This window comes from Pinus tabuliformis, chromosome 9 (assembly GCF_031772625.1).
Source record: "Pinus tabuliformis cultivar Carrire ecotype Pingquan chromosome 9, CPIR1, whole genome shotgun sequence".
NCBI classification, from domain to species: Eukaryota; Viridiplantae; Streptophyta; class Pinopsida; order Pinales; family Pinaceae; genus Pinus; species Pinus tabuliformis.
Genome location: NC_142307.1, coordinates 1,116,859,003 through 1,116,931,091, shown reverse-complemented (window position 1 = coordinate 1,116,931,091; position 72,089 = coordinate 1,116,859,003). Strand labels below are relative to the sequence as shown.

At 37.3% G+C, this 72,089-nt stretch overlaps 3 protein-coding genes across 6 annotated transcripts; 1 reads left to right on the top strand and 2 right to left on the bottom strand.

The window, feature by feature from the left end:
- Nucleotides 1-12,303: 12,303 nt before the first annotated feature.
- Nucleotides 12,304-25,904, bottom strand: LOC149152577 (malate dehydrogenase, mitochondrial-like). 4 transcript variants are annotated; one of them, XR_016263065.1, is made up of 9 exons: nucleotides 25,740-25,904; nucleotides 25,320-25,381; nucleotides 25,036-25,163; nucleotides 21,789-21,962; nucleotides 19,268-19,436; nucleotides 18,848-18,909; nucleotides 18,564-18,691; nucleotides 15,318-15,491; nucleotides 12,312-12,449 (listed from the first exon to the last, which is right to left on the bottom strand). XR_016263065.1 is itself a non-coding variant. In XM_089441295.1 (8 exons), the coding sequence occupies exons 4-8, from the start codon at nucleotides 21,948-21,950 to the stop codon at nucleotides 12,440-12,442; spliced, it is 531 nt and encodes a 176-aa protein (XP_089297421.1). In that variant the 5' UTR covers nucleotides 21,951-21,962; nucleotides 25,036-25,163; nucleotides 25,320-25,381; nucleotides 25,740-25,904; the 3' UTR covers nucleotides 12,304-12,439. The 4 variants fall into 4 exon arrangements, 2 of the variants coding, with proteins under 2 accessions (XP_089297421.1, XP_089297422.1); XR_016263066.1 differs by lacking the exon at nucleotides 12,312-12,449 and adding an exon at nucleotides 14,353-14,480; XM_089441295.1 differs by lacking the exon at nucleotides 15,318-15,491 and having other exon boundaries at nucleotides 12,304-12,449.
- LOC149152576 (malate dehydrogenase, mitochondrial-like) lies at nucleotides 25,032-30,939 on the bottom strand. The gene is made up of 5 exons (XM_089443529.1): nucleotides 30,643-30,939; nucleotides 28,299-28,472; nucleotides 25,740-25,908; nucleotides 25,320-25,381; nucleotides 25,032-25,163 (listed from the first exon to the last, which is right to left on the bottom strand). Exons 1-5 carry the CDS (start codon nucleotides 30,835-30,837, stop codon nucleotides 25,032-25,034), a joined length of 732 nt encoding a protein of 243 aa, XP_089299655.1. The 5' UTR covers nucleotides 30,838-30,939.
- A 10,829-nt stretch (nucleotides 30,940-41,768) lies between these two features.
- On the top strand, nucleotides 41,769-42,947 carry LOC149152575 (metalloendoproteinase 1-like). Its single transcript, XM_089443528.1, has one exon. The coding sequence runs from the start codon at nucleotides 41,769-41,771 to the stop codon at nucleotides 42,945-42,947; it is 1,179 nt and encodes a 392-aa protein (XP_089299654.1).
- The last annotated feature ends 29,142 nt before the right edge of the window (nucleotides 42,948-72,089 follow it).

The window sequence follows — 72,089 nt, the reverse complement described above, 5'->3', positions numbered from 1 at the left end:
ATACACCCTCATCAACTCCCTCGACTTCTCCAACACGGTTAAACCCGGAATCTGAAGTCGCTCGAGTATCCACCGCTGCTACATATTCGAATATATCAGACCAATCTATCATTGAACCCCCTGAAATTCAAACTTTGATTCGTAAACTCCAGGGATTCTCTATTTTTAACCAGAAGTCTGATAAATCTAAAAGCAACGTGACTTCGCAGTACAACCCTGCTCATCCCCTTACCAGATTAAAGAGTGAAAAATTTGGCATACAACCAAGTGAACTCCCTCTTCCCACCAGGAAAAGAGCAAGGAAAACACCACCAGAGTCTGACAGTAAGACTCTTTCATCCACTTCGTCCATATCAACTCCCTCACCGCGAAGTCAACCACCCACTTTTTCATTCCAACTCACTCATCCATCTTCCACAACCCTTCCTCTTCAAACATCAAAGATCTTAATATCTTCATCTTCTCAGCATCAGGGATCATCTTCTGCACTTCCATTGACTAGCAGCTCAACGATGGCCCAGTCTCCATGGAACAATCCTGGGGCGGTTTTAATGCCTCCACCCCTGAGCCCTATACCGGCCCATCCTGAGAAATGGCTGCCTAAATTCAATCCAGAAGCAGGCATGCTAGCCGAAGAACATATCAATAATTTCATGCTTTCTGTTAATCTCAACGGAGTTACTAACGAAGACGCTGTTGTCCGGCTTTTCCCTTATACAATGCAAGGAACAGCCGGGTCATGGTACTTTTCGTTACCTTCCGGATCCATCACAAGCTGGGACATTTTTCAAAGTCAGTTCCTCACCAAGTTTGGTGATGACAGATCCACGACGACATTGATCAATGACCTATCTAATCTTAAGGCTGAGGCTAGAGAACCCATTAAAGATTTTAACTTACGGTTCAATAAGATCCTCAACAAAATCCCCGCTGCTTCACAACCCAGCGAGGAAGTAAGATGTGAATGGTACATCATGGCTTTACCTCCAAACTTGGCTATCTTCGTAGATAGGGCAAACAAGACCACCTTAGTTGACAACTTGACAGAGGTGTTAGCAGTGGAAAAATGCGTGGTAGCCCTAGAAAAGAGATCTGCTATAGAAGAACGAAAATCTAAGAAGATCTCTTTCAAAGAAGACACCAAGAAGAAGCAAACGAAAGATCCTTTCGATTTGGAAGGATTACAAAAAGTGTTGAAAGCCATGTCCAATGAGATGATTGATATTAAGAAACAAGTAGCAGAGACTTCTTCGAAAAAGCCCTATAGGACTTTTAAAAGAAATCCTCCCATCGAGGTAAAACCACCCAGTGTTGTCTCAAACGTTGAATCTGAAGAAGACGAAGAAGAAGAGAATGCCACTGAAGGGCAGACCGACGATGAAGAAGTTGTAGAACTACAAGGAATGTGGGACTTCATCCTCCCACAAGAAGAAGATCAAGAAGCATTTCCTGTTAGCACGAGAAGCAAAAATCAACTTGATCCTCCCCAAACTACCCAAAAACAGAAGGGCGAAAGCCCTACAACAAAAGATAAGGTCGCAACAAAAAAGACAACTGCTAAAGCGACCCAGCTTAGCCCAGTCCAATCTGATCAAGCACCTCCATCAAGAACACTGATAGTGTCGGATGAAATGGAGTATAACATCATTGATGACATGAAGAAGACTAGGGCTAATATCACTCTTTATGAATTGAGTAAATTGAAACACCAGCAGAAAATAATGATGAAAGAGTTACATGTTGTGCCTACTACATCTTTACCTACAGCTGTAGCTTCCCACAATCTGGGAAGGCCTCCAACCAACGCGATCAATAAGATTGATCCAAATGACATCGCCTTGATTGGAGGAAGATCAAGATCTCATACTCCTCCTTTTCTTCTCACCTATGAAATCTTCAATAAAAACGTGCACAATTGATTGGTCGATTCTGGTGCTTCAACGAATATTTTACCCAGGTCAATATGTGCCAAATTGAATGTGCAACCTCAAAAATCCGCAGTACGTATAGTTCAACTTGATCGATCCCAAGTCGAAGTGATTGGTGAACTTAATCAGGTGACCATAAGATTGTCGTCTAACCCAAAAGTGTGTCAGGTTATCGACATTCTAGTAGCTGATATCCCTGAGTTCTATGGTTTGATTCTTAGCAGGGATTGGTCGGAGAAACTCCACGGATATTTCTCAACCGACTGGTCGCACATGTGGTTACCATACAATGGTAAACCAAATCAGATAAAGGTTGAACGAGAGTTGCACCAAAAATACATAGTGACAGAACTGGAAGGAGAAAATGAAGCCATAACATACAATAGCAGCATTGTAGGCAATTACGCAGTAGATTCTTTCCTCGGCAATTTCAATGCTCATATTTCACCTTACTTAGAGAATTCAGTTTTATCCCAAGTTGAAAATTTCTCCCAAACTGATGACTCAAAATGTTTTAGTTTTTTAGATAATTCTGTAAATACATCCTTATTTTGGAAATTATATTTTGATGGGTCTAAATCCAATGAGGGAGCAGGAGCAGGATGCGTTCTGATTAGCCCAGACGGGAACAAGATTATGCTCACATGCAGACTTGAGTTCGATTGCATGAACAATATAGCGGAGTACGAAGCCTTGGTTCAAGGCCTATACAAAGCAATCAGATTGAACGTTAAGTATCTTCAAGTCTTTGGAGATTCTGAGATCGTCGTAAAATAGGTACGTAACACCATACATTGCCTGTCAAGTCATTTAAAGCACTATCAATCGTTAGTTCAAGATCTCACTGCACATTTCATAGCATTCAACATCTCGTCAATTCCAAGAATTCAAAATGCGAGCGCAGACCTGTTAGCTAACGTAGCCTCTAGACTTATTCCTTCCGAAGATTTTAGTCCTGATAGGTTTTCAATAGAATTAATCTTTAGACCATCCATCCCTGACAACATCACCAATTGGAGAGTATTCAACGACGATCCTGACATTGTAAATTTCCTTACTTCTGAAGGATCCTACTCAAATCAAATAATCGACGAAGACCATCATGATCACCAAATACAACAAAATGGCACTGACAATGCTATACCGAAATCAGTGGTCAAGTTAGAAGATTTATATGATTTGAAAAGTCGGTTTAAAAGGTCCGCCAATGCTAAACTCTACAGTTCTACCCTGAACTATGAATTAGTAAACCTAGGGACCGATCAGAAGCCACAAAACGTTAACCTAGGCCACGGCCTAACCCCTGAAGAGAAATCAGCATATATCCGTCTTCTGAGACAATACAAAAACGTTTTTGCCTGGAATTACGATGAGCTAAAGACATACAACACTTCTATCATTCAACACGTTATCCCTATGATTGACAATGAAAAACCTGTCCAGCAGAAGCTCAGAAAAATACACCCTAACTTAGAAAATCAGATAAAAACTGAGCTTAATAAGTTGTTGAGAGCCAAAATAATTTTCCCCGTTAGGCATTCCAAATGGGTATCCAATATGGTGCCCGTTAGGAAGAAAAATGGAGACATTAGAATCTGTATCGATTTCCGAAATCTCAACAAAGCCTGTCAGAAAGATAACTTTCCTCTCCCACCTATGGAGCAAATATTACAGGCAGTAGCAGGCTCAGAATTAATGTCTTTCCTGGATGGATTTTCAGGATACAATCAAGTACTGGTGCATCCCGATGATCAGTTAAAGACTACGTTCCGAACCAAATGGGGCACTTATGCATATCGGAAGATGCCATTTGGTCTGACCAATGCCGGAGCTACCTTTCAGAGAGCCATGGACATCGCGTTTAAAGGGTTAGTCAATAAATCAGTAGTAATTTACCTGGATGATATAACAGTGTACTCCAAAAAACGAAGCGACCATCTCAAAGATTTGAAGCAAATCTTTCAAAGATGTTTGAGGTATGGGATTTCGCTCAACCCAAAGAAATATTTCTTTTCATTAAGCGAAGGAAAATTGCTCGGATTCATAGTGTCGAAATCTGGTATTCACATAGAACCCGACAGAATCAAGGAAATTTCCGAAATATCCATACCCCATAACAAGAAAGCCATGCAATCCTTCCTCGGACAGATCAATTTTGTCAAAAGGTTTGTCCTGGATTTTTCACGTATTATTTCTCCCTTACAAAATATGATAAAAAAGAATTCAAATTTCAAATGGGGTCTAGATGAGCACGAAGCATTCAACTTAATCAAACAAGCTATCATCAATGCTCCATCTTTGGCCACCCCAAACTTTTCAGAATCTTTTATCTTATACACTTTTGCCTCAGAGAAATCTTATGCCGCGATTTTGACCCAAGCAAATCAAGAAAAGGCGGAAGCTCCAATCGCATTCTTTAGCTCGAACTTACAAGGTGCTGAACTGAATTACTCAGACGTAGAGAAACAGGCATATGCCGTTTTCAAAGCGATCAAATATTTCAGACCTTTCTTGCTTAAAGCACACACTAAAGTCGTAGTACCATTTCCAGCGGTAAGAAACCTTTTGGTACAGAAGGACGTGGGCGAAAAGAGAGCTAATTGGATTACCGCTTTACAAGAATACGATCTTGAGATCAAACCAACAAACATCGTAAGAGGTCAAGGCTTCTGCAAGATGTTAGCTAGAGCATCGCAAATTTCTGAGAACTCATCTGAAGAGGTACAAACGTATGAGGTAAGCCTAAACGACGCAGAATCATCATATGCTGACACCATTTATTTTTTTAAGAACGGGTATGCTCCATCACGTCTGGATCATACCAAGAAAAGAGCTCTGAGATTAAAAGCTAAACAATACCAGCTCATAAATGATGTCCTGTTTAAAAGAAATTACGATTCTGTACTTCTTAGGTGTCTTGAGAAAACTGAAGCCGAAAAGGTTTTGCAGGAACTCCACGATGGACCAGCAGGTGGACACTATGCCGGAGATGCGACTGCACATAAAATCTTACGTGCAGGATATTATTGGCCCACGCTGTTCAAAGACTCATACAATCACGTAAGGAAATGCCAAGTCTGCCAGACTGCTGCAGGAAAACAAAGGAAACCGTCCATGCCGCTACAACCGATCAACATCGAGCAACCATTCAGCCAATGGGGCTTGGACATAATAGGTGAGATCGTTCCTCACTCTTCTAAGCAGCATAAGTATATCCTTACGGCAACCGATTATTTTACTAAATGGGTAGAAGCAGTTCCTCTCAAGACAGTTCATTCTGAAAACATTATTGAATTCATAGATCAATTTATCATTACTAGGTTTGGATTGCCAACGGCCTTAATGTTTGATAATGCTTCATATTTTTCTGGAAATGCTATGACTGAGTTTGCGCTTAAAAGAGGGTTCAAACTGAAATATTCTGCCAACTACTATCCGCAAGGTAATGGATTGGCTGAATTAACAAACAAGAACCTAATCAGGATTATCAAAAGAACAGTCGACCAAAACCAAAAGAATTGGCACAAAGCGCTGGTAAATGCTTTATGGGCTGATAGAATCACAAAGAAAGCTTCAATCGACACTTCTCCCTTTAATTTAGTTTATGGGAGAGAAGTGGTTCTTCCGACTCACCTAGTCATTCCCTCTTTGTCTTTAGTGCAATATATCGATGAAGTATCTACTTCCTCTTTACAATTAAGACAAATGGAAATAATCAAACTAGAAGAGCAAAGAGAACAAGCTAGGAAAACCCATGCTCATCACCAAGCGCTAATAAAATCCTCTTTTGACTCAAGCATCATAACCAGAAAAAACTTTCAGATGGGTGATTTAGTTTTGAAATGGGATAAGGCTCATGAAGAAAAGGGAAAACATACGAAATTTCAGAAGCTGTGGCTTGGCCCTTTTCAGATTGTAGAAGTCGTAGGCCCGTCTACATTCGTGTTGCAGGATTTGGCAGGTAGAAGAGATTCTTTACCTGTCAATGGACTGATTCTTAAATTATATTTTCCATAGAAGAGAATTCTTCTAATTTTTGTAGGATAGATTTAGTTTTTAGTTTTTATTTTGTTTTGATTTTCTCTTTTTATGAATAAAACCCGTTGTAAATGATCATTTAAAAGGATTCATGAAAGAGCACGCCAATTCTCTATCAGATTTTGATTTCGCTTGTACAAATAGCAAAATTTTTGAAAATCTGAATTTTATTATTGACAAATAGAGTTAACTTCACCCTGATTACGATATTAGTTTCAACCCCTAAAAACTTTGACAAAAGCAACCTTTGGAAAAGAATTGTTTTGTATCAGCACAATGAAAGGTATCATCAATAATAAAATAAATATTCTCTGCAAAACTGCTGTTTTCAAAAACTCTATTATTGTCGTCCAGAGCTTTCTTAAGGAAAAACAATGACTTCCTCCTTGCTAAAAGGAAATCGCAGCATTCAGAGAAACAATCCAAGAAAAACACTATATCTCAAAGAATAAGAGGTCTCATCACGAGCCGACTTATCATGATCACAGATATTATAACTTGTTGACTTTGCCAATACTGTCTATCAAAACAGGGCAACGACTTAAGATTGTTGCAATCAAAAGACAAGAGGTCTCATCACGAGCCGACTTGTTCAGCAAAAGTGTAAATCAAGTGAATGACTGTGTCATAATTTGGCCACCAAACCAAGACATTGTTCTTTAGAGAATTAAAAAAGGAAAAAGTGTCAAAAAGGATTTTTTTTCTCTGGAATGTTGCGAGTAACCTCAAGCAGGAAAAATGATCATTGCTGGATAACATGGTAACCCTGTCAAGGCTATGGACGCTTGCGGGCAGAAGAGGCTCTACCTATGACAAATGAGCATACTTTTAAGCCAGTACGCAGAGAAGACCTTATTTTATCTTTAATCAAGACCAAGTAATGTCTGGTGCGAATGCAAGAAAAAGCCTGAGGAAGCAAGCAATTGGGATATAAAAAGGGTTGAGACAAAGTATTGTTGACAAGGTGAGGGGTAATCTACTCTATCTGTCCATAACAAAATTTAGACATATAAAAATTTTGCTGTTTCGGAAGTGAACGGTCAATAGAAAAGCAGAGATAACTGGTTCTTCACAGTGAATCGCCATTGTTGTGGTCACCAACAACCCCCCTCTTTGTTTGATATTAGCAATAACATCAAGCAAAGGGGGACCCTTAACCAAAAATCCAAAAAAATATTTTGTTAAGAAATATTTTGTATTTAACTCCGTAAGAACTATATCGCGTCGCAAAGGTAGAGAGAAGCATTTTTCCCAAAGCACATAAATACGCTGCGCAGGAGCGACGCGAAACCCATCGCATCGCATGCATCAAAAGCGCTCAAAAGGGGAAAACCTAAGGAACCGCGACGGTCGACATGCGACGTCGCACGTCGCAGCATCACATAAGTAGCACAAGGTGATAAATGAAAATCTGCGATCTGCGATCCTACAAAAATTGCGATCTGCGATTTGCGACAAGCGAGACTATCAATTGCTGCGATGGCACTTATTTACATCGCAATCTTCGATGCTGCGATGCAAATCGCAGAAACCATTCATCGCAAACATTCCTCGGCATGATCTGTAAGCCCAAAATTAGGCGCGCACCTTACGGGAAATTAATGATTGTACGCCTGTGTATCCAAAGATGATTGTGTTGCGTTTTTCGAAGAGTCAAGTCATAATGGGTGTCATGATTATGCATTCATTAGAACTTAATGCTTTCATGTCAATCTTTTCTTCGTGTCTCTTTTCATTTGCGTGAACTATAAGGCAGCAACTAATATAAATCTATATGCAGGAAACATCTAAGGAAAAGCGCCAGAGCTAGAAGAACAGAGAGGAGATGACTTCGCAAATGGATACCGCATGCAGCAGGACCGCGGATTCCAGAGTATCACTCAACAAATACTGATGGAAATAGACTATCCAGGACTCAGAGTCAAAGGCGCACAAAAGCAAAGAGTTTACGAAAGATCCTGAAGCCCAAATTGGGTAAAGCAAAAAGAAAAACGCTTAAGGGGAAAGACGTCTCAGAAAAGCCTGGAACAAAGAACGGAAACAAGTTTCAATTCAGAAAATCGTTCAGGCAACAAAGTCCCCAACTCATTGAGTCATTCGCACGGCCGGAAACCGAAATAGCAACAACACAATCAGTTTGAAAGAAATCTGAGTTGTACTAAGTATACACGCCGTGAAGACACTCCTCCAGAAGAAGACTTTCAAAAATATCTTCTAGTTTGTCAGAACGAGGTGCCAGCTCTTGTTATTTCTAATTTTCAAGCTCGAACAAAAGGAAAGGACAATCAATCGACTCTTTCAGGGTGAACAGCGCATCGCTTACAACACTAAGGAGCAGATACAGAAATGGTTAGAAATTAGATTCAGTTTTTAGAAATAAATTTGTTTTAGTAAAAGGGCGGTCATTTGAAGCCGTTCCCTAAATTTGTGTAATTAAGATTAGTCGGTTAGTAGTATTTAACCCTTCTCATGGCATTTGGAGAAGGGTCCGGAAATTTGTCAAAAAACTTGTCCTCAGAACATGCACTTTTGCACCCTCGGAGGGGGTTTTTGATGAATGGACGGATCGAGATTTATTTATGTTTGCATTTTAATACCTGCTACTGATGTTGCACTTCTGTACTCTTAGTAGGCATTAGAAGTAAGTAGAAATAGATCGTTATTGCTTAAGGTTTGTGAGTATAAAATCAGTCATAAATGGTACTTTTATCTCTTGACGAATTTCTGCTTGCATTCTTAGAGTAATATACAGCTGATGTTGTTTATATGTTAATGTATGAATGTGTGGGTTACCATTTGGCACTTTTGTACGGTGGAGTCATTGATTTGTGCTTAACATATGAATAACTGATTATGCGATATGCTGTTCACAACTGTTTTGCTTAACTTTTTACGCAGGATGGTTCATCTTAATTGATTTATATTCTTATAATAGCTGAATAATCTTTATTACCAGTTATTATATGAAATCTTTCTAGATCACATAATGGAAAAAGTTCTACCCCGGGTTAGCGTAGATTAGATGTGTTGTTTTTGTTAGATTAATATAGTATAAAATTAGTTTAGAGTTTAGAATTAAATTAGCTTAGAAATAATTTCAGATTTAGCATCATCATATTCTACACACACACACATCACCAAACTCTACACACACACACCCCTTAGATTGGGAAGCTGGTCCCATTATCCCCAGTCGGACCCGCTACACCAAACGGGCACGGAGCTGCCAACCAGGTTCCCGACCGGGTGGGTATCCCCCTTGTTGTTGACCTGATTTCAGGGCCCTCAACACTTAGATACATTATTAATGTGTGTGGCCCATTAAATAGTTAGTTAATAGTCACTCATTGTAGAATGGGTCCTCTTTTTTAATAAGACCCAAGTTTTAGGATCTCATTATAAGTGGGCCATAAGTTGTCAATCTATCAAGTAAAATGTTATGTGATGTTTTCTCAAGAATTGTGATTGCATATAGAGTGTTTCTCTTGATTGTTGTCCCCTTGAAATGATAAGTGAACAAATCTCTCTATTTTATCTTATCAAAAAGATCTTTCTTGAGATTTATCTCTCTTTTTTCTCGTGTTCATAGTTTTTACATTATATTTCATGTGAATTATGTTACACTATCCACCGATTATAACATTTCCAAGTGTATCTCCTCTCGTAAGGAAAATTAGATAACTCCCAAAATTATTCTATATATAAATAAGTCCTTTCATAATTTAATTTGAGCTTTTATAAACCACAAAACTATTCTACTTGACCCAAACTTTTTTCTTTCATATGTAAACCTAAGAAAAACCTTAAAATTTCATTAAAAAAAAGGCTACCAATCATGCCAACCCTTGGAATATAAAATGGTTATCCTTAGAATATAAAATGGTTATGACAGCTAATGAATAAGAAGAAGCTATATTAGATTCTCATAAGCTAAAAGCTTTCTAGCTTATTTAAGATAGTAAGAAAAGTAAAAGTACATTTCAAGATTATTTTAGGATGAATAGATATTTACTTAAATAAAAGTGATGTATTTAAATATACCAAACCAAATATAAATATTAGGTTAAAATATCTTTATAAAACATAGTTAAAAATATCCTTATAAAACATTTCACACATTAATCATGTTTTAAATTATTTAAACATATAAAAATTAATTTGCTTTTTGTAAGATTTTTTAGCATGTCTCTTTTCTCTAGCATAGCACAACCACTCTCTATGAAGTTTGATCTTGGGTTGCCTTGCTGACAACGCTCATCCTCAACAAGTTGTGCTAATGAGACTCACTACAACAAAACCAGCGATTTGCGCCAGATTTAGCGCCAGATTTTAGTGCATTTTTTTTGTAATTGTGATGAGCAACCTGGCGCTAAATCTGGCTCTATTGTACAATTTTTAAAGCGTCCTTTTTTGCACCTGATTTTGCATCCTTTTTCACGCTAGATTTTGCATCATTTTTTACACCAAACTATGCATCATTTTTTGCGTCAAATTTTGAACCAAGATTTGCATCTTATTTTATGACAGGTTTTGCTTCTAATTTTGTGTCATTTTTTGCATCTATTTTTTATTCTCTTTTGCTTCCTATTTTGTGTCATTCTTTGCTTCCATTTTTGCACCATCATTTGCATCAAGTTTACACTGTATTTTGAATCCAATTTAACGTCTTTTTATGCATCCATTTTGTGTCAGTTTTTGCATCTAGTCTTACGCCAGGTTTTGTATCTAGTCTTACACTAGTTTTTGCTTCTATTTTTGCACCAGCTTTGGTGCCTATCTTTGCACCATGTGTTGAATTGATTTAGCACCAAATTTTGCATCCATTTTTGTGCCCATTTTTGCATCTTTTTTTGGACCATTTTTTACATCCACATTTATGTTTGATTTTTCTCCATTTTTCCCATCTCATTTTGCACCATATTTTGCGTCATTTGTTTCATCCAATTTTGCATCATTTTTAACACCATCTCTTGCATCTAATGTTACATCATTTTGAGCATCGAAATTTGCATTTATATTTGCATCTTATGTTGAGTCATGTGTTGTGTCCACCTTTGCATCTTATTTTGTGTCTAATGGTACATTCAATTTAGAGCCATTTTTTACGTCTATTTTTGTATTTGTTTTTGCACCAAGTTTTGCATCCAATTTTAAGCTATTTTATGCCCCTTTTTGCACCATTTTTTTGTGTCTACTTGTGTCCAATGTTGCACCATTATTCACACCGACTTTTTCATCCAATTTTGCATTTTTTTGGTGTCTAGTTTTACATCGTTTTCACCATCCAAATTTGCATCTTTTTTTGCCTCATTTTGGGTCCACATTTGCATATAATTTTGTGTCTGAGTTCGAGCCTAAATTTGCATGTGATTAGGAATCATTTTTTACATCCAATATGGCATCCTTGGTTTCACCTTTTTTCAGCCCCATTTTGCATCTTGTTTTATGTCTTTTCTTACATCTTTTTTTTTTCCTTTTTTGCACCCAAGTTTGCATCCCAAATTTACACCATTATTTGCGTCATCATTTGGCATATTAATTTGTAACGTTTTTTGTTTCTTTTTAACGCTCAACTTTGCATCTTATTTTACATCTAGTTGTTGTCTTTTTTTGCATCTAATTTGGTGCCCATTTATGTGTCCTTGTTTTTGCCCAATTTGATATCCTTTTGTATGCCATGTTTTGTTCCCTTCTTTGTGTCAACTATTGCACAATTTTTCACTTCTAATTTAAAACACTTTGTATGTCAATTGTTTGCATTTTGTATTAATTCCTAGTTTAACATCCAATTTTACTTTCAATTTTGCATCCATGGTTACATCCGCATTTGACTTCTTATATAGAGTATATTTTTCTTTACATATATGACCCCCTTTATAGATTCATAGTGAAATATATGATAGTTTCTAAATATCATTAAAGCAGATATCACAATTCAAAATCATTTGTAAAGAAATTTAAGAGAAATTGACAACATCCATCCAAAAAAATAACAATGTGTCATTAACAATTTTCAAAACATGTATAAAATAGCAACATAATACTAATAAAATCAGTATTATTTTAAATCAAAACAACTAAAATTCAAATATGATTAACAAATCAAAATATTTCATGAATATCGTTATTCTACGATAAATTAACAACATACATAAATCAAACTCATCGTATGATTACAAAATCAAAATGTCTCATTGATATAGGGTAAATTCACAACACCCATCTAAACATAACAATGTCATTCTACACAATAATTTCTTCATAAAAAACAATGCATGTGCATGCCTAGCTACCACCACCAAGATCATCCTCATGATCATCTTGACCATCCTCATTACTCTGATCCACATCATCACCAACACCGCAACTATCATCATCATCTCCTCCTTCACCACCATCATCCTCATCCTCATCCTCATCATCTCCTGATATATGTTGAACATAATTTGGATCATCGTCTTGGCAATCATTACCTATAGCATTCTGACAAAAAAAATCAATATTACATGTTAGTATTAATTACATAACACAACGCATGTTTTTGTTATACAATGTTAACCATAAAATGAGGTAAGATATAATATCTAATAGTACTAAAAAATAAAATGAAAATATGGTTTAAAAGTATATTGGAAATCCAACTAAGATTACATACCATAGAGTCCATCCAAACAACAAATTCAACCCATCTCTTTTGCTGCAGCACCTCCTTTTCCAAATGATTTGGAGGTCTTCAGGGTAAAAATATATATCCCATGGTTTATATTTGGCCTTAAAAAACAGTAGAAAAAATAAAATTTGAGAACACAGGAGCAAGATGAAAAAGGAATTGCATGTCTAAACGTTTTGAAGTCTCAAAAAGCATTCATCAACATAGAGAAGACTACAACACTACTCTTCACTTCCAAGTTTTCAACTAATGGATTTAACTGACCAGCAATGTTTTTTGCATGAACCATGCTCAAATGCTCAAGATGAGGTAATGAATGGATGCTATGCGCCTATCTGTGAATTGCAACCACAAGCATACATGTAAGTGCAAATTTGTAAATCTCATACCCAGATTTACCCATCATCAAGCACACAACTTTTGCGGGATCCATTTGACATATCTTATGTTTAAGAAGGAATAACATCCTTGAAGAGACTCATGGCTTTTCTTAGGGAAGGATCTTTGCATGCAGAATCTAGATTAACTCTGAACATTTCAATCAAACTAAGGTAAATGAAAGGCAAAAATCTATCGGTCAAACCTCACAGGTTAAAAGCACCCGCTGAGTTTCACACAAATGAGAAAGCCTAAGGGAAAAGATTTGAGACATGCATGCTACATGATTTCATGTAGGATAAGTACCTAAGCTTAAGGCAAAAGATTTGAGACATGCAAATGTATGAAGTACAAGATTCAGATAAAGAGAAAGAAGCTCCTTCATGCCATATTCTCACTGACAGTGAATCTCAGATTAGGTACTTATCAAGCATGAAATCATGAAGCACACACCATGATAAGATTATCTGACTCCAACTACTGCATCAAGATGAAAAATTCAGCACTCTAGACAGTCACATAAGAATAAAAAAACATTCAAAAGATATGAATGCATATTAGCCACTATAGAGGACCAAAACATAAACTTACGCCATAGACAGTGTGGCTGAACCTTTCCCTGCTTTAGCTTCAACAACTTCAGTTCCTCCATCCTGTGTGCGCTTTGTCAAGGCTATAATGTCCTCCTCAGACAATGCAGAGTTTGGCTTTGGTGTTGCCTAAAAAAATTATCAAAACAAAAAAGTGTTAGTTCCCTTTTTAACTGTATTGAAGGGTAGGTAATTATGATCTCATTTTATCTTTGATAAATTAATCTTCTAATATCCAAGAGTAAAGAACAAACTCAAGATGAGGATCCAACAAAGTCATGTACATGTGAAAAAAGTGGAAGAATTGTAACACCCGCATGTCCACCTACAACAGGAACATCAACTTCTGCAGACAGCATAGGATGACATCAACAACAAACATAAAACTGAGAATTGTATCTAATGTTAAAAAAAGCATGATGTTGGTAAGATCCTGCAGCATATCATGTATTGGGTCTAGCCCAGATGGTTGTGTGCAAAGACTGTTATCCTTCCCAACCGGGTTCAATTCCCTCAAGTGACATCTTGAGCTGACTATATTTCTGATGGCCTTGAGCCCTATGATACCATCCTTGAAATGAGGAGAAGTGCCTGGCATGTTTGCCCAGGATGCATATTTCATGATTAAATTATAAAAAATAAAAATATTTTACAGAATACTAAATATTTGAGAGTAGCTAAGCATAACAAGCCAGAATTTTAAATACCTTCAACAGGAACTCCTGCTTTTGAAGCATAGAACGTCTTTGTGCGGACAACATCAAGAGTAGTAACACCAAAGAGTTTCTTTTCATTATAGGTCCCTGCCTTCTTAAAAACCTCAGCAGCTATTGGTACAATAGAATTTACAGGATTGCTGATGATATTTACAATTGCCTGCGATGGATATCAAGTCCTCAGCAATGCCATAAAAACCAATTCTAGATGATTTCTTGAATCCAAATATACCATTCCTGATAGAAGGAAAACATTATCCAGTACACTCTCCCCCCTCTCCATATCTCTATCTATATAATATGTAACAATATACTATACATACTGTACACACACACCAGTACATGAACAAAACAAATTATTGTGAAACATACTTCTTTATCTATTAACTTGCCACACTAATGGTAGTACATACTGATTGTATGTAATATATAACGTTATAGAGGATACCTCGTGATCAAGTGGATTTGTGCACAGTTAAATAGAAGACCAAGGATATTTTTTATATTGATATTCATATGCCAATTTTTTCAAAAGTCCAAAAGCTAAGTTACTAACTACAAGAGGAGAAACAAGAATAACAGGGCTTTAACAGTGGCTGCAAACTTGCATTGGACTACACAGCTAATTACTCTTAAGTTCATTTCAATTAGTATTTCCTTCTTATGGGCAAAAGTTAGCTGCAATTTGTCTAAATAAAGAGTCAATAATGAGTCAATCACCTATTCGTTTGACTCAAAGAAGTCTTCAAGCTTCGTTAACCTCTCCAGTAGAATTGATTATATACAAGAACAGTATGTAAATCTAGATCAACAACTTGCTTAAAGATTCTTGCAAATATGTATTTGTATATATTGCCATCTCTATAGATCTCAAACATACAAAGCCTTCGACAAAGCAACTTACAATGAACGTCATGCTTATTCCTATGAAATAGTCAATAAGAAAATCACATGAAAACAAAAACTTCAAAGAAGATCATAAATCATGACAAGTTACCTCTGGGCAGTATTTTGCAATTGCAGAGCAAAGAGATTTAACAATCCCTGCATTGATGTTGAAGAGATCATCACGGGTCATGCCAGGATTTCGAGGCACACCAGCAGGAATGATCACAACATCTGCATTCTCCAATGCCGTGCCAAGTTGTTCCTCTCCCATATATCCTGCAACCTGCACCCAGGTCACACTGCTGTGAATTACTGACAAGGTCGTGACACAAGCATGATAAAATCAATATGGCAGTACCAAATTAAATGATAAATATGTAGACCAAAAAATAAGAAAAGAAATTATTATCGCAAAGTTCCAAAAGAAGTAAAACTTGTTATCCTTGTTCCATGACCCAAGCAATGGTATGTCCTCCTCATAGTGAACAAGAATAGGATTATTTGTATTCTATAGTAAAATCCACCTTTTGGCTTTTACCGAGGAGATAGAGCACCAAAAGCAATGATTATGCTCGTAGGAGATTGAAGACCTATACCAACCCACGTTTCAATCAGGGTATAATCTTGTCCAATCCAGGTATACGACATTTCAATCAGGTATAGTCTTATCCAATCCAGGTATAAAAGTGATGCTGTGATAAATAATTAGCATCTCACAAGCCACTTTAGGGAGTTTATTCAACCTTAGTTTAATTTACGCTGCGAAGACTATTTTGATTTAATCTACTCATGGATAAAGAGGCAAATCTAAATGACCCCAAAAAGGTTGGATATAGAGGCAAATCCAATATGCAGAGGGTCATCAATTCAATCCTCACAAAATAACAAATTGACAATGCAATGAGACTATTCTAACTTCTAAGTAGTCATTAGGCCAAGTATGACTTAGATCCATCAGATCAAAAAGTCCTATTAAGCAGAGGCATATGATCCAGCCGTGGATTCTGCTAAAAATATAGATGCACTTTTCATCAAAAAAATATGAACTACCTCGTCCATTGGGCTGTGGTTTAGTGGCAAGTTGTAGGGTGCTTGTCATGAGGATGACCCAGGTTCAAAACCCAGGAGGCATATTCCCATGATAATGCGGCTGCCCATGTCATTCCAAAATATGAAGTCGGGTTAACGTGATAAACACCAGTTCAATGATAATGCAAAGGTGCTGTTAATGATGACCCCTGTGCTATTGAGGTTTGCACAGATGAGCCCACCTGCAAGTCATGCGTGACTTTGATGAATAGATGCAATTAAGGTGTTTCACCCACGCCAGTCAAAAGGCCTTGACCAAACAAAAACAATAATAGTGACCCCAACCTCAATTTCAACCTTCTCCTATCAATAGCAAATACTACTACTGCTAATAATAATAAGCACAGCCCAAATTTCAATCTAGCCATAAATGTCAGGCAGATTGTAGTCAAGTAGTTAAATCATAGCACTTTCAGTGCCCTCTTAGAAGTATGTTGCGGCATTATCTCACCATCGGAGTTAACTACCATATTGAGATTCAACAGACAAGATCAGGTGCAAATCCTGCATGAAATTGGTGGAATAGAGATTCTATGTTTGTAGCATCTACAATGAGGGCAAAACCCACTATGTTAACAGAAAGACATTTGCCAACAAGAAAACAATAAAAAATAATAATAATGTAGCCCTCAATATCTGCCTCTTTTGAAATGGCCCAAAGAATGTCAGGTATAGTCAAATCCAATATTCACGGTGTACAATACAATCGTTTTAGAATGACAATGCGATGGGCATTGCTTCAATGGATTGTTGGGCCAAATGTCACCTAGATCCATAAAATTAAAAACCCTAATCGAGTAGGTGCACATGATGCAGCCATGTATTTCCACGAAATAAATATCTAGGTTCTTTTTTTCATCAATCAAAATATGCACAAACACATTTACAAACTGACCATGAAAGTGAATTGAGTTGACCATTAACGTGAATTGGGTTGTGTTTAAGAAATTAAATCATTGCGCTTTCAGGGCTCAAACCCACGTTCAAAAGCCCCGGAAGGCATATTTCCTGCAAAAATGTGGCCAAAAGAATAAATTCCACATTCGAAGAATCCCAGAGACCTTGACAGGTTATAGCAGTGGAGTCTAAGCCTGGTATAAGGCCTGGTTCCTTTAAAAAAATAGGCGCTTACCAAAATAAATAAATTATCTGACCATGGACAATATCAGAAACGTAAAATCAAAGAACTAATAACAGGTAAAACACTAACGAAAAGTAGATCCTACCAAGTGGGTCGTCGTACGATCGATCCCAATGGAGATCCCTTGAAACTAAAATCAAAACATCTCTATCGTTCGCAGAGAGAACAGATCCAGCATACAGAGAACGAAAAAAACACGGTAGGAAAAATATATATCCCATGGTTTATATTTGGCCTTAAAAAACAGTGGAAAAAAAAATTTGAGAACACAGGAGCAAGATGAAAAAGGAATTGCATGTCTAAACATTTTGAAGTCTCAAAAAGCATTCATCAACATAGAGAAGACTACAACACTACTCTTCACTTCCAAGTTTTCAACTAATGGATTTAACTGACCAGCAATGTTTTTTGCATGAACCATGCTCAAATGCTCAAGATGAGGTAATGAATGGATGCTATGCGCCTATCTGTGAATTGCAACCACAGGCATACATGTAAGTGCAAATTTGTAAATCTCATACCCAGATTTACCCATCATCAAGCACACAACTTTTGCGGGATCCATTTGACATATCTTATGTTTAAGAAGGAATAACATCCTTGAAGAGACTCATGGCTTTTCTTAGGGAAGGATCTTTGCATGCAGAATCTAGATTAACTCTGAACATTTCAATCAAACTAAGGTAAATGAAAGGCAACAATCCATCGGTCAAACCTCACAGGTTAAAAGCACCCGCTGAGTTTCACACAAATGAGAAAGCCTAAGGGAAAAGATTTGAGACATGCATGCTACATGATTTCATGTAGGATAAGTACCTAAGCTTAAGGAAAAAGATTTGAGACATGCAAATGTATGAAGTACAAGATTCAGATAAAGAGAAAGAAGCTCCTTCATGCCATATTCTCACTGACAGTGAATCTCAGATTAGGTACTTATCAAGCATGAAATCATGTTGCATGCCAAGCATGAAATCATGAAGCACACACCATGATAAGATTATCTGACTCCAAATATTGCATCAAGATGAAAAATTCAGCACTCTAGACAGTCACATAAGAATAAAAAAACATTCAAAAGATATGAATGCATATTAGCCACTATAGAGGACCAAAACATAAACTTACGCCATAGACAGTGTGGCTGAACCTTTCCCTGCTTTTGCTTCAACAACTTCAGTTCCTCCATCCTGTGTGCGCTTTGTCAAGGCTTTAATGTCCTCCTCAGACAATACAGAGTTTGGCTTTGGTGTTGCCTAAATTTTTTTATCAAAACAAAAAAGTGTTAGTTCCCTTTTTAACTGTATTGAAGGGTAGGTAATTATGATCTCATTTTATCTTTGATAAATTAATCTTCTAATATCCAAGAGTAAAGAACAAACTCAAGATGAGGATCCAACAAAGTCATATACATGTGAAAAAAGTGGAAGAATTGTAACACCCGCATGTCCACCTACAACAGGAACATCAACTTCTGCAGACAGTATAGGATGACATCAACAACAAACATAAAATTGAGAATTGTATCTAATGTTAAAAAAAGCATGATGTTGGTAAGATCCTGCAGCATATCATGTATTGGGTCTAGCCCAGATGGTTGTGTGCAAAGACTGTTATCCTTCCCACCCGGGTTCAATTCCCTCAAGTGACATCTTGAGCTGACTATATTTCTGATGGCCTTGAGCCCTATGATACCATCCTTGAAATGAGGAGAAGTGCCTGGCATGTTTGCCTAGGATGCATATTTCATGATTAAATTATAAAAAATAATATTGTACAGAATACTAAATATTTGAGAGTAGCTAAGCATAACAAGCCAGAATTTTAAATACCTTCAACAGGAACTCCTGCTTTTGAAGCATAGAACGTCTTTGCACGGACAACATCAAGAGTAGTAACACCAAAGAGTTTCTTTTCATTATAGGTCCATGCCTTCTTAAAAACCTCAGCAGCTATTGGTACAGTAGAATTTACAGGATTGCTGATGATATTTACAATTGCCTGCCATGGATATCAAGTCCTCAGCAATGCCATAAAAACCAATTCTAGATGATTTCTTGAATCCAAATATACCATTCTTGATAGAAGGAAAACATTATCCAGTACACTCTCCCCCCTCTCCATATCTCTATCTATATAATATGTAACAATATACTATACAGTGTTTTTAAAACCGGAACCGGTCCACCTAATGAACCGGTTTACCGATCGGAACCGGTCTAACCGGGACTGGTTTGGTCTAAATGAATCGGTTTTAAAAAAAATACATTAAATAATTAATTTTTACTGAAACAAAACTATTTTTAAGATGTATCTATATTAGGAATAATATGATAAGGCGGCCAAAGATTTCTATGAGCTCAAACTCGGGCAACTGATAGATGAAGAATATACTGCCAGGTTCTTGGAGTTGTTTCTAAGTAGTTACTACTAACTTGTAAGCTTTGATATATGTTGATCTGTTAGTAGTTACTTGTGCCTAAATGCCCTGCCCGAGGTCCTATCTGGTGAACTGAAACTTGTTTACATAGATTTGGGACCTGTTCGTGAAAATCACTGTACTTTTGTCATTATTGTTCTTCTGTAGATGATGCTTCTTGTGCATGGGACCAATTTTCAGAAAATCACCAGTTGTGTTAAAATTCACGCAGTATGGATTGTAGCATACGGAAGTGTGGAGAGAGTGCCTTTAATTTCAAGGCTGAGCTGTTGCCATCATGACAGATTAACTGAAAATTCCATGGCACCGCACTGCTTTCTCATTAGTGTCCCTCTTACTATTGGTGATGATTGTATAGGATCTGTTCTCTAAAAATTATGTTATACTGTCCCATATGGAAGTATCGTTGAAAGATTTCCTGGAATTCAAGTCTGATGCTGCTATTCTTAGACATGGATGCAACAGGATGCTCAAATGGAGCCACTCATTGACACACTGTTACTCCTGTTTATGATTCTTGTGCAGAGAACCCGTTCTGGAAAAAAACCATATGATGTGATTGATCTACTCTGCTTTGATATTAGAATTTAGTCTTCTGCTGATGCTCTTGTATTGAACCCATTTTGAAAATTTCACCAAACAATGGATTGCACTTGGAACTTTGGAAGTTATTCAGAAAGTGTCCATTGAATGCAAAAATGTAACCATGTTTTTGTTAATTAATGATGGAGATGCATCCGACTAGGATTGAAGTTAAAATCATCTCACCAACTGGTGGGTAAAACTGTATCCGAGTCTCTGGAGGAATACAAGGGAAAAGTTGGGTCAATAATAAAGGAATATTTCGCTACTGACGATGTGGCTTCAGCAGCTGCTGATCTTTCTGATCTGGGCTGCCCGAGCTATCACCATTATTTTGTTAAAAAACTTATCTCCATGGCAATGGATAGGCATGACCGAGAAAAGGAGATGGCTGCAGTGCTCTTGTCCTCTCTGTATGCTGATGTTTTGCTGGGCGTGCCTAAAACCGGCCGGTTTAGGACAGAACCGGCCGGTTTGATACAAACCGGCCGGTTCCGTCCTAAACCGGCCGGTTTTCACCGGTTAGGGCCAAAAATCGGGCAAATGCAGAGGCTGACCGGGTTTTTAGGCCGGTTCGGACCGGCCAGCTAGCTAACCGGCCGGTTTGACCGGTTACCGGTTTTTCTGAGCGGTTTTTAAAACTATGACTATACATACTGTACACACACACCAGTACATGAACAAAACAAATAATTGTGAAACATACTTCTTTATCTATTAACTTGCCACACTAATGGTAGTACATACTGATTGTATGTAATATATAATGTTATAGAGGATACCTCGTGATCAAGTGGATTTGTGCACAGTTAAATAGAAGACCAAGGATATTTTTTATATTGATATTCATATGCCAATTTTCTCAAAAGTCCAAAAGCTAAGTTACTAACTACAAGAGGAGAAACAAGAATAACAGGGCTTTAACAGTGGCTGCAAACTTGCATTGGACTACACAGCTAATTACTCTTAAGTTCATTTCAATTAGTATTTCCTTCTTATGGGCAAAAGTTAGCTGCAATTTGTCTAAATAAAGAGTCAATAATGAGTCAATCACCTATTCGTTTGACTCAAAGAAGTCTTCAAGCTTCGTTAACCTCTCCAGTAGAATTGATTATATACAAGAATAATATGTAAATCTAGATCAACAACTTGCTTAAAGATTCTTGCAAATATGTATTTGTATATATTTCCATCTCTATAGATCTCAAACATACAAAGCCTTCAACAAAGCAACTTACAATGAACGTCATGCTTATTCCTATGAAATAGTCAATAAGAAAATCGCATGAAAACAAAAACTTCAAAGAAGATCATAAATCATGACAACTTACCTCTGGGCAGTATTTTGCAATTACAGAGCAAAGAGATTTAACAGTCCCTGCATTGATGTTGAAGAGATCATCACGGGTCATGCCAGGTTTTCGAGGCACACCAGCAGGAATGATCACAACATCTGCATTCTCCAATGCCGTGCCAAGTTGTTCCTCTCCCATATATCCTGCAACCTGCACCCAGGTCACACTGCTGTGAATTACTGACAAGGTCGTGACACAAGCATGATAAAATCAATATGGCAGTACCAAATTAAATGATAAATATGTAGACCAAAAAATAAGAAAAGAAATTATTATCGCAAAGTTCCAAAAGAAGTAAAACTTGTTATCCTTGTTCCATGACCCAAGCAATGGTATGTCCTCCTCATAGTGAAAAAGAATAGGATTATTTGTATTCTATAGTAAAATCCACCTTTTGGCTTTTACCGAGGAGATAGAGAACCAAAAGCAATGATTATGCTCGTAGGAGATTGAAGACCTATACCAACCCACGTTTCAATCAGGGTATAATCTTGTCCAATCCAGGTATACAACATTTCAATCAGGGTATAGTCTTATCCAATCCAGGTATAAAAGTGATGCTGTGATAAATAATTAGCATCTCACAAGCCACTTTAGGGAGTTTATTCAACCTTAGTTTAATTTACGCTGCGAAGACTATTTTGATTTAATCTACTCATGGATAAAGAGGCAAATCTAAATGACCCCAAAAAGGTTGGATATAGAGGCAAATCCAATATGCAGAGGGTCATCAATTCAATCCTCACAAAATAACAAATTGACAATGCAATGAAACTATTCTAACTTCTAAGTAGTCATTAGGCCAAGTATGACTTAGATCCATCAGATCAAAAAGTCCTATTAAGCAGAGGCATATGATCCAGCCGTGGATTCTGCTAAAAATATAGATGCACTTTTCATCAAAAAAATATGAACTACCTCGTCCATTGGGCTGTGGTTTAGTGGCAAGTTGTAGGGTGCTTGTCATGAGGATGACCCAGGTTCAAAACCCAGGAGGCATATTCCCATGATAATGCGGCTGCCCATGTCATTCCAAAATATGAAGTCGGGTTAACGTGATAAACACCAGTTCAATGATAATGCAGAGGTGCTGTTAATGATGACCCCTGTGCTATTGAGGTTTGCACAGATGAGCCCACCTGCAAGTCATGCGTGACTTTGATGAATAGATGCAATTAAGGTGTTTCACCCACGCCAGTCAAAAGGCCTTGACCAAACAAAAACAATAATAGTGACCCCAACCTCAATTTCAACCTTCTCCTATCAATAGCAAATACTACTACTGCTAATAATAATAAGCACAGCCCAAATTTCAATCTAGCCATAAATGTCAGGCAGATTGTAGTCAAGTAGTTAAATCATAGCACTTTCAGTGCCCTCTTAGAAGTATGTTGCGGCATTATCTCACCATCGGAGTTAACTACCATATTGAGATTCAACAGACAAGATCAGGTGCAAATCCTGCATGAAATTGGTGGAATAGAGATTCTATGTTTGTAGCATCTACAATGAGGGCAAAACCCACTATGTTAACAGAAAGACATTTGCCAACAAGAAAACAATAAAAAATAATAATAATGTAGCCCTCAATATCTGCCTCTTTTGAAATGGCCCAAAGAATGTCAGGTATAGTCAAATCCAATATTCACGGTGTACAATACAATCGTTTTAGAATGACAATGCGATGGGCATTGCTTCAATGGATTGTTGGGCCAAATGTCACCTAGATCCATAAAATTAAAAACCCTAATCGAGTAGGTGCACATGATGCAGCCATGTATTTCCACGAAATAAATATCTAGGTTCTTTTTTTCATCAATCAAAATATGCACAAACACATTTACAAACTGACCATGAAAGTGAATTGAGTTGACCATTAACGTGAATTGGGTTGTGTTTAAGAAATTAAATCATTGCGCTTTCAGGGCTCAAACCCACGTTCAAAAGCCCCGGAAGGCATATTTCCTGCAAAAATGTGGCCAAAAGAATAAATTCCACATTCGAAGAATCCCAGAGACCTTGACAGGTTATAGCAGTGGAGTCTAAGCCTGGTATAAGGCCTGGTTCCTTTAAAAAAATAGGCGCTTACCAAAATAAATAAATTATCTGACCATGGACAATATCAGAAACGTAAAATCAAAGAACTAATAACAGGTAAAACACTAACGAAAAGTAGATCCTACCAAGTGGGTCGTCGTACGATCGATCCCAATGGAGATCCCTTGAAACTAAAATCAAAACATCTCTATCGTTCGCAGAGAGAACAGATCCAGCATACAGAGAACGAAAAAAACACGGTAGGAAAAATATATATCCCATGGTTTATATTTGGCCTTAAAAAACAGTGGAAAAAAAAATTTGAGAACACAGGAGCAAGATGAAAAAGGAATTGCATGTCTAAACATTTTGAAGTCTCAAAAAGCATTCATCAACATAGAGAAGACTACAACACTACTCTTCACTTCCAAGTTTTCAACTAATGGATTTAACTGACCAGCAATGTTTTTTGCATGAAACATGCTCAAATGCTCAAGATGAGGTAATGAATGGATGCTATGCGCCTATCTGTGAATTGCAACCACAGGCATACATGTAAGTGCAAATTTGTAAATCTCATACCCAGATTTACCCATCATCAAGCACACAACTTTTGCGGGATCCATTTGACATATCTTATGTTTAAGAAGGAATAACATCCTTGAAGAGACTCATGGCTTTTCTTAGGGAAGGATCTTTGCATGCAGAATCTAGATTAACTCTGAACATTTCAATCAAACTAAGGTAAATGAAAGGCAACAATCCATCGGTCAAACCTCACAGGTTAAAAGCACCCGCTGAGTTTCACACAAATGAGAAAGCCTAAGGGAAAAGATTTGAGACATGCATGCTACATGATTTCATGTAGGATAAGTACCTAAGCTTAAGGAAAAAGATTTGAGACATGCAAATGTATGAAGTACAAGATTCAGATAAAGAGAAAGAATCTCCTTCATGCCATATTCTCACTGACAGTGAATCTCAGATTAGGTACTTATCAAGCATGAAATCATGTTGCATGCCAAGCATGAAATCATGAAGCACACACCATGATAAGATTATCTGACTCCAAATATTGCATCAAGATGAAAAATTCAGCACTCTAGACAGTCACATAAGAATAAAAAAACATTCAAAAGATATGAATGCATATTAGCCACTATAGAGGACCAAAACATAAACTTACGCCATAGACAGTGTGGCTGAACCTTTCCCTGCTTTTGCTTCAACAACTTCAGTTCCTCCATCCTGTGTGCGCTTTGTCAAGGCTTTAATGTCCTCCTCAGACAATACAGAGTTTGGCTTTGGTGTTGCCTAATTTTTTTTATCAAAACAAAAAAGTGTTAGTTCCCTTTTTAACTGTATTGAAGGGTAGGTAATTATGATCTCATTTTATCTTTGATAAATTAATCTTCTAATATCCAAGAGTAAAGAACAAACTCAAGATGAGGATCCAACAAAGTCATATACATGTGAAAAAAGTGGAAGAATTGTAACACCCGCATGTCCACCTACAACAGGAACATCAACTTCTGCAGACAGTATAGGATGACATCAACAACAAACATAAAACTGAGAATTGTATCTAATGTTAAAAAAAGCATGATGTTGGTAAGATCCTGCAGCATATCATGTATTGGGTCTAGCCCAGATGGTTGTGTGCAAAGACTGTTATCCTTCCCACCCGGGTTCAATTCCCTCAAGTGACATCTTGAGCTGACTATATTTCTGATGGCCTTGAGCCCTATGATACCATCCTTGAAATGAGGAGAAGTGCCTGGCATGTTTGCCTAGGATGCATATTTCATGATTAAATTATAAAAAATAATATTGTACAGAATACTAAATATTTGAGAGTAGCTAAGCATAACAAGCCAGAATTTTAAATACCTTCAACAGGAACTCCTGCTTTTGAAGCATAGAACGTCTTTGCACGGACAACATCAAGAGTAGTAACACCAAAGAGTTTCTTTTCATTATAGGTCCCTGCCTTCTTAAAAACCTCAGCAGCTATTGGTACAGTAGAATTTACAGGATTGCTGATGATATTTACAATTGCCTGCCATGGATATCAAGTCCTCAGCAATGCCATAAAAACCAATTCTAGATGATTTCTTGAATCCAAATATACCATTCTTGATAGAAGGAAAACATTATCCAGTACACTCTCCCCCCTCTCCATATCTCTATCTATATAATATGTAACAATATACTATACAGTGTTTTTAAAACCGGAACCGGTCCACCTAATGAACCGGTTTACCGACCGGAACCGGTCTAACCGGGACTGGTTTGGTCTAAATGAATCGGTTTTAAAAAAAATACATTAAATAATTAATTTTTACTGAAACAAAACTATTTTTAAGATGTATCTATATTAGGAATAATATGATAAGGCGGCCAAAGATTTCTATGAGCTCAAACTCGGGCAACTGATAGATGAAGAATATACTGCCAGGTTCTTGGAGTTGTTTCTAAGTAGTTACTACTAACTTGTAAGCTTTGATATATGTTGATCTGTTAGTAGTTACTTGTGCCTAAATGCCCTGCCCGAGGTCCTATCTGGTGAACTGAAACTTGTTTACATAGATTTGGGACCTGTTCGTGAAAATCACTGTACTTTTGTCATTATTGTTCTTCTGTAGATGATGCTTCTTGTGCATGGGACCAATTTTCAGAAAATCACCAGTTGTGTTAAAATTCACGCAGTATGGATTGTAGCATACGGAAGTGTGGAGAGAGTGCCTTTAATTTCAAGGCTGAGCTGTTGCCATCATGACAGATTAACTGAAAATTCCATGGCACCGTACTGCTTTCTCATTAGTGTCCCTCTTACTATTGGTGATGATTGTATAGGATCTGTTCTCTAAAAATTATGTTATACTGTCCCATATGGAAGTATCGTTGAAAGATTTCCTGGAATTCAAGTCTGATGCTGCTATTCTTAGACATGGATGCAACAGGATGCTCAAATGGAGCCACTCATTGACACACTATTACTCTTGTTTATGATTCTTGTGCAGAGAACCCGTTCTGGAAAAAAACCATATGATGTGATTGATCTACTCTGCTTTGATATTAGAATTTAGTCTTCTGCTGATGCTCTTGTATTGAACCCATTTTGAAAATTTCACCAAACAATGGATTGAACTTGGAACTTTGGAAGTTATTCAGAAAGTGTCCATTGAATGCAAAAATGTAACCATGTTTTTGTTAATTAACGATGGAGATGCATCCGACTAGGATTGAAGTTAAAATCATCTCACCAACTGGTGGGTAAAACTGTATCCGAGTCTCTGGAGGAATACAAGGGAAAAGTTAGGTCAATAATAAAGGAATATTTCGCTACTGACGATGTGGCTTCAGCAGCTGCTGATCTTTCTGATCTGGGCTGCCCGAGCTATCACCATTATTTTGTTAAAAAACTTATCTCCATGGCAATGGATAGGCATGATCGAGAAAAGGAGATGGCTGCAGTGCTCTTGTCCTCTCTGTATGTTGATGTTTTGCTGGGCGTGCCTAAAACCGGCCGGTTTAGGACAGAACCGGCCGTTTTGATACAAACCGGCCGGTTTAGGACAGAACCGGCCGTTTTGATACAAACCGGCCGGTTTCGTCCTAAACCGCTGATTTTCACCAGTTAGGGCCAAAAATCGGGCAAATGCAGAGGCTGACCGGGTTTTTAGGCCGGTTCGGACCGGCCAGCTAGCTAACCGACCGGTTTGACCGGTTACCGGTTTTTCTGAGCGGTTTTTAATACTATGACTATACATACTGTACACACACACCAGTACATGAACAAAACAAATAATTGTGAAAAATACTTCTTTATCTATTAACTTGCCACACTAATGGTAGTACATACTAATTGTATGTAATATATAATGTTATAGAGGATACCTCGTGATCAAGTGGATTTGTGCACAGTTAAATAGAAGACCAAGGATATTTTTTATATTGATATTCATATGTCAATTTTCTCAAAAGTCCAAAAGCTAAGTTACTAACTACAAGAGGAGAAACAAGAATAACAGGGCTTTAACAGTGGCTGCAAACTTGCATTGGACTACACAGCTAATTACTCTTAAGTTCATTTCAATTAGTATTTCCTTCTTATGGGCAAAAGTTAGCTGCAATTTGTCTAAATAAAGAGTCAATAATGAGTCAATCACCTATTCGTTTGACTCAAAGAAGTCTTCAAGCTTCGTTAACCTCTCCAGTAGAATTGATTATATACAAGAATAATATGTAAATCTAGATCAACAACTTGCTTAAAGATTCTTGCAAATATGTATTTGTATATATTTCCATCTCTATAGATCTCAAACATACAAAGCCTTCAACAAAGCAACTTACAATGAACGTCATGCTTATTCCTATGAAATAGTCAATAAGAAAATCGCATGAAAACAAAAACTTCAAAGAAGATCATAAATCATGACAACTTACCTCTGGGCAGTATTTTGCAATTACAGAGCAAAGAGATTTAACAGTCCCTGCATTGATGTTGAAGAGATCATCACGGGTCATGCCAGGTTTTCGAGGCACACCAGCAGGAATGATCACAACATCTGCATTCTCCAATGCCGTGCCAAGTTGTTCCTCTCCCATATATCCTGCAACCTGCACCCAGGTCACACTGCTGTGAATTACTGACAAGGTCGTGACACAAGCATGATAAAATCAATATGGCAGTACCAAATTAAATGATAAATATGTAGACCAAAAAATAAGAAAAGAAATTATTATCGCAAAGTTCCAAAAGAAGTAAAACTTGTTATCCTTGTTCCATGACCCAAGCAATGGTATGTCCTCCTCATAGTGAAAAAGAATAGGATTATTTGTATTCTATAGTAAAATCCACCTTTTGGCTTTTACCGAGGAGATAGAGCACCAAAAGCAATGATTATGCTCGTAGGAGATTGAAGACCTATACCAACCCACGTTTCAATCAGGGTATAATCTTGTCCAATCCAGGTATACAACATTTCAATCAGGGTATAGTCTTATCCAATCCAGGTATAAAAGTGATGCTGTGATAAATAATTAGCATCTCACAAGCCACTTTAGGGAGTTTATTCAACCTTAGTTTAATTTACGCTGCGAAGACTATTTTGATTTAATCTACTCATGGATAAAGAGGCAAATCTAAATGACCCCAAAAAGGTTGGATATAGAGGCAAATCCAATATGCAGAGGGTCATCAATTCAATCCTCACAAAATAACAAATTGACAATGCAATGAGACTATTCTAACTTCTAAGTAGTCATTAGGCCAAGTATGACTTAGATCCATCAGATCAAAAAGTCCTATTAAGCAGAGGCATATGATCCAGCCGTGGATTCTGCTAAAAATATAGATGCACTTTTCATCAAAAAAATATGAACTACCTCGTCCATTGGGCTGTGGTTTAGTGGCAAGTTGTAGGGTGCTTGTCATGAGGATGACCCAGGTTCAAAACCCAGGAGGCATATTCCCATGATAATGCGGCTGCCCATGTCATTCCAAAATATGAAGTCGGGTTAACGTGATAAACACCAGTTCAATGATAATGCAGAGGTGCTGTTAATGATGACCCCTGTGCTATTGAGGTTTGCACAGATGATCCCACCTGCAAGTCATGCGTGACTTTGATGAATAGATGCAATTAAGGTGTTTCACCCACGCCAGTCAAAAGGCCTTGACCAAACAAAAACAATAATAGTGAGCCCAACCTCAATTTCAACCTTCTCCTATCAATAGCAAATACTACTACTGCTAATAATAATAATAAGCACAACCCAAATTTCAATCTAGCCATAAATGTCAGGCAGATTGTAGTCAAGTAGTTAAATCATAGCACTTTCAGTGCCCTCTTAGAAGTATGTTGCGGCATTATCTCACCATCAGAGTTAACTACCATATTGAGATTCAACAGACAAGATCAGGTGCAAATCCTGCATGAAATTGGTGGAATAGAGATTCTATGTTTGTAGCATCTACAATGAGGGCAAAACCCACTATGTTAACAGAAAGACATTTGCCAACAAGAAAACAATCAAAAATAATAATAATGTAGCCCTCAATATCTGCCTCTTTTGAAATGGCCCAAAGAATGTCAGGTATAGTCAAATCCAATATTCACGGTGTACAATACAATCGTTTTAGAATGACAATGCGATGGGCGTTGCTTCAATGGATTGTTGGGCCAAATGTCACCTAGATCCATAAAATTAAAAACCCTAATCGAGTAGGTGCACATGATGCAGCCATGGATTTCCACGAAATAAATATCTAGGTGCTTTTTTTCATCAATCAAAATATGCACAAACACATTTACAAACTGACCATGAAAGTGAATTGAGTTGACCATTAACGTGAATTGGGTTGTGTTTAAGAAATTAAATCATTGCGCTTTCAGGGCTCAAACCCACGTTCAAAAGCCCCGGAAGGCATATTTCCTGCAAAAATGTGGCCAAAAGAATAAATTCCACATTCGAAGAATCCCAGAGACCTTGACAGGTTATAGTAGTGGAGTCTAAGCCTGGTATAAGGCCTGGTTCCTTTAAAAAAATAGGTGCTTACCAAAATAAATAAATTATCTGACCATGGACAATATCAGAAACGTAAAATCAAAGAACTAATAACAGGTAAAACACTAACGAAAAGTAGATCCTACCAAGTGGGTCGTCGTACGATCGATCCCAATGGAGATCCCTTGAAACTAAAATCAAAACATCTCTATCGTTCGCAGAGAGAATAGATCCAGCATACAGAGAACGAAGAAAACGCGGTAGGAAAAGAGGAACCCACCTCAGCACGGCTGTTGATGTGGCCGACATCTGCAGCCACACCTGGAGTGCCAGCGATATCATAGAGCGCCAACTTTGACACCAGAGGATTGAGTTTCATCAGAAGAGCCAATGGCTGCCCGAAACCCCCAGCAACTCCCAACACAACAACCTTGCGTGGCGGACTTCCACCACTCGAATAAAACCTTCTCGGCATAACATTAGTTTTGAAAGAAGAAGATGATGCATTCTTCAGTGCAGATCCCACCAATCATCGCATTGCAGAACTCATTTTTGCCGCTGGTAACACTGAAAGAATGCAAGCTGAAGGTAGATGAAGAAGAAGGGGGAGATTCCAGAGCTTAAAGGCCGAATCAATGGAGATGTGTGGATACGACTTTGTTAAAATGGATTTTAAAGCCTCACGGTACTATGCAGGGCTTTGGTTTAATCTATTTTATTGCGAAATTCTTAGTTATTGACAATCAGACAGCTCGTGATAGAAATCCCTCTTTTGGGGGGACGAGGTTTGGGAATGGAACATCATGTGATCGAAATTTTCAGTTGGTCAAATGTTAATTAAGTTATTATAAAATAGAGATATTTTTTATTTTATTTTTTTAAATAAATTTAATAATATTAGGAGATTTTTATCAAACTCTGGTTAGGGGTCAGACTAGTTTACAATGTATTTAAACATTGCAAATCTCGGTGTGTTTAAAAGGAAAGTGTTTTTTTTTTTTCTTCTTCAGGGGTGTTAGTTATTTATGGAATATGTCATATTGTGGATATTTTGATTGATATTGGACCATTTTAGTTGTTTGTTATGTATGTCGAATAGTCCAATCCCAAGGAATCCTCGAAAGTGGTGAATCTTTGCAGAGAATCTTTAAAAGTGGTGAATATGATGTTAGGGTGTTTTTTAAAAGGGAGTGATAATTGAGATAGCTATATATTTTAAAAGAATATGTTTTTAGGGGTTATAAGAGTGTGAAGGACCATTTTCCATTCTAGGGAAAGGGAAAGGTTTATATTTAGGGATTAGGATAGTTTTTAATTTTTATTTCAAGGTAATAAGATCATTGAGGAAAGATATTATAAAAATATAATTGTTGATGGAGATTTATAATGATAATTAAATCTTTTTATAAAGGTATAAGGTAGGGTTAAAGAATGTTGTTATAAATAGTTTATAGGATAAATAAAGAGATAGAATTGTTTGAAAGAATGGAGTTATTTCATGTGCTTAGCGCAGTAAATAACAAGGTAGTTGGGTTAATGTAGCAAGTAAGTTAGATAAACGAGTATTTTAAAATAAAATCCGGTAAGTAAGGGTATTAATCCCATAAGAGTTCAGCCTTGAGCTAATAATGACATATTTTTGTAAGATTAGAGGATTTAGATTATATTACTGCGAGAAAAAACGTGATTATAACATAGATGGATTGGTTTGGTCTATCGTTAGGGAGGTCAAAGCAATAGCACATAAACAAAATTTTCATATTGCTCGCATTCTTTCTGACCTGAGAGTCTGGGAATTTAAACCAAAAACAAGGATATGCATAGACAAAATTACATAAACTAAGAGACCAAAATACATTCTGAAACAAGTAGAAGAATAGAGACGGTATAGAGAGAGTTATCATTTTTCCTAGAGTTGCACTTGAGTTGTCATTCTACAGGGTGTTAAGTATGAGCTCGAGGGTGAGAGTCATCTCCTGTGGTTGATGGAGCCTGGGTAGTAGATAGAATTTGGTTGAGGTTGTCATCCATGTCATTCAGCATGTTCTCCATGTTGTTCATTCTGTCCAGGAGTTCTAACATCAAATAAGGAGCTCTTGTTAGGTGTCAACCCTGTCAGTAAGTACCCGACCCATGAGTGTCTTAGTATGCCATTACAGGTTAATATTATTAAGCAGAGGCCCTCGCCCTGGTGGAGTTTCTGTTATCATGAATATAATCTTGTGTTTCTCGCTCCACGTGATGATTTGGCACATATCTTCTAGCCCAACGAACTTGCCCTTTGATGTAAGCGATAGCTCACTACATGACCTCAAGAACGAGACGTTGATAATGGTCCACGATGGCTCCGGTGGAATCCTGAGCATGGGAGGCATGCAGGGAGGGAGGAGTAGGAGAGGGGGGTTGACTCGATCTGCCCCTATGTTCTGCCTCTGTGGAGATGGTGGTGCAACATCGAACCATGACTGAGTGAGAGGTAGGGGCGGCAGAAAGTCGATTGTGGGTAAAAATAAACTAGATAGAGGTTAACCTTTCTAACTGAAAGTGGGGGGGGGGGGGTTAAAATTGTGAGGAGGCTCAGGTGAGGAAACCTGCAACAAAAATAAAGCCAAGCATGGGGACAGAGAGACAAGATCCGGAATTCCAAATCGGAGCAAGAAGAGAGGTTGTGGAAAAGAACCAATCCTGAAGTGAGTTGCAAGGGGAGTAAAGGAGAAGACCAAACTTGATTGATAGAGATCCTTGTAAAGGAGAGGCATGGATGATCACTGAAAGTGGAGATCCTAAGGGGTTGATTGCAAGTGCAAACGTCGGGGATTACATGGCGCTTGCAAGCTAGAGTCATTGATAGAGTGTTGCAGGACCCCATGACCATATGCCCTATTTTAAAGGCTTCGAGAATTGGCTGTATTTTTCTCTTAATGATCCAACATGATATGCTTTGCTTCTTTAAATGACAGTGGTGTACTCACCTACACAAAACCATGAATGTGTGCTCGATTCGAAGAGTGTGAGATCTACGAAATGATAGTAGCCCACCTCCTTTCGTACAAATGCCTCTAATACCATAAATATCATCCTCTACTGAGAATTGTGATGGTGGTGGCAGATATGCCATGCAGGTCGCTAGGTGTGGGCATCTTGCCTCCCTCTCATATGATTACTACAGATCATGGTGAATCAGGAAAATTAATGTTGTGCACCCACCTTAGGGAACTTTGTCTTGTTCAACAATGTCCTGACATTCATGCTTACATTGAGCAACAAAAATTTGTTCCCATAGAGATTTCATGACCTCTAAAGTGAAGTTGAGCCCTTCATTGGCAAGCATGTTTACCAACTTGTTGCCCTTTCTTAGTATGTGTTGGAAAGCAAGTGCATTGAAGTTTAGGAGTTGTTTTGTGATATTCTCTAGACTAGCCAAAAGTCTCCAACTCCTTTAGCTCGAGTAGCCCCGCCTACCACCATCTATTTGATCTCTGCAAAGAAATGTAGTAAGATCATTTCACAGACTAGGAAATTTGTTTTCCTTATGATTCACCCTCAGGACAAGAAGAAGATTGTGGCCACAAATTCCAAACATGGCTCCTCTGCACAGTAGTAGCAGATGGACAAGGTCATGGAGGAGTACAAGGACATTTTCACCTCACCTGCGGGGGTACCTCTCCATTGTCAGGTCAAGCACTCCATCGATCTGACCCCAAGCGCGTCATTCCCAATGGATCAATATATCGACGTTGTGTTCTGGAGAAGAATGAGATCAAGAGGCAAATTCAGGAGTTGTTGCAGAAAGGGCACATTAGGAAAAGCTCATCACCCTGTGGGAGTCTGATTGTATTGGTACATAAGAAGGATGGGACCTGGAGACTCTATATTGACTATCGGGTGCCAAACAAAATCATTGTCTATAATAGGTACCCAATCCCATGGATTGATGACCTTCTGGACCAGCTCAAGGGGGGCAAATATTCCAGCAATATTAACTTGAAGTTTGGTTAATTCTGATGTGTGGAAGACTGCCTTCAAATCCAAGGAGGGACTTTTCGAATGGTTGGTCATGCCTTTCAAGTTGACGAATGTTACTGCAACCTTCATGAAGTTGATGGATGACATCTTGTGACCCTTCACCAATGCATTTGTGGTGGTGTATTTAGATGACATCTTAATCTTCAACCAAAGTTGGGAATGAACAAGAGGTTAGTCATGATGATAATACATGGAATGAATACTTTGATACAATTGTTATACTTTGTGGGTGTTATAAATAAGTTCAGTTATAAATTAATGGACGATATAAGTACATCATATAGTCTAATCTCTAACCTTGGAAAAAATAATGCATGTATCAATTATTTTAGGTTGGCAATGGAATCAGAACAAATGAGGAGTTTAATCATTTTGATAGACCAATACAAATACCTGCATATGGACGTGGCCTACGCCGTACAATTAAATCACGCAAAAAGAAATGGGTGGAAGAGGATATGACAATGGAGTTTGTAAATGAAATAGAAAATCAACACAATGAACAAGAGGTTGGTCATGATGATACTACATGCATAGATGAATAATTTGAGACAATTGTTGTTTTTGGATGTTCCTAAGGTAGAAAATCTAAGAATATGAAATTAATGTGGCTTGTTTTTAAAATAATGTGTTCAAAAATAATATTTTTAATTTATTGTATACATGTATAATGTTGTTTTGTTGAGTAATTTATTGCGTATATCTTTGAAATGGATCCATGTTTTATACAGTAATTGCTATCTAACATTAAATAATGGTTGCATTTAATTATAGGTAAACGATGTTGATGATACACCTATTAATGATCAAGATCCAACTAGACCATTAAGAATTCAACGAGATGATCCAATTCATCCTTTAAACCATACTAGGAGAAGAAGAGAAGCATTGAAGAGAGCACTACCACGTGAAAAATTTGAGGAATTGATGAAATTAGCATACATTGATGACATGCCATCCACTACTCAGAGTAGAGATGTCGATGGAAATGTAATGCATGAAGAATGATAGTAATACGTATCCAGAAGATGGTATTGAAACTAGTAATTGTTCACGAATCCATAAGATTGTAAGGTCATTCTCATTATCATAATCATTGTCATCATCATCACCATCATCCTTGTCATTGTTATTGCCATCATTACATTATCATCATAATCACCATTCATGCCATCATCATCATCATTATGGACATTGTTTGCAATTGTTCATAATTGTAGATGTTGTAAGAAATATCATCAACCCAAAAAATGTGATCAGTGCTAGAAAAGGGTTGTTTAGGACACATTGATATACGTAAGAGAAATAACAACTCTATTTTTGACAGATGATCGATGATGATCATCATCACCACCATTATCATCGTCATTGTCATTTTTATCATCCCCATCATCATCATTAATGTAATTTCTATCGACATTGTTGTAATCATGCATCATCATCATTCATGCCATTATTGTTTTTGATGATGACCTAGATGAAAATGATGATCATGACACCAAAGATAATGCTTATGATTATGACAATGACAACATCTAAAATTGGGAAGATTCGCCAACGTCATTAGCATCGTCGTCATCATAATCATTGCCATCATCATCATTGTCATTGTAACCACTATCGTCTTTATCATCATAATCACAATTCATGTCATCGCCATCATCTTTATTTTCATCATTGTCAATATTATTGACATTGTCATCAATTGTTCATAATTGTCAATGCCATAAGGAATATCATCAATGCAGAAAATATGATGAGTGTTGGAAAAGGGATGCAAAAGCGAACATAGAAATGGGGGCAACAATAGAAGTAAAATTGGATGAAAAGTGGATACAACATAAGTAGATGCACAACAACATGAAAAACCTGACACAAAAGTGGATGCAAAAGTAGATGCAGTTGTCAATGCAAACTTGGATGCAACCATGAAGGCAAAAGTGGAAGCAAACATGGGTCCAATGGTAGGTGTAAAACTTGGCACAAATTGTGGTGAAACAAATGTGGATGCAACAATGGAAACAAAAGTATATGCAAAAATGGATGAAACAAAAGTGGATGCAATAGGGGATGCAAACGTGGAAGCAAATGTGGTTGCAATGGTAGGCGTAAGATATGGTGCAATAAAAGTGGATGTAACAATAGACAAAAAATATGCAAAATAAGATGCAAAAATGGATGTAAAAGTGGAAGCAAACATTGATGCAACAGGCAAAACAAAATTGGATGCAAAAAATGGATATAATGTAAGTAGATGCAAAAGTAGATACAAAACGAGATGCAAAACCCAATGCATAAACCTGACATAAAAGTGGATGCAAAAATAGATGCAATATTTGATGCAAAAGAGGATGTGAACATGGATGCAAAATTGGAAGCAAACGTGGATACAACAGTGAGTGCAAAACATGGTGCAAATTGTGGCATAACAAAAGTGGATGTAATGATAGATGCAAAAAAAGAATCAAAGTATGATGCAAATGAAGATGTAAAAAGGGATGCAAAAAGTGAAATTTAAAATGGGTGCAACAGTGGATGCAAAATTGTGTGCAAAAGTGGATGCAATAGAAGTCGATGCAAAAGTAGATGCAAAACGAGACACAAAACCTGATGCAAATCCCAGTCCAAAATTGGATACAAAAAGGGATGCAAAAATAGATGTAGTAGTTGATGAAAACCTAGACGCAAATGAGGATGCAAACGTGGATGCAAAATTATAATCAAAAGTGGGTGCAAAAGGAGGTGCCAAACTAGGCGCTAATTGTGGCACAAAAATATTAGATGCAATAGTGGGTACAATAATAGATGCAAAAGAGGATGTAAATATGGATGCCAAACAAGAGGGAAAAGTGGATGCAACAAAAGTAGATGCAAAATTTTATGCAAAACTAGACACAAAACTCGATGTAAAACTTGGCGCAAAAGAGATGCACAAATGGATGCAAAAAATGATTTAAAAAAGGATGCAAAAAAGGATGTAAAAGTCGATGCAAAAGTTGATGCAAGTGTAGGTGCAAAAAGTGGATGCAAAAGTATGTCAAACAAAATTAGGTGCCAAACTTGATGCAAAACCTGGAACAAAACCTGGTGTAAAGGATGACACAAAACTTGGCATAAAATTTGGTGCAAAACGTGGTGCAAAACCTATTGCAATACCTGGTGCTAAACTTGGTGTAAGATTTGGTGCAAAACTTGATGCAAATTTTGTGTCAAGTTTTGCACCATATTTGATAAATGGATGCAAATAGCACCAAAAATGGGCTCTAGATGCAAAAAAAGAAGTAAAAAGGGACGCTAATCGCTGGTTTTGTTGTAGTGGTACTTAACTTAAAAATTAGTTTGTTAAAAACATAGAAAGGGGTATTTTTCATAAATATATATGAGTTTTTTTTTTAATTAATTAATTTTAATGATTAAGAAAATATATTATTATTTTTAATTAATTAATTAATTATTTTATTTGTTTATTGAGCCGAGAGATTTATTCTACAACCCAATATAATGTGCAAGGCTTTCCGTCAATCATCAAAGTTGAAATTTTGCTCATGTACCTCAATTTATTTATTTATTTATTTTTTCAAATCTAAAAATAAAAATAAATAAATAACTATACAAAATATCTAGATAATATAGGATTATAAGATCCCTCTCGGCTCATGTTAGATATGTGAAGAAATTGGATCGCTCATGTTAGATAAGTGAAGAAATTGGATCCCTTTAGGCTCATGTTAGATCTGTATTTAAGATGTATCTATGTTGGTTTATTTTGGAATGAAAGTATCATAAATTTGGAGTATTTCCTCATATTTCATGGATGCTAAATTGGGTAAATAGTAGTCCATGTGCAGTGTATCCGTTCTATGCTTTGGAAGTTTCTTTGGCATATTTTTCAATCTAATTTGTCTAGAATCCTGCAAAAAAAATAAAAAATCAAACCCATAATCAATAACAACTAGCAACAATATCAAATAACTTCATATCTAACTCTAAACCAATTAAACTAATATTTAAGACTGTTTCTCTTTTTTTCCCCTAGGAAAAAATCGTAATTTTATTCATGTTGATAAAATTACATTTTGTAGATGCTTGGAGCATATGCATATGGCTGTTCCTATAATAACAGGCAGCATAACAGAAATAAGAACACAGAATAGTATAAGACTAGAAAGGAATGCAGCAAAATTTAAGATATTGTGTCTACCGGCCTATATTTTCCTTCCTTTTTTCTTCTCCACTTTTCGCCAGCCTCCAGTGTTGGCAGTGGGGACAATTATGGCAAGTTGGTTTTCCTCTATGTGCCCAGGTTGTTCTTTGTCCGAGTCTGATCCTTCGGTACTATGTGCTCGTTTGGCACCGCTTATTTCCAGCTGTTGTTCTTGCTGCCGTACCATGCTGTTTGGTTCAAGTTTGGGCCCTTCGGTGTTCTCTTCCTCCATTTGTTTCTGGCTCCTGTATATGTCTGTGGGTTCCATGTTTAGTGCCTCCTCCTCCAGTGGTTCAGTATGCTGCCAACCTTTTGGCTTTTTCTGTTGTTTCTTATTCCCCTTAGGCTCCTTACAAGTCAGTGGACATGCATATTGTAGGTGCCCTGTTTGCAAGCAGTTGCGACATCTGAAAGCCGTGTTTTCGTAATCTAGCTGTTGCGTCCACAGTGAATTATTGAAATTCAATGTAATATGATCTGGGAGTCCTTGGCTTAGATCCACTTCTACACATATTCTAGCATATGTGAAAATTCCTCGACTTGCTCTGTCCTCATCTATTTTGAGATATTTTCCTAAGGAGTTCCCAATGGCTATTAAAGCTTTTCGGTGCCAGAAATGCAGTGGTAGGTTGTGTAGCCTTACCCAGACTGGCATTGTCGATACTACCATGGTATTGGCGTCGAACTCGGGGAACCATGGTGTGAGAAAGAGACCAGCATTGCCCCAGAACTAGGGCCCCTGGTTAATGGTATTGTCTCGTTCTAGCTCTGTGCTAAATCTGACTATGAAGAATCCCTTAGGGCATAGATATATTTCACAATTGGGTGTCCATGATGTGTAGATCCAATGGTGTAGTGCATCAGCTTTGGGCCAATAACCGTTAAATCTGCATATAACAGCATTATGAGTTAGATATGAGTGTAGATCTATTACCTCTGGCAATGATATAGTTAAAATAGGTGCTTCTGACTTCTGTTCCACAATGTAGGGTCCTGGAAGCTCTGGTGTGGATGCTGTTCTGTGTTGCATTGGTTCTTTTCCTTTAACTGCATCGCGGAAAGAGCCTGGATTTTTTGAGCTGGTTCCCTTGCATCCGCCTCGGAGTCTGAGGTTGAGGATGATGGTTGAATCTTTGACAACTCCGTAATGCTGGAGAGTGTGTTGGTCCTGCATACAGATCCCTGAGAATAAGAGACTTTGGAGTGCTGCCGGAATTCCCAATTTGATCTGGATCTGTTTTTTTAACTCCTGGACATCCATCCCCTCCTTGATTTGTGCACAACAGTGTTTGCCTTCTACAGATCTGATAAATATTTGTTTCAGATCTGATGGATCGGCCTTAATCAAGCCCTGATTCTCCAGATCTGGCGATCGTCCACCTCGTATCATCCATTTCTTAGATTCTGGGCGTGCCTTATTTGATTCAGGACCGGTGATTCGTGTTCTTTCCTCCCCAGGGCTCTCTGATATCAGATCTGAGCCGCTCCTGCTTCTTCCAACTGGAAATGAGCCAGTATTCTTTGTGGCTCCTGCTCGCGCAGCTGTCTCCGGCCAAATCTCTCCGTTCTTACCCTTAATCGCAATTTGAGGCTGCGGATCGAGGTAGGGTTGCGCTATCGTTTGCAGATCTGAACGTTTACGGTGTGAATCTTCCTGGCCGTAACCTGTTACAGTAAGGGAAAAAGGTTTATTATGAAAAAAACCTTTAATCAGATAATGGGAAACCGACCATGACCTGAGAGCAGGCCATTCATCATCCGAGGCTCGATTCGTTGCTGAGGGGTTGTGATCTCGTCCTCTGCATTGCCAGATCCATATCAGCGCACTCGGTTGGGTTAGTCCGGCGTTCAATCTCCCTGTGTTCTTTGTCTTCTCTGCCTCTTCGCAGATCAGCGTGTCGGCGGCACCGCAGAACCTAGCCATTCTTTGTTTCAGACGCGAACCCTCCTCTTCCTATGATTGCCCTCTTAAGACTGTTTCTCTTATTCTTATTCTTATTCTTATTCTTATTCTAATTCTAATTTTAATTTTAATTTTAATTTATATTATATTTATTTTTACAATTATTTAAAATTAACAAAATAATAAATATAATAATATTAAATATTTAATAAATTTTGAAAAACAAATATTAAATATAAAATTTAAATGATAACATATTTGCTATAAATGCCTATCAAAGAAAGGATTATATTATGAATGATTATAACCGGCATAAATGCATATATAAAATATTTAAACATGAAATAAAAAAGAAAAAGAAAATATATTAATATTAAAATTAAAAAAAAAAAAATTATAGAAAGGAAATGCAATTTTAAGTTGGGAAAATTTGGTTAATGGGTTGATGTTAAGAGAATAGAAAATAAATAAACATACGAGAATTATATTATGAATGATTATAACTGGCATAAATGCATATATAAAATATTTAAACATGAAATAGAAAACAGAAAAAGAAAAAAAAAAATATTAATATTAAAAAAAAAAATGAAAAAAAAGGGAAGAAATGCACTTTTAAATGGGGAAAATTATAAAAAATATTAATCATGAAAATAAAAGTTTAAAACAAATTGGAATTTCAAATTTGATTTTTTTCATCCATTTGCGAAAAATATAAAAAATAAAATATATCGAAAATAAAAATAAAAAAGAGATCGCAATTCAATTGGAAAATTTTCACTGCTTTTTTAAATTTAAATTTAAATTTTGACTGCTTTGGGCAAGTTTCTTTATTTTCTTTGGATCACTGATTCTGGGATATATATACACACCGTTTGGAGAGTTCAGGAAAAAGTAAATTTGTCGGTGAGAAATCTTGAAGCTGTGTAACGTAGTTTGAATTTGATATCAGGGTTTGGAGCACAAAAAGTTTAAACTAATTACCAAAGAGATTTAATGGCCAAAATACAGTATCAGTGCAGAGGGCTGATAGGCTTTGTAGTTCTGGTGGCTGTTTTCTTGGGCAAGGCCACCTCAACCCACGGACGAACAGAAATAGAATCATAACTAGATGTCTGTAACAGAATCAGAATCAGAATCATAACTAAATCATAATTTTCAATTTGATAAGTGGCGGTGGAATGATCTAAACCGGAGAAATTGATATTTGGGTGCAGAGATTTAAAGAAGTGTTGTCAGGTTGAAGGAAATTAGTAAGAGCTAAAGAGATTTAATGGCCGCAATACGCTATCTGTGCAGAGGGCTGATAGGCTTAGTAGTTGTAGTGGCAGTCTTGTTGGCCAAGGCGACTTCATCCGACGGACGAACAGATAACAGTAGTAGGGCCAACATATCGTCCATGAATCACCCGAAATCCGATAAGCAGCCTATCACTGCGGCCTCCAAATTTGATTTGCTGAGCAACTTGCAGAAAGGAGACACGCACAGTGGACTCATGGAGTTGAAGAAGTTTATGGGAACCTTGGGATATCTCCCGCCTCACACGCCACCCACACCGCTGTTCGACGACCATCTGGAGGCGGGCCTCCGTTTGTACCAGAGGAGCTTCAATCTTTCTGTGACGGGAACTTTAGACAGAGCCACCCTGCACGTTCTGCGAGTTCCCAGATGCGGGAGGGAAGACGTTCGAGACGGGTTGCCTCTCATGCTTCTGCCCAGACCGAATACAAGATCCAGCGGAAACCGTAGCCATTTGCCTCCCCCACTGGAGGGCCAACAATGGAAGATCCTGCGCGGTAACAAAAAGTGGGAGACCACAAGAAATCTGACCTACGCCTTCTCCAGCCTCCCCGAGTCGAACATCCTGTCCAGCAAAGACATTAGGTCTGCAGTGGCTTCCGCCTTTCACTCGTGGGCCGCTATCGTTCCCATTGATTTCCACGAGATCGATGACTTTGAAGGGGCGATTATAAAGATTGAGTTCTTTGACGGAGACCACGCAGATGGATTTCCCTTCGACGGGCGTCTGGGCGTACTGTCACATGCGTTTGCACCGGAGGACGGGCGATTTCACGTGGACAGCGCCGAGGTTTGGACGGTGAGCATGGGCATCACGGATGATAGGTCCGCCATGGATCTTGAGTCGGTGGCGCTTCATGAAATCGGGCACCTCATTGGGTTGGACCATTCCAGTGTTGATGGATCCGTCATGTTCCCCAATCTTGAAACCAGAAAGGTAAAGCGTCAGTTGAGCGATGACGATATCGATGGCGCCACGGCTCTCTATGGCCCTCGCACTTTCCGGCAGAACACTGAGAGTCCACAGCATGAGGGTGATGAAGAATTCACGAAGCTTCCCAATTCCGGGCACACTGCACTTGTTTGGTCTCCGTTTACAATTGTTTTTCTGAAATGCTTCAGTCTGGCGGTTTGTTTGTTAAACTTTTCTTGATTTTAGGGGATAAAGGTTTGACTTATTCATGCTAAGTACAAAAGTTTGGAGGACACAAAAATTACAGCGAATACATTTCTTTCAAATTTATAATAGATTTTGTGTATTTGAATTCTTTTGCGAGCAAAGCTATTAATGTGCATGAAATCGAATGGCTCTGGAGTAAACTCTCTGTAAAACTTACTTTCGTAGCTCAACTCATTCTTTATTTGATTTACATAATGTAAAGTTCTTCAGAAATACGCAAATCTAAATGCGCTTTTAGATACTTCTATGACAGCAGTTCTTCAGTGTTTCAAATCTTTTAATGTTTTACATATTTATTTATAATAACTTAATTTTTATTAATTATTATTTTTGATAAAATTAATTTCCCAAAGAGTGGCCAGATTGTCGAGTGTCATTCTAAGATTATTTAAAATTCATTTAAAACGGTTAGAACATTTGTCAATGTTGTTAGTAGGACTATTGTAATCTTGGATGTCTTGTAATTTAATTTTTCCGCATCATAATTTTCAAAGTTTGGATGTCTTGTAATTTAATTTTTTGGATGATAATTTTTATCTTCAAACATGTTTTTTTGGTAATATTCAATTATTGTTTATTCTTTTGATGATTACATTATTTTTTGGTCACTTTGATTGAACCTCGGACCCGGAGGACCAACATCCTCGATTATTGACCATCACTAACAACTGCCTCACTGAACTTTTTCCACATTTAAACTTTAATAAAAACTAAACTTTACATACAAATTCTTAAACTTTAATAAAAACTAAACACTACATAAAAATTCATATTTCATAGATTTAAGTGTTATTTTTTTCACTTACTAGTTCAGGGATACCCGGGTCAGTGGGTAGCTGCTACATCTAGGGTTGTTTAACACTGAGTGGATGTCACCCAAAGGGCATCAACACCCCTCGGCCTATTTACTGACCTGACCCCAAGAGCTTTTGGGATTCGACCCTATGACCTCCCATTGGCGAGGCACTTGATTTGATCCATTGAGCTAACTCTTGGGGCTATTTAAGTGTTATTTACTAAAATAATCTCTATATTAAACAAAAATACCACTATTTAATATATATGTAACAAGTACTATTTACTTTTACATTTATTTATCTATACCATTAAGATATGTTTATGAAAAATTAGATAACTTTTCAATACGTTTACTTCTATTTCTCTATACAATTAACATATGTTTATGAAAAATTAAATAACTTTTTATTGAAAATTTAGAATAGTTCAATTATTTTTTCAAACTATAAACTGTTGACACCTAATCATCAAGATGGGGGAATAACTGAAATTGATGTAAATAAATAATAGAGAATATGAATAGTCACCAGGAGATGAAATGAACAGTCTCTCCCTCATGTATATAATATACACCAACTTAAATGAAATCAATGAATTGTTTCGAGGAGTTACTGTCTGGTCTGACATGGTATCAGAGCCAGCGCCAAACACCAACCTAAATGAAATCAATGAATTATTTTGAAGAGTTACTACCTGGTCTGACATGGTATCAGAGCCAGCGCCATTTTTGGTTTCCCTCTGCTTTGTAACTCCTTATTTTGGCTATGTTTTGCCTTGCATACAGAGCGCTGCTCCTCTGCTCTTCTCTGACCATTTTTTATTCATAATCACCTGCATATAATACATTGCTCTACTCTATAATCTTCCTTGCATGCGCCGAGTTTTCTGTCAAACATAATACTGACTGATAATCCTCCAACGCCTCTAGCCACATCTAGATATTCCAGAAATAGAGGATCTGTCATTGGAAACCACTAGTCGCAGTGCTGCTCAAGGTGCGAGATGAAGTGTCAATTGTGGGTGGAAGCAAGGAGATATGCTGGTGTGGCTGATGGGACGTTACTGTCTTGAACGGGCTTGTATTACCTCTTTGCTGCATTGACTATGGTAGTGGGGTTTATCCCATCTTCACCATACTCCTGGTATCATTTATCCCATACTCCGCACTGATATACATCCATATCGTTTAACCTTACTGACAATTGTATACATTTGGTATACACATATTCCGCACTGGTATCCCATATCGTTTAACCTTCCACTGATTATAACTATTGATTATACGTTGATTCTCGCTGGATCATGCGTTGTATTGCACACGGGTTCTACTTCAACGTATGTGCAGGAGTTACACAGGTGGAAAGTGTCAATAGCCTCATTAACAGAGGTAGATAGGAATGCAATGAGGATCTGAGAAAAAAGAACATGCAGCTGTCAAAATTGATCTAGCTAATGTAGATCTGATTGCAACTGAGCTTGAGTTGGACAAGAAAGTGGCTGAGAGGACATTGCGAGAACATAAGGCTGATGCAGTAGCAGCTATACAGTCTTTGCTTCATTGATAAAGCTCATTTTCGTCTTTAAATAAGATAGTAAACTCAATAAATCTAGTTGCATTAATCAATTTTTTAGCAGCAAAAGTTTTTTTTCTCCACAAAAGCACATTTTTGCTAGCAAAAGTATTTCTACAGCACTCAGATTTTATAATGCATTCAATCATATCTATTGTGGGAATATTTCTCACTCGCAAGGAGAACTATCCTGAATGGTCCCGGATGATAAAACACACCCTCATTTTCAATGAGTTGTGGAAAGGAGTGTGTGTTGGAGATGGAGACAAAGAGCCAGAACAGCCTACCTCAGACAAAGAGTTCGCCATTTGGGAAAATAAGAACAACAAAGCCTATGCATTAATTGCAGCATCTGTAAGTGAAGAGGCGAGTCGCCATATTTCGCCATTTTCAACTGCTTTCGAAGCCTTACAAAAGCTGAAAGAACTCTATGACTCACATTCTGCACTTGAAGTTGTTCAACTCATGATTAAAATCTTCACTCTTGAATTGCAAAATAATGATCCTCTTGCTCTTGCATCCGAAGTAAAATCTATAATGCATGATATCAAAGCCACTAACCTTGAATTGGATATTCCTCTTATTGCCTTTCTCAAGGCACTTTATCCTACTTATTCCAATTATCTTGAGTCACTGCAAGCAAATGGAAATCTCAAAGATATTACCTTTGACTCTCTTGTGAAAAAATTTGCTGAAAGAGAGAAAGCTTTTGGAAAGAAGACAACCCCTGAATCTTCTGAAGAGGCTGTGTGCCTTGCTCATAAAGAAAAGAATCCTGCTCAAGATTCTTCCAGAGGAAGAGGTGGTCGAAGAGGAAGAGGAAGATATTTCAGAGGTGGGGGGGGGGGGGGGGGTAGACACTCTCAAGGAGAAAAGGTAGATTTGCACTGCATACACTGCAAAAGAAATGGATCACATGATGCCTCTACACGCAAGTTACCATGGGACAAAATTGAGCAGCAAAGAAACCAACAGAAAAATAAAACTAATGATACAGATAAAGGTAAAGCACCTGAATCCACTCATTACGTTGTGGCACAATGTAATGTTGGAGTAAATGAAGATTTATTTAATGCTTCACTTGCTTCTTGGGAAAATTATTGGTTGCTTGATTCAGGAGCAACTTGCCACATGACTCATAGAAAAGATTTTTTTGAAGAATTTATTGACAATGTTGATGGAGTAGTATACTTTGCAGACCAATAAAAAATCAAGCCATCATGGCTTGGCACAATCAGGCTTAAATTGCTGGTCTTCTAGACTTCCTTCTGCATCATGTTCTATATCTCCCACAACTGAAGAGAAACTTGCTATCCTTGGTCCACATCTGCCAGCAAGGTCACTCCATTCATATGTTTGATGGAAAGCTTGAGGTGAGAAAAGCATCTGACCACTCACTTGTCATGAGGGGAATAGAAGAAGAAAGGTTTCTCAAGCTACAAGGTACCTCTCCTCGTGCACAACATTTCTCATACAACTTTTATTATGAAGAAGGTACACTTCCATCAAGTTTATTATGACATGCTAGATTTGGACATTTGAACTATGACAACCTCCGCTTGTTGAAGAAAAATGGTGTTGCTAGTTTGCCTACAATTCCTAGGAAATTTAAGCAATGTGATACTTGCATTCTAGGAAAGCATAGCAAACAGTCTTTTCATGATTCACATTCAAGAGCACATAGAAAAATTGAACTCATTCATTTAGATTTATGTGGTCCAATGCTTGTTCCTTCTGCAAATGGAAATAAATATATGATGACATTTATTGATGACTACACCAGAATGTGTTGGGTTTATTTATTGAAGAACAAATCTGATGCTTTTCAAACATTCAAGAAATTTCATAAATGGATTGAAAATGATGCACACTCTCATATTGGGTCTATTTGCACTGATAATGGAAAAGAATACACATCAAATGAATTTGAAAACTATCTTCACCAACATGGGATCAAACATCAAACCACTGTGCCTTATAATCCCCAATAGAATGGTGTAGCTGAAAGAATGAATAGGATAATCTTAAATATGGTACGCTCCATGCTCTTCTTCAAAAATGTAAAAATAATGTTTTGGGCTGATGCTGTTCTATGTGCTGCATATATAAAGAATAGATGTCCATCTAATGCTATTAGAAACAAGACTCCATATGAAATGTGGTATGGGCACGTTCCTTCGGTAAAGCATCTCAGGGTCTTTGGTTCCACCTGTTATGCCTTGATACCAAAGGTACATAGAAACAAACTTGGTGCAAGAAGTCGTAAGTGTATCTTCCTGGGGTATTCAAACACCTCCAAAGCATACCATCTCTATGATGAAGTCAATAAAAATTTTGTTGTATCTAGAGACGTAATTTTTCTTGAATCATCCAAAACTGACAATGTTGTTGAGCAGCAACTTGATCGCTTGGATAGATTCGCAAATGCAAAATCATTTCAAGAATTTGATAATTAGATTTCACATCTTGAAGGGGGGATTCCTATACTAGATCAACATGTGGAATCTTCTTCTGAAGAACTCTCTCCCCTGCATGAAACTCCAACAACGGATGATGCTTTAAGTGATGTGATTGATAGAATTGGGAGACTCAATCTTGATTCAGTCCCAACTCAATCAATGGAGCAGCCTGGACCATCTAAGAAAGGTCCTCCAAAGTGGCTGATAAAGACACTTGAAAGTGTTCATCCTAATGAGGTTGGAAAGATAGGAACTAGAAATTCAAACCAGCAAAATGGAGGTGATGTAGATGACTCTAATTGACCTGTTGATATGGATGTTTCTTATGATTGTGAATTGAATTTGTCTACAGATTTTGAACCAACTTCCTTCAAATAAGCTGCTTCTCATGATGAATGGAAAGAAGCGATGCAAAAGGAGTATGATGCCCTCATAAAGAATGGCACTTGGAAGCTGGTTGATCCTCCATTAGGAACCAAACCAATTGGCTGCAAGTGGGTCTACAAGAACAAGTATAAAGCTGATGGCTCACTTGACAAGCACAAAGCCAAGCTTGTGGCAAAAGGTTTTGCATAGAAGGAAGGGGTCGATTATGAGGAGACTTTTGCCCCCACAGCAAAATGGGCTACCATCCAGACACTCTTTGCCCTAGCAGCTCAGAACGGTTGGAAAGTCCATCAAATGGATGTAAAAACTGCTTTCTTGAATGGAGATCTAAAAGAGAATGTTTTTATGTCCTAGCCTGAAGGATTTGTTGTGAAAGGACATGAACATAAAGTATGCAAACTTGTGAAATCCTTGTATGGCCTCAAACAAGCACCACGAGCCTAGTATGAAAAACTAACTGAGCATCTTCTGAAACTCAATTTCAAACATTATGATCTTGATGATGCAACTTTATTTGTCAAGAAAGTTGGCAAAATAGTTGTATATATTATGGTATATGTAGATGATCTTTTGATGACAGGGAACAATGAAAGCTACATTGCATCCATAAAGAAGGAATTGGGGAAAAGTTTTGAAATGACTGATTTGGGCTATGTTCATTACTATCTTGGTATTGAAGTAACTCAACATCCGAAGTCCATATTTCTTTCTCAAAAGAAGTACATTGGAGATCTGTTGAATAGGTTTGGCATGACAGAATGCAATCCTCTTGCTACTCCAATGGAACAAAACTTAAAGCTCACATCTATTAAAGGAAAAGAATTTGAGGATGCAACAAAGTATAGACAACTTGTAGGAAGTCTCAACTACCTAACTACTACCAGACCAGACATTTCGTTTGTTGTTGGAATCCTCTCCAAGTTTATGAAAAAGCCTTGTGAGGGACATTGGTTTGCTGCAAAAAGAGTTCTAAGGTACTTGAAGGGAACTCAAGACTTTGGAATCAAGTATACACAAGTGGACAACTTTAACTTAATTGGATACTCTGATTCAGACTTCGATGGAGATAAAGAAACTGGGGTATCTACTTCAAGATATGCTATGAGTCTTGGATCAGGAGCTGTCCCAGGATATACTATGAGTCTTGGATCAGAAGCTGTCTCCTGGAGATCACGCAAACAATCAGTTCCAGCAGATTCCACAACAGAAGCAGAATACGTGGCAGCAGCTGAGGCAACAAAAGAAATTGTGTGGCTCAGGAAAATTCTTGAAGATTTGTAGGTAAAACAAGTACAATCAACTCCACTCATGATTGACAATACCTCTGCAATAAAGTTGGCCAAGAACCCTGTTGGGTCCCTATAATACTAGTGATTACCCCATTACTATTGTAGTTATACCCCTTATTTATATTGATGTACCCATGTAGTGCCCATATTGTTACTATTGTGCCACATAGAAGCCCACTATTGTTATTGTTGTGCCCTACAATATTATTGTTATGTAGGCTTTGATTGTATTGGGACCACTTAGACTCCTATATATAGAAAGGAGGTATTTTCATTTGTATCATCCAAGAATTGTTCATTTATGTAATGTAAAGGAGGTTGCCCCCTCGAAGAGGCTGAATTCTAAGGCGTGGATCTCTCTTTTCTATCTTTTTGTGAGCTGGTTTCATAACATTTGGTATCAGAGCTTTGGATTCTAGGGTTTCGCTGCTCCAAACAGGTCATCGTGGCATTTTCGCTATAACTTTTTTTCTGTGACGTTTCAGAAGTCGCAAAAAAAACCCATTTGAGAAGACATCGCGTGAACCTTGGGTCCAAATTTCAGATCTTTTCGCGCGATATTTTCGGAGATATGATCTCAGGAAGTTGGTCTTTTTGATGACTCCTGAATTACACTCAAAACAGGTGACCTGGGGAAAATCGTCATAACTTTCTTTCTGAGCATCGGATTGAAGTTTCGTAAGAAGGTACAGAAAGAGGACGGACTGTAGTTTTTTTGGGTGTTTTTCAGATCCAAAGGTCGAAACAGTGACTCGTGGCACGTCGTACAACTTCGCTCTACTGAACTAGTCTAAAAGCAAGTCACTGTGGGAGATTTCACATAACTCTTCCTTGGAGAATCCAATTTGGCTCAGACTTGTGGCATTGGAAAGAGGCTGCAGAAGGCTACTACAGGTAGCAATTTCAGAATTGGATGATCCGAAATTACAGAGATACATCAGATTCAATATCAGGCTTCTATAAAGTGAAAAAAGGTGTGTAGTTTTTTTTTTAATTTTTGTGTAAGCTTGGTTTAACGGAATTCAAAGGGCATAGTAAAGCATTATTATCGGTAACTGATGCCCCGAGGAAAGAAAATGCAAACACCTAGTAAGGACCTGAAAGCTCTAGCATGACTCATGAAGAAGAGGAAGAAATGCTACATGATATATCAAAATTACAAGAACAAGTGCAACAAATGTCACGCTCACAAAAGCTAACAGAAGCTAAGATAAGTGGCGTGGAATCTAAGGTAAATGGCGTGGAATCTAAGATAAAGGGCATGGAAGCTAAGATGGAGGATTCGATGGCAAATTTGAAGATAGATTTGAATACAAACATGGAAGAATTGAAGAAGTTGCTACAAGAAAGGGTCACTAATGGTGAAAAGGTAGTAAAGGAAACTCATGATGAGAACAAAAGAAATGTTAATCATGATTCCATAGACTCTAATGTTGGATCAAAGACTCACCATGTTCCAAAAATCGATATGAGGAAGTTTGATGGCAAGGATCCCGCCACATGGATATTACAGATGGAGCAATTCTTCGATCTCAATAATGTGCAAAACACACAAAAGGTACGTATGGCAACTTTATATTTGGAACCAAATCAGTTTGTATGGTATCAATGGCTTTGTTCTCGTAAACCATTTATCACTTGGGCAATTTTTACGGAAGAATTGATAGCACATTATGAGGATACAAAAAGCAACACTTTTTTTAGCCAATTGATAAGTCTCAAACAAAAGGGTTCAATAATGGAGCACATTGAGGAGTTCCAAAAATTGAACATAAGGGTAAAAGATATTCCAGAGGAGCATAGGATTGATGTGTTCATAGGGTCTTTAAAGGATAATATCCAACATGATGTGCGCCTTTGGGAACCTGATTCATTAGAGAAGGCATTCAGGTTAGCAAGAAAAATGGAAAGCAAAATTATGGCAACTAGGAAGCATACCATTCACAACTATAAAGAAGGAAGTGTTGTTGCCCATAGTCTTCCACAACCTACAAGGTTGACACCACAACAATTGGAAGAAAAAAGAGCAAAAGGGCTTTGTTACAATTGTGATAGCAAATACACAAAAGGTCATAAGTGTGCTGAGAAGAAATTATTCTACATAGATTGTGAAGAGGAAGAAGAAAAGGAGCAAGAAAGGTCAAAAGAAGAGGATATATTCCAGGAACAAAGCCTAGATGAAGAACAAATAAATCCGACCATATCTTGTAATGCATTGGCGGGAATTACCACTCCTCAAACCATCAAGATAGAAGGACAAATCAAGAAGAAAAAGGTAATAGTGTTGATTGATTCAGGAAGCACCCACAATTTTATTCATTGTAGGGTAGCAAAAGAATTGAATTGCTTCCTATATCCAGCACCAGAGTGTCAAGTGATGATTGCAAATGGAGGAACAATAAATTGTTCTGGAAAGTGCCATAATATCAAGCTATCCATGGGAGAATATGTATTGACTAGCCCAATGCTTTCCATTCCAATGGGAGGTGCTGATGTTGTACTAGGAGTCCAATGGCTACAATCCTTGGGTACAATAGCTTTTAATTTTCAAGAACTTTTCATGAAATTTTCTGTGGAAGGAAAGGAAGTTGAATTAAGGGGTATTGCAGGGAAACCAGGAAAGATAATCAGCTCTAATGGAATGACAAAGCTTCTAAAAAAGGAGCAAAGAGGTGTAATTGCACAATTATGTTCGCTAGATGTTTCCACATTGGAATCATCTATTTCTCCAGATCTCCAAAAAGTCCTGGACAATCATTCCAAGGTATTTGAGACTCCCAAAGGTCTCCCACCTATGCGTGATCATGATCATGCTATTCATCTGATTCCAGGAAGTGTTCCTCCAAACATCAGGCCGTACAGATATCCATATGTCCAAAAAAGTGAAATTGAACGTATGGTTGCAGAAATGCTAGAGGCTGGTATAATTCAACCGAGTCAAAGTTCTTTCTCAGCTCCAGTAGTATTGGTGCACAAGAAGGATGGATCATGGCGCATGTGTCCAGATTATAGGGAGCTCAACAAGCTCACTATTAAAGATAAGTTCCCCATTCCTGTTATTGATGAATTACTGGATGAATTGCATGGATCAATTTACTTCACCAAGTTGGATCTTCGTTCGGGATATCATCAAATCAGAATGAAGATTGAAGACATTCCAAAAACAGCATTTAGAACTCATGAGGGTCATTATGAATTTTTGGTCATGCCTTTTGGCCTTACCAATGCACCTTCAACATTTCAAGGTTTGATGAATTCAATTTTCAAACCATTCCTTAGAAAATTTGTGTTAGTATTTTTTGATGATATACTAATCTACAGCAAGTCTTGGAAGGATCATGTTGAACATGTTGACAGGGTGCTACAACTATTGGAGGAGAAACAATTATATGCAAAAAGATCCAAATGTTTCTTTGGAGTCCAGGAGGTGGAATATTTGGGTCATATTGTATCTCATGAAGGAGTTAAGGTAGACCCTAGCAAAATTAAAGCCATTAAGGAATGGAAAATCCCCACATCCATAAAGCATCTGCGAGGATTTCTTGGGTTGACAGGGTATTATCGCAAGTTTGTTAAGAATTATGGGAGAATAGCAGCACCTCTAACAACATTATTGAAGAAAGATTCATTTTCATGGAATTCGGAAGCAACAAAGGCCTTTGAACATCTTAAAGAGGCAATGTGCCAAGCACCGGTCTTAGCTACACCGGACTTCACAAAAACCTTTATTGTGGAATGTGATGCTTCAGGAAATGGAATTGGTGCTGTTCTAATGCAAGATGAAAGACCCATTGCTTTTGAAAGTCGTCCAATCAAGGGAAAGTTTTTAAGAAAAGCTATTTATGAGAAGGAAATGTTGGCAATACTCCATGCACTTAAGAAATGGCGACCCTACCTAATGGGAAGACACTTCAAGGTAAAAACGGATCATGATAGCCTTAAATACTTTTTAGAACAAAGATTATCCTCTGAAGAGCAACAAAAGTGGGTCACAAAGATGTTGGGTTATGACTTTGAAATCATCTACAAAAAAGGGAAGCAAAATGTGGTGGCAGATGCACTCTCAAGAAAGGATGAGGATGTGGAAGCATTGTTGTGTGCCATTTCTATTATCCAACCAGATTGGATAAACGAAGCAAGGGAGGAATGGAAGAATGACGAAGAAGTGTGGGCACTTATTCAAAAGCTACAACAAGATTCCAGTACTTCTGATACATTTAGCTGGAAAAATGATTCGTTATGGTACAAAGATCGCTTATACCTCTGTAAGAATTCCCAGCTAAAACAAAAGATTCTTATGGAATTGCACACTTCTCCCTTAGGAGGGCACTCAGGATTTTTAAAAACTTACCACAGGGTTAAGAAGGAATTTTTTTGGGATGGCCTTAAATCAGATATTCAAAAGTTTGTGGCGGAATGTTTGGTTTGCCAACAAAATAAAGTTGAAACAATTAAGACACCGGGTCTATTACAACCTTTATCCATTCCAAGCCAACGTTGGGAGGAGGTTTCAATGGATTTTATCACAGGTTTACCCAAGTCTGAGGGAAAGAGTGTCATCATGGTGGTAGTTGACAGACTTACCAAGTATGCACACTTTTGTGCATTATCACATCCATTTAAAGCCAGTACAGTTTCTACTGCATTTATGGAAACAGTTCAAAAGCTACATGGAAACCCAAAGATTATTGTAAGTGACAGAGATCCCATTTTCACTGGAAATTTTTGGACAGAATTATTTTCTTGTCTTGGTACTCAGTTAGCTCATAGCTCATCTTATCATCCTCAATCTGATGGGCAAACTGAGATAGTAAACAAATGTTTGGAAGGATATCTTCGTTGCTTTGTATCTGATAAACAGACACAATGGGTCAAATGGTTGCCTCTGGCTGAATGGTGGTATAACACTTCCTTTCATACAGCAACAAAAATGACCCCATTTATGGCACTTTATGGGTATCAACCACCATCCATCACATCATATTTAAGAGAAAATTCTAAGGTTCAGGCAGTGGAACATCACATCGAACATCAACAACAAGTCCTCCAACTCTTAAAGGATAACCTTGTGTTGGCACAGAATAGAATGAAACAACAGGCAGATCAACATCGCAGTGAAAGAAGTTTTGATGTAGGTGATTGGGTATTCCTACGGCTACAACCATATAAGCAAATGTCCCTCAAGCAAGCTAAGAAGGATAATAAATTATCACCAAAGTATTATGGTCCGTACAAGGTGTTGCAAAAGATTGGTACTATGGCATACAAATTGGAGCTTCCTGCAGCTTCTCGATTGCACCCAGTTTTCCATGTTTCATGCTTAAAGAAGGTTATAGGCGACAAGCTCCCAGTTCAAACAATATTGCCAGAACTTGACGAAGAAGGAAAAATTATATTGGAACCGGAAGCAGTTATAGAAACAAGAACTCGACAGCTACGAAATCGATCAATTTCAGAGTACCTTATCAAGTGGAAGAACTTATCCGCTGAAGATTCCACATGGGAGGATGAGAATTTTATGCAGAAGTATCCTGAACTACTCAAGCGTTGAGGACAACACTTTTTTGAAGGAGAGGGGCATGTTGGGTCCCTATAATACTAGTGATTACCCCATTACTATTGTAGTTATACCCCTTATTTATATTGATGTACCCATGTAGTGCCCATATTGTTACTATTGTGCCACATAGAAGCCCACTATTGTTATTGTTGTGCCCTACAATATTATTGTTATGTAGGCTTTGATTGTATTGGGACCACTTAGACTCCTATATATAGAAAGGAGGTATTTTCATTTGTATCATCCAAGAATTGTTCATTTATGTAATGTAAAGGAGGTTGCCCCCTCGAAGAGGCTGAATTCTAAGGCGTGGATCTCTCTTTTCTATCTTTTTGTGAGCTGGTTTCATAACAAACCCAAAGTTCCATGATCAAATGAAGCACATCAATACTAAATATCATCTGTTTCGACATCATGTTGAGGCCAAAACAATCCATCTCCGCCATTGTTCCACGAACGAGCAAATTGCAGACATCTTCACCAAAGCGCTTGGAAGAGAAAATCTTTAAAGAATCAGAAAGATGCTTGGACTCACGAACATCCATTCAGATTAAGGGGGGGAATGTTGACACCTAATCATCAGGATTGGGTGAATAACTGAAATTGATGTAAATAAATAATAGAGAATATGAATAGTCACCGGGAGATGAAATGAACAATCTCTCCCTCATGTATATAACAAACACCAACCTAAATGAAATCAATGAATTGTTTCGAGGAGTTACTGCCTGGTGTGACATAAATAATGTAGTTTTAAGTTTTAAATGAATACAAATATATTTAATGTGTATGGAACAAGTACTATGATTTACTTTGTCCTCTATCCAATTTAAAATGGTTTAATTATTTTTCCAAACTATAAACGATGAAGTTTTAGGTTTTATGTTTGTGTTGTTAAGATTATAATTTTTTACGAAATTTTATTTAAAACTATTTTTTTTTTGTAAGCTTGGTAGGACCCTCTCATTTTCGAGTTTTTACATGTCCGTTGTTTTATGTTTGTGTTGTTAAGAGTATAATTTTTTACGAAATTTTATTTAAAACTAATTTTTTTTTGTAAGCTTGGTAGGACCCTCTCATTTTATTCATCCCATTTCCGGGGAGGGTAGCACAAGAATCGAACCCAAGATCTCCGGTTCGGTGAGACTTCATTTCCACGACCATTTCCACTTGAGCTACCCCTTGTAGACGAAATTTTATTTAAAACTAATAAAATGACAGATTTGAGTTTTTTAATTTATATAGATTAAATATTTCAAAATTTTAGATTTATTAATATATTTAAAAAATTTAAATAATATAAATAATAATTTTATTAAAAAATTATATAACCAAAAAAAATAATAATTTTCATTCTAAACATTTTTTAATTATTCAAATTAAAAAGTTAGTAAGTTAGTTGATGTAGTTACAAAGTTTTGTTAGTATTAATTGTTGTTAAAATTAAATGTTTGTTTGTATCCATTTTAATCCAGAATAAAATAGGGACTAAAAAATTATTTTTAAACTTATAAAAAATTGAATATCTTTAACTTAGATTTATATTTTAATTTATTACTTCATATTTCAAAACATTGTTATCATGCTTTACAAATTATATAATTTTTTAATCTATTTTTTTTAAGTTTATTGTATTTTCTAAACATTTATAAACTTATAAAATTTGTAATAAAATATAAATTTTATTTAATAATATTTAATATATAAATTTAAATATAAAAAAAATGTGAATGGAAAAATTAAAATACAAAATTAAAAATGAGAAAGAAAATATAAATTTTAAATTAATAATATTTAATATATAACTTAAAATATAAAGAAAATATAAAAAAATGTGAATGGAAAAATTAAAATATAAAATTAAAAATGAGAAATTAAATATAAATTTTAATTTAATAATATTTAATATATACCTTAAAATATAAACAAAATGTGAATGGGAAAATTAAAATATAAAATTAAAAATGAGAAGTTATAATAAAGAGATAAAAATGGAAAAAAATTACATAATTATTTTTAAAAAATAATGAAATTAAGTTGTTTAAATTGAAATGTATGTTAATAAAAACAATGTTATAGTTTGATGTGAGTCAATTTGTTTTATGTAGATATTATTGGTTTTATTACATATTTTAAAAGTTATGAGATAACTAAATTAATAATTTAAATTGAGATGTATTTGTAATAAGAAATAATTGTTTATGTTAATTGGATTTAGTTAGGATGATTAAGAGAAGTGTTGTTATTTTTTTATCAAAGTTCGATTTTTTCAAGTGATTTTGACTATTATAAAGAAAAAAATTCACATTGTTATGGGTTTTCAAAATTACACCCTAATTTAAAATATCACTTTTTTGACATTAAAAAGATTGAAGATGAAAAACAATTTCTCTTAATATATCTAATCTTAAATTAAATCTGAATTTTAAAAGATTTATAACAATATTAATCTTAAGAAAATTCTTTCTGTAGAAATCACATAAGAGAAAGTTTTGGCCTACACGTTTCAAACCAACAAATAAATGTGATTTATCATCACGACCAACAAATGTGGTTCTAACCAACAAATGTGGTTCATCATTATGACTAAGCCATGGTAGAGGCTTAAATAGAGAGCAATGTAGAGACCATAATTTCAAGTAACGACTATATTTGAACAATAATATTTAAATTATGATATGAATTTATTAATATATTAAAAACAAATATTATTAAGGCTATATTAAACAACTAGTTTTTGAAAAATAATATTTAAATTATGATATTAATTTATTAAAAACAACTATTAATAAGTAATAATAATATTAAACCATTAGTTTTTGAAAAATAATATTTAAATTAATTTATTAAAATCAAATATTATTAAAAAAATAGGAGGACTCAAAAAATCAAAGTCAAACTCCAAACAAAGAGAGAAGTCAAAAATGATGAAAAAGAGTAAAAAACAAGATCATTTAATAAATAAAAATAATTAATGGAAATAAAATGAACTAAAATAAAAATAATTAATGAAAAATAAAATAAAACAAAAATATACACAAGTGATATATATATATATATATATATATATATATATTCAAAGAAAAGTAATCAATAATTAAAACATGGTCAAAAATGACACCAATACTTAGATAGATAAATAAACATACAAAATAAATCCCAAAAAGAAACTTAAAAAACTAGGAGGACACGACAAGACCTAACTTCTCCTAATAATCCAACCATTGTCTGTCTCTATTCAAATTATTGGGTCATTTTCCAATTTCTAGGGCCTCCCTCAATTTACGATGATGGAAATGACTAACCCTAGCCTGATGGAAATGACTAATCCTAACAACCACTCGGACCTTCTCAATGCATATATTTCCAATTTTTTAACTTAACAAAACTATTACCCTATAATTTTTTTAATATATACATTTTTTTAAATTAAAAATATTTAAAAAAATTCGAGTAATGTATTTTCTATATAAAATCTAATAAACAAACTTCAATTTCAAAAAATATAAATCATTATACATTAAAAAAATTATTAAAATATTTTAACTCATCTATTGTAAAATCATAAAGATACGAAAACAAAAATATTAATTATAAAAGAAAACTATTAAAATATTTTAACTCATTTATTGGAAAATCATAAATGTATGAAAAAAAATATTAATATATTTTATAATTAGTAAAAAAATTAATATTAAAACTTTTAATAATAGATTAAGTAATTGAAATTAAATTTAAGTTTAAAGACCTAGTTCTTCCTCAAACATAGTCAATGATCTTTATCCCTATCTTTTTTGTGAAAAACTTAATAAAAGCATTCATATTTGACTCAAAATTCAAGTATTTTTTTCCCTTGGAAAAATCATAATTTTCATTAATAGGAAAATTATATGTTGTATATGTGTGATGCATATGCTATAAGTGAGGCGTAGCCTGTCAAAAAATTAATGTTTGCCTGTATCAGATCAAAATTATGGTGCCTTGAGACCACGCAGGGAGGCCCATATTCAAAAAATATTTTTCAGATTGTTTTTCAAAAAAGATATATGCCTGAGTCAAACTGCTGTAGAGTTCTGAGATAATAGTGAAATATAACATATGTATATTTACAGATGGAGATTGTAAAAGCATGAAAAAAAACCCTGTATCTAGCTCCCATTGAGCCTACTGTGCAACTATGTCCATGAAGGGCCTGTGAAAATTCTGATAGTGGGCCCCTTCCCTCTATTCCAGGATCATCCAAGTGCCGAGATGCCTCATCACAACCTCTTTGGATAATCGATCGGTAGATGCGTTCCTTTCCCTGAAAATATGATGGCATATGAAAAAATCAAAATGTGAGGAAAGTCGAAGAGCCTCATCCAGGATGTGTCTCAATGTGTAAGTATAGCATCTTGTTTTCTTGTTAAGCCAATCACGTACGACTCGTGAATCCCCAAATAGTTGCAGTGCCCTACAATGCTTTTCCAATGCAAATTGGATAAGGAATTTGATAGTGGATAGTTCAGCAAAGTTGTTCAAGCCTCCTCCTAGGACCATTTGTATATTGAAAAGATGGAGGTCAGTGAGATATAGGATGGCTCCCCCCCACACCTCCCCTCCTATGCAGAACCATCAAAATAAGCCCAAGGAAGTGGGTGGTTAGTGGATTTAGGTATAAGAGTGCGAGGCTAAGGAAGATTATCTTCTTCCGAGATAAGGGTATAATCAGACAAGATCCGAGTAACAATTGAAGGCCAGTGAGGGGAAGCATTCAGGAATATGAGTCTGTTGTGCGCCATCCAAATGGCCCAGCTGATAAGAAGTGGGAGGTTGTGAAGTTTAGGCGGGACAGCCCTTGTCCACCAGTTTGTCCAAGCCTCCATAGGATTTGAGCCCTGCCACCTGATCTGTGTAGAGACTGCTGTAGTAATTGTCTGCCAAAGTTCCTGAGTAGCTGTGCATTCTATGAATAAATGTAAGACAGATTCATCGCTGCTCTTGCAAAGACAACACCAAAATGGACCATTTTGTGCGTGCTTGAGGAGGTTATCCCTCTTGGGGATTTTATTGTTGAGGATGGTCCACATAAGGAGTCTGCATCTTGGGGGTGCCCTAAGTTTCCACAAGTGCCTCCACCAATGTTCTATGACTTGTGGTCGTCGGGCATTAGCTAATACTAGGTGGCCTTCCTTAGGTGTGTATGACCCAAATTTCTATAGTTCCCAGATTATTTTGTCTACGACATCCCCTATTTGGATATGGGCGGTAGTGAGAGCCCTAATGTAGTCCTCCTAGATCTGCACCCATTGCTGAGGTATATTTAAGCTGTGGGACGATTTCCAAGTTGAAAAGGATGGAATGCTCTGGATCTGCTATGTGATTAATATGAGTTATATTCATTGTTCTTAGATGATTCCTGATCTCCATAGGTAGTCTGTGGGCATCCCCACAACCAATCCAAGGGTCTTGTCCTATTTTAACCACCGAATCAGATTTGATTTTCCATGTGATGCCTTCTCTGATGATGTCCAAGGATTTAAGAACAACCTTCCATATAATCGACATCCCAGATGAGTATCTGTGTGGTTGCCTTATCCAATCCAATACATTGAGAGGGGCAATGTATTTGGAGACTGCCACCTTGGTCCATAAGATATTAGATGATCTAAGTTGCCATCCTTGGTCCCCATTTCTTTGGAAGGTTGAGTGCATCCCACTTGACCCATGCAAAAATTCTTCCTATCTGATTACCCTTCCAAAGGAATCTGCAGCAGAGAGTCTGTATCCTTGAGAGTATGCCTCTGGGGATCCATGCCAAGGAAATCCAATAGACCGATGTAGCCTCCAGAATGGTCTTGGTGAGGATGAGTCTACCTACCCTGGAGAGATATTTGTAGTACCAGATATTGAGTCTTTTCTCCATCTTCGCAATAAGCCATGTCTAGTCTGCTATTTTATATCCCGAAGGCTTCAGCTTATATCCAAGATATTTTAACCCATCCTCAAGTTTCAGTAGAGTGAACTGAAATGTTTGTAGGCCAAATTGGATCTCATGTTGAGTGCATCCAGCCGTTGTCAAGGTGGATTTACTGCAGTTGACCATCATGCCTATAGCCACTTGAAATAGGGAGAAAATGTTCTTTATGATGGTCAAGTCCCCTATACCTCCATTGAGGTAAATTAAGACATCATCCACAAATAACAGGTGTGTTAAGATGCAGTATTTTGTGACTTTCATACCCTATAATCTTACCCTTCTGGCCTCTGCTTTAATGAGTCTACTAAGCCCCGCCACTATTAGGAGGAAAAGGAGTGGTGAGAGTGGATAGCCCTGTCGAAGGCCTCTTTTAGAATGAAATAAAGGAGAGGCCACACCATTGACCAGAACACTGAATGGAGTGTTATGATACAACCCATAATCCATTTATTGAAGACAAATGGGAACCCAAGATGGGTTAAAAGCATTCTAATATACAACCAATAGACTCTGTCAAATGCCTTAAAGAGGTCGACCTTGAGGATCATACCGTTGATTTTCTTGTAATGCAATGAGTGCATAACTTCTTGGGTTGTTCCCACCACTTCGTGGATTTGACGGTCCTGAAGAAAAGAAAATTGTTCCTGTGAGATGTGGGTGGATAGGATGAGCCTTAAGTGGTTGGCAATGATTTTAGCCATGATCTTATAGATGTAGTTACAAAGAGAGATCGGTCTGTAGTCGCCGAAGGAGTTTGGATTGTCATTCTTAGGGATGAGAGCAATGAAAGTAGCATTGAAGGGTTCATACATCTTGCCATTAACTCTGGAGTCTTCCACTACCTTGAGGAGGTCTAAGCCTAGAATCTCAAAGAATGCTAAGTAGAATTCCACCGTCCAACTGTTTGGCCCAGGATTCTTTATCTTTCTTGAACCAATTGAGGGTGGCTTCCAACTCTCCTAAAGTGACTTCCTTAGTTAGTTGCTTGCCTTCCTCCCATTTGCAAATTTATGATAAAACTTGGTGTTATCATCTCCCTCAAGCATCCAGATCGCTCTACTTCTCAGTCTCCATGATTCTTAACATTCATTTAGGATTTTCCCTCTAGCAGCATATAGGGATGAGATTCTATCCTTGTGTTCAGTGAAGGTGTAAACCCCCCCCAAGGTATTCACAAAATCCACAATTTCTGTTTCAGCCTCTCTAAGAGCTTGGTCATCCCGCTTCCTCTTGTTATGAGCCCAAATTTTGAAGAGTCTCTTCAACTCATTAAGGTTCTGAGCAAATCTTTCCGCAATATGACATGCTATAGCAAGGGGGGTGCCTTCCAGAAATATGTGACCATACTAACATAGGAGGGGTCCTTTAGCCATGTGGCATAGAACTTGTAGGGGCCCTTTGGTTTCCCTGCCCTCCACTTATTTCCATGTAGATAAGCAAATGGTTAGAGATGCTCCCTAATCCCACCCATTTCCTGTGAATTAGACCCTGATTGAGGAGGCCTTCCTTAGTAAGAAATATGTCTAGCATGCGAGCTAGATTATCTTCCCCTGTTCTATTATTCTGCCAAGTGAGTTGCACCTTTGTGATGGGGATCTCCATCAGATTGTGGGCTCCCAGTACATTCTCAAAATAGACTGAAAGGGGGTCAATTTGTGCTCTCCGTCCCCATGATTCCGCATGTCCTATGGAGAAGTTTAAATCCCCTCCCATAATAAGAAAATCCTTTTGACAGAGTTCAGAGTTAAGAAGGCGATCCGAAAATTGTGTTCTGTGTTGACATGACCCATAGACATTAATAGCATGTATCTCTAGCCCTAGGTCAGCCGAGAATAAGTTCGCCCTAAGAAAACTCCGCCCTCCCTAGCAATTATAGAGTTTAATAGTTCTCAAGTTGAACCACAGGGCAATGCCTCCTGAATGACCACTTGCATCAAGGCTAATAAAGGACCAGCCTGGAAGCATCGATTGCAATATTAGGGAGATAGCTTCCACAGAGCTAAGGGTTTCCTGGAGGAAAATAACATCGATAGGCGAGGCATATAGCAGTCTTCTAAGAGCTAATTTTTTATCGGGCCTAGCTAGCCCTCTGCAATTGAATGATACAATCTTCATGAGGGGGGCTCAGGTAATGGGCCTCGTGCTCTAAGAGCCCTTAGAATGGTTGATTGCATATTAGAAGCGATTTCATCTTTAGCCATAAACTGTGCTTTGGAAAGGGAAGAGGGACGTCCTCGTGGGAGTTTAGGGGGTACAAGGGAGAATACCAGTTCAAGACCAATGTGGCCGTCCCGCTATTTTTTGGCCTTAGACCTGGTTTAGTATCTCGGGGAGGGGGGCCTATCTTCAGGTACAAGGGAATACAGTGGGAGGGGCTCCGGGATAGAAGGGGAGGTGATGGAGAACGAGGTTGAGGGGGGCGAGAGGGACAGGATAAGGAGGAGGGGGGAAGGATACTCCAGTGATCCCATATATGATACTAAATGAAGGAAAATCCAAACCATCAACAATAGAAGATGTATGAGAGCAACAAGAGGAGGATGGATTCTTATCGGATGATGATGCTACCCCAGCGGCCGCTCTCGCCCTTGTGAGTGGAGGAGAGGGTGGCTGATAAGTAATAATATTTAATATATAACTTAAAATATAAAGAAAATGTGAATGGGAAAATTAAAATATAAAATTAAAAATGAGAAGTTATAATAAAGAGATAAAAATGGAAAAAATTTATATAATTATTTTTAAAAATAATGAAATTAAGTTGTTTAAATTGAAATGTATGTTAATAAAAATAATGTTACAGTTTGATGCGAGTCCATTTTTTTTATGTAGATATTATTGGTTTTATTACATATTTTAAAAGTTACAAGATAACTAAATTAATAATTTAAATTGAGATGTATTTGTAATAAGAAATAATTGTTTATGTTAATTGGATTTAGTTAGGATGATTAAGAGAAGTGTTGTTATCTTTTTTTATCAAAGTTCAATTCTCTCAAGTGATTTTGACTATTATAAGGAAAAAAATTCACATTGTTATGGGCTTTCAAAATTACACCCTAATTTAAAATATCACTTTTTTGACATTAAAAAGATTGAAGATGAAAAACAATTTCTCTTAATATATCTAATCTTAAATTAAATCTTAATTTCAAAATATTTATAACAATATTAATCTTAAGAAAAGTCTTTCGGTAGAAATCACATAAAAGAAATTTTTGGCCTACACGTTTCGAACCAACAAATAAATGTGATTTATCATCACAACCAACAAATGTGGTTCTAACCAACAAATGTGGTTCATCATTATGACTAGACCATGGCGGAGGCTTAAATAGAGAGCAATGTAGAGACCATAATTTCAAGTAATGACTATATTTGAATAATAATATTTAAATTATGATATGAATTTACTAATATATTAAAAACAAATATTATTAGGACTATATTAAACAACTAGTTTTTGAAAAATAATATTTAAATTATGATATTAATTTAATAAAAACAAATATTAATAAGTAATGATAATATTAAACCATTAGTTTTTGAAAAATAATATTTAAATTAATTTATTAAAATCAAATATTATTAAAAAAAATAAGAGGACTCAAAAAATCAAAGTCAAACTCCAAACAAAGAGAGAAGTCAAAAATTATGAAAAGGAGTAAAAAACAAGATCATTTAATAAATAAAAATAATTAATGGAAATAAAATAAACTAAAATAAAAATAATTAATGAAAAATAAATAAAATAAAACAAAAATATACACAAGTGAATATATATATATATATATTTTCAAAGAAAAGTAATCAAAAAATAAAACATGGTCAAAAATGACACCAATACTTACATAGATAAATAAACAAACAAAATAAATCCCAAAAAGAAACTTAAAAAACTAGGAGGACACAACAAGACCTAACTTTCTCTAATAATCCAACCAGCGTCTGTCTCTATTCAAATTATTGGGTCATTTTCCAATTTCTAGGGCCTCCCTCAATTTACGATGATGGAAATGACTAACCCTAGCCTGATGGAAATGACTAATCCTAACAACCACTTGGACCTTCTCAATGCATATCTTTCCAGTTTTTTAACTTAACAAAACTATTACCCTATACTTTTTTTTAATATATACTTTTTTTTTAAATTAAAAATATTTAAAAAAAAATTCTAGTAATATATTTTCTATATAAAATCTAATAAACAAACTTTAATTTCAATAAATATAAATCATTATCACATTAAAAAAAAATATTAAAATATTTTAACTCATCTATTGTAAAATCATAAATATATGAAAATAGAAATATTAATTATAAAAAAAACTATTAAAATATTTTAACTCATTTATTGGAAAATCATAAATGTATGAAAGAAAAATATTAATATATTTTATAATTAGTAAAAAAATTAATATTAAAACTTTTAATAATAGATTAAGTAATTGAAATTAAATTTAAGTTTAAAGACCTAGTTCTTCCTCAAACATAGTCAATGATCTTTATCCCTATTTTTTTTGAGAAAAACTTAATAAAAACATTCATATTTGACTCAAAATTCAAGTATTTTTTTTCCCTTGGAAAAATCATAATTTTCATTAATAGGAAAATTACATGTTGTATATGTGTGATGCATATGCTATAAGTGAGGCGTAGCCAATGTAGCGACCACTCAAGTGATCTTGAAACACAATTGAAAAAAAAAAAGTGAGGCGTAGCCTGTCAAAAAATTAATGTTTGCCTGTATCAGATCAAAATTATGGTGCTTTGAGACCACGCAGGGAGGCCCATATTCGAAAAATATTTTTCAGATTGTTTTTCAAAAAAGATATATGCCCGAGTCAAACTGCTGTAGAGTTCTGAGATAATAGTGAAATATAACATTTGTATATTTATAGATGGAGATTGTAAAAGCATGAAAAAAACCCTGTATCCAGCTCCTATTAAGCCTACTGTGCAACTATGTCCATGAAGGGCCTGTGATAATACTGATAATGGGCCCCTTCCCTCTGTTCCAGGATCATCCAAGTGCCGGGATGCCTATTCGCATCCTCTTTAGATAATCGATCAACAGCTGCATTCCTTTCCCTGAAAATATGATGGCATATGAAAAAATCAAAATGTGAAGAAAGTCGAAGAGCCTCATCCAAGATGTGTCTTAATGTGTAAGTATAACATCTTGTTTTCTTGTTAAGCTGGTCACATATGACCTGTGAATCCCCAAACAGTTGCAGTGCTCTACAGTGTTTTTTAAATGCAAATTGTATAAGGAATTTGGTAGTGGATAGTTCAACAAAGTTGTTCGAGCCTCCTCCTAGGCCCATTTGTATATTGAAAAGATGGAGGTCAGTGAGATATAGGATGGCTCCCCCCCCACACCTCCCCTCCTGTGCAGAACCATCAAAATAAGCCCAAGGAAGCGAGTGGTTAATGGATTTAGGTATAAGAGTGAGGGGCCGAGGAGGATTATCTTCTTCCAGGATAAGGGTATAATCAGACAAGATCCGGGCAACAATTGCAGGCCGGTGAGGGGAAGCATTCAGGAATATGAGTCTGTTGCGCGCCATCCAAATGACCCAATTGATAAGAAGTGGGAGGTTGCAAAGTTTAGGCGGGGCAGCCCTTGTCCACCAGTTTTTCCAAGCCTCCATAGGATTTGAGCCCTGCCATCTGATCTATGTAGAGATTGCTATAGTAATTGTCTGCCAAAGTTCCTGAGAAGCTGTGCATTCTATGAATAAATGTAAGACAGATTCATCGCTGCTATTGCAAAGACAACACCAAAATGGACCATTTTGTGTGCGCTTGAGGAGGTTATCCCCCTTGGGGATTTTATTGTTGAGGATGGTTCACATAAGGAGTCTGCATCTTGGGGGTGCCCTAAGTTTCCACAAGTGCCTCCACGAATGTTCTATGACTTGTGGTCGTCGGGCATCAGCTAATACTAGGTGGCCTTCCTTGGGTGTGTATGACCCAAATTTTGATAGTGCCCAGATTATTTCATCTACGACATCCCCTATTCAGATATGGGTGACAGTGAGAGCCCCAGTGTAGTCCTCCTAGATCTACACCCATTGCTGAGGTATATTTAAGTTGTGGGCTGATTTCCAAGCTTGCTGGAAAAGGATGGAACACTCTGGATCTGCTATGTGATTAATATGAGTGATATTCATTGTTCTTAGATGATTCCTGATCTCCATAGGTAGTCTGTGGGCATCCCCACAGCCGATCCAGGGGTCCTGTCCTATTCTAACCGTCGAACCGGATTGGATTTTCCATGTGATGCCTTCTCTGATGATGTCCAAGGATTTAAGAACAACCTTCCATATAATCGACATCACAGGAGACCGCCACCTTGGTCCATAAGCTATTAGATGATCTAAGTTTCCATCCAAATTTTTCTGCTAGGGTTGAGGAAAAGTCTTCCAATTTCTTGATGCCCCATCCTCCCCATTTCTTTGGAAGGTTGAGTGCATCCCATTTGACCCATGCAAAAATTCTTCCTATCTGATTACCCTCCCAAAGGAATCTGCAGCAGAGAGTCTATATCCTTGAGAGTATGCCTCTGGGGATCCATGCCAAGGACATCCAATAGACCGGTGTAGCCTCCAAAACTGTCTTGATGAGGATGAGTTTACCTGCCCTGGAGAGATATTTGTAGTACCAGATATTGAGTCTTTTCTCCATCTTCGCAATAAGCCATGTCCAGTCTACTATTTTATATCCCAAAGGCTTCAACTTATATCTAAGATATTTTAACCCATCCTCAAGTTTCAGCAGAGTGAACTGAAATGTTTGTAGGCCAAATTGGATCTCATGTTGAGTGCATCCAGCCGTTGTTAAGGTGGATTTACTGCAGTTGACCATCATGCCTATATCCACTTGAAATAGGGAGAAAATGTTCTTTATGATGGTCAAGTCCCTTATACCTCCATTGAGGTAAATTAAGACATCATCCACAAATAACAGTGTGTTAAGATGTAGTCTTCTGTGACTTTTATACCTTGTAATCTTCCCCTTCTGGCCTCTGCTTTGATGAGTCTACTGAGCCCCTCCACTATTAGGAGGAAAAGGAGTGGTGAGAGTGGACAACCCTGTCGAAGGCCTCTTTTAGAATGAAAGAAAGGAGAGGCCACACCATTGACCAGAACACTGAATGGAGTGTTAGTGATACAACCCATAATCCATTTGATGAAGACAAATGGGAACCCAAGATGGGTTAAAATAATTCTAATATACAACCAACAGACTCTGTCAAATGCCTTAGAGAGGTCAACCTTGAGGATCATACCTTTGATTTTCTTGTAATGCAATGAGTGCATAACTTCTTGGGTTGTTCCCACCACTTCGTGGATTTGACGGTCCTGAAGAAAAGAAAATTGCTCCTATGAGACGTGGGTGGATAGGGTGAGCCTTAAGCGGTTGGCAATGATTTTAGCCATGATCTTATAGATGTAGTTACAAAGAGAGATCGGTCTGTAGTCGTCAAAGGAGTTTGGATTGTCATTCTTGGGGATGAGAGAAATGAAAGTAGCATTGAAGGCTTCATACATCTTGCCATTAACTATTGAGGAGGTCTAAGCCCAGAATCTCAAAGAATGCTAAGTAGAATTCCACCGTCCAACTGTCCAACCCAGGATTCTTTATCTTTCTTGAACCAATTGAGGGTGGCTTCCAACTCTCCTAAAGTGACTTCCTTAGCTAGTTCCTTGCCTTCCTCCTGATCCACAAAACGTGGAAATAGCTGCGCCACTTGTATAATTTTGGCAAGATTCATTGTGGGGGGTGCTCTGTATATTTGCTTGAAATCAGTGGATGCTAGTGCTGCTAGCTAGGGGAAGGTATTTACAGGGTGTCCTTTTTCATTCAGGAACTGCCAGATGGTGTTGATTGCCTTCCTCCCATTTGCAAATTTATGATAAAACTTGGTGTTATCATCTCCCTCAAGCATCCAGATCACTCTACTTCTCAGTCTCCATGATTCTTAACATTCATTTAGGATTTTCCCTCTAGCAGCATATAGGGATGAGATTCTATCCTTGTGTTCAGTGGAGGTGTAAACCCCCCCCAAGGTATTCACAAAATCCACAATTTCTGTTTCAGCCTCTCTAAGAGCTTGGTCATCCCGCTTCCTCTTGTTATGAGCCCAAATTTTGAAGAGTCTCTTCAACTCATTAAGGTTCTGAGCAAATCTTTCCACAATATGACATGTTGCAGCAGGGGGGGTGCCTTCCAAAAATATGTGACCATACTAATGTAGGAGGGGTCCTTTAGCCATGTGGCACAGAACTTGTAGGGGCCCTTTGGTTTCCCCGCCCTCCACTTATTTCCATGTAGATAAGCAAATGGTTAGAGATGCTCCCTGATCCCACCCATTTCCCGTGAATTAGACCCTGATTGAGGAGGCCTTCCTTAGTAAGAAATCTGTCTAGCATGCGAGCTAGATTGTCTTCCCCTGTTCTATTATTCCGCCAAGTGGGTTGCACCTTTGTGATGGGGATCTCCATCAGATTGTGGGCTCCCATTACATTCTCAAAATAGACTGAAAGGGGGTCAATTTGTGCTCTCCGTCCCCATGATTCTGCATGTCCTATGGAGAAGTTTAAATCCCCTCCCATAATAAGAAAATCCTTTTGATAGAGTTCAGAGTTAACAAGGCGATCCGAAAATTGTGTTCTGTGTTGACATGACCCATAGACATTAATAGCATGTATCTCCAGCCCTAGGTCAGCTGAGAATAAGTTTGCCCTAAGAAAAATCCGCCCTCCCCAGCAATTACAGAGTTTAATAGGTCTCAAGTTGAACTGCAGGGCAATGCCTCCCGAACGACCACTTGCATCAAGGCCAATAAAGGACCAGCTTGGAAGCATCGATTGAAATATTAGGGAGATAGCTTCCACAGAGCTAAGGGTTCCTAGAGGAAAATAACATTGATAGGCAAGGCATATAGCAGTCTTCTAAGAGTTAATTTTTTATCGGGCCTAGCTAGCCCTCTGCAATTGAATGATACAATCTTCATGAGGGGGGCTCAGGTAAGGAGCCTCATGCTCTAAGAGTCCTTAGAATGGTTGATTGCATGTTAGAAGCGATTTCATCTTCAGCCATAAATTGTGCTTTGGAGAGGGAAGAGGGACGTCCTCGTGGGAGTTCAGGGGGTACAGGGGAGAGTACCAATTCAAGACCAATGTGGTCGTCCTACTGTTTTGTGGCCTTAGACCTGGTTTGGTATCTCAAGGAGGGGGGCTCATATTCAAGTACAAGGGAATACAGTGGGAGGGGCTCCGACATAGAAGGGGGGGTAGTGGAGAACGAGGCTGAGGGGGGCGAGGGGGACATGATAAGGAGGAGGGGGGAAAGGATACTCCAGTGATCCCATGTACGATACTAAATAAAGGAAAAGCCAAACCATCAACAATAGAAGATGTATGAGAGTGGTAAGAGGAGGATGGATTCTTACTCGATGATGATGCTACCTCAGCAGCTAGTCTGACCCTTGTGAGTGGAGGAGAGGGTGGCTGAAGAGGTGGTTTGCGCATTTCTTCAGGGCCTCTCTAGAGGGTGTCTTTCCTGCATCCACCAAATCTGCTTATATCCCTGGGTCTCCGATGGGAGTGTGTTCCTCCTATTCCTGTGAAGTCTTAGATGGGATTTCCCTTGCCTCTTCCCCTGATCTTGCCTTACTATTGAGTGGGAAATCCTTAAACAGATGCCTGACCTTGTGACAATGTCTGCACCTGAAGGGTACCCCTTCGTAGTCCAATGTCTGTCTCCGAGACAAATTTCTCCACTGAATTGTAATGTATTCCTGCAAGCCATCACTGGTATCCAAATGAACTAATACCCTTGCATAGGCCATCATACCTGTTGTTAGGTAGGATTTGTCGTGATCCAGGTATGAGCCCAGGACATTCCCAAGTCTCCTAAATACATCTTTAGACCAAAATTGTAAAGGTAGCCCTGGGAGACGGACCCAGAGGGGTCCAACATTTAGCTTCTCACATTCTGGGTCAAAAAGGGGCGTCCATCTGTGTAGGAGCACCGGGGCCTGTTCTATGTGCCATACCGTAGAGAGGACCTAATTCGTGTGTTTGGCCCTTGCGAAGCGGAGAGCAAACCATCCTTTAACAAAAGTCTAGACGAAAGGAGGATCAACCAGATGCTGTCCCCAAACCTCCAATGTCCACTGCTTCAACCTAGCTGCACTGTAGTTCCTCCCCCTGACTCTGCCAACCAAGACCCTGTCAGCCATCTCCATAGTATCGCTCAATTGAATGTCCTCCCCTAGCCTCAGAAGCTTTGAGTTTCAGGCACCGCTGTCTTTTAGTCATCTGCAGCCTATCTTCATCTGTGGTCTGCAGATGTTCACTCTGAGGAGGGAGAGCTCGTCGCTAGTGATCAGAGGGAGAAGTGGCAGAACAATGAAATGGAAGGGAAACCCTTGTCGGTGGAGGGGAAAGATAACCACGACATCAAGCCTATAGTGCTGTTGGAACGGGTCTACGCGGAGGAGGAGATTGGGTAATAGGCAAGGGTACGGTCGCCAGCACGTGAAGTTCCATCGAGGGCAGGGATGCAGTCATATAAAAAAATTACCAGGCTATTGTTCAGAAAACCCTCGTCAAGTGCCCTCGTCGCCATCGCCGTCCTCCATCCTTTCTCATATTACTACCACCTTACCTGCACAGTTATCTCAAAATTCAAGTATATATATATATATATATATATATAATGGTTTGATGTCTCATTCATAACCCTTGAGTCTTGTTAGCTTCATTTAGAGCCCAAGGCCCTTACTTTTCCTTCTCACTTGAAAATATTTCTAATAGTTACCTTTCCTTCTCAACCATAGTCAAGGACTTGAAAATCATTCATTTTGCACAAATCTTTTCTAATAGTGTTCATATCCCATTTGAAGACCAAAAATCCAATAAATATAGTTAATGTGGTGGTTTGAGAGCACATATATGATGTAGTATGTTGATTTAAAAACTAAATAGGGATGGTATATGAATTCATACAATCTAGGTGTAGTCAAAAGTAAATGCAACACATAACTTCATGTACCATTTTCCTTTTTTTCTTTAATATA

Coding starts and splice junctions, on each gene's coding strand:
- LOC149152577 (XM_089441295.1), bottom strand. CDS start 21,950: ATGGGAGAGGAACAACTTGGCACGGCATTGGAGAATGCAGATGTTGTG. Junction 18,910..19,267: donor AGCAGGAGTTCCTGTTGAAG/GTATTTAAAATT, acceptor TACTGTCTGCAG/AAGTTGATGTTCCTGTTGTA. Junction 18,692..18,847: donor TTCTTCCACTTTTTTCACAT/GTATATGACTTT, acceptor AAAAAAATTTAG/GCAACACCAAAGCCAAACTC.
- LOC149152576 (XM_089443529.1), bottom strand. CDS start 30,837: ATGCCGAGAAGGTTTTATTCGAGTGGTGGAAGTCCGCCACGCAAGGTT. Junction 25,909..28,298: donor TTGCAAAATACTGCCCAGAG/GTAAGTTGTCAT, acceptor TATCCATGGCAG/GCAATTGTAAATATCATCAG. Junction 25,382..25,739: donor AGCAGGAGTTCCTGTTGAAG/GTATTTAAAATT, acceptor TACTGTCTGCAG/AAGTTGATGTTCCTGTTGTA.
- LOC149152575 (XM_089443528.1), top strand. CDS start 41,769: ATGGCCGCAATACGCTATCTGTGCAGAGGGCTGATAGGCTTAGTAGTT.